The sequence below is a fragment of the Cajanus cajan genome, chromosome 7 (genome assembly GCF_000230855.2).
Source record: "Cajanus cajan strain Asha chromosome 7, NIPB_CcT2T_4, whole genome shotgun sequence".
NCBI lineage: Eukaryota > Viridiplantae > Streptophyta > Magnoliopsida > Fabales > Fabaceae > Cajanus > Cajanus cajan.
In genome coordinates, this window is record NC_138523.1 from 34,969,442 (window position 1) to 35,037,349 (window position 67,908).

The 67,908-nt window shown below is 38.5% G+C and overlaps 2 protein-coding genes across 2 annotated transcripts; both read right to left on the reverse strand.

Annotated features, from left to right (window-relative positions):
- Positions 1-618: 618 nt before the first annotated feature.
- On the reverse strand, positions 619-4,534 carry LOC109792748 (zinc finger protein). Its single transcript, XM_020352178.3, has 5 exons — positions 4,471-4,534; positions 3,499-3,642; positions 2,754-2,841; positions 1,064-1,130; positions 619-975 (listed from the first exon to the last, which is right to left on the reverse strand). Exons 2-5 carry the CDS (start codon positions 3,605-3,607, stop codon positions 928-930), a joined length of 312 nt encoding a protein of 103 aa, XP_020207767.1. The 5' UTR covers positions 3,608-3,642; positions 4,471-4,534; the 3' UTR covers positions 619-927.
- Positions 4,535-48,776: 44,242 nt separating this feature from the next.
- On the reverse strand, positions 48,777-58,735 carry LOC145949974 (uncharacterized). Its single transcript, XM_083060881.1, has 2 exons — positions 58,439-58,735; positions 48,777-49,181 (listed from the first exon to the last, which is right to left on the reverse strand). The coding sequence occupies exons 1-2, from the start codon at positions 58,733-58,735 to the stop codon at positions 48,777-48,779; spliced, it is 702 nt and encodes a 233-aa protein (XP_082917007.1).
- Between the last annotated feature and the right edge of the window lie 9,173 nt (positions 58,736-67,908).

A 67,908-nucleotide genomic window follows, 5' to 3' on the forward strand; every position in this document is an offset into this window, starting at 1 on the left:
AATAAATTCTTAAAAAATTTCTTAATGAAAAAAAAATATATATCTTTAATAAAGTTCTCACATAATAATTAAATACATTTATGTTTAATATATAAGAATTGATTTAAAATAATAATAATCCATACTACTAAAATAAGGATTATTTTGCTTAAAAATAATACAAGCTACTAAAATAAGTTGCCAAACACACTCAAGATCATCCTAAGTCATAATCATCAAGCCTTTTTTCTACGTGTATATCCCAATTTCCTGTTATTTTATCAAATCAACTCCCAATCTATTTCTCTCAAACAATACGAAATAAAAGCAACAAAAACAATACAAAACAAAAGCAACAAAATGAATCCCCGTAATAGAAACAATAAGCATAATCAAGAAACTCTACACTATTGAATCTATTCATCAAAAGATTTGACTCACTTAAGTAGAAGTGCAGGTGTAAATCGTAAAAATATCTTACAAAAACATGTTTTAAAACGATTTAGGAGTATAACCTCCTGGTTTCTCTCCAAACGCATCTTTACCACCATTTTTACATGACTAGTGTCTAGTGGTTAATCATAACTATCAAACCATTTGTATAATTTGAAAACCTCTTTTTCAAACAACTAGTGAACGTGAGAGAATCAACACGTTTAGATTGTCCACAAAATAACATTAAGAATCCGTTCGACAAAGTTTTTCATTAGAAGGACGAATTCTTAGCAGCAGCAACAGCCACAATATGATTACCAAATCTTAAGTCATTTCAAATTTAAATTGCAATGAAGCTATTTTTTGTTACCAGGAGAATCAACTTTACTTGATTTAATCAATCCTAATGGTAATGGATTGTCCACCAAACGAGTTTGCCTCAACAACAATCGGCACAAACAAAACTGTGCAAGATTCTTACCAAAGCTTACAATAGAATTATATGTCATCTAATCAGAGACCTTCCTCATGCCATAATTTCACAAAAAATTCCACCATCTCCTGCATGAGCATAACCCATCATTCAATTTTTCTCATATATGTTATCCCCAAATTCGGTAACAAAGCCTGTGTATCATAAGGAACTTACAGTTAATGGTATTCGTTGTTGAAAAGGTTCTGTAGATAAAAGCAGGTCCTCATAATTTGTTGTCAAGCTGCAAAAGATGTTTAGTTATTGTTGACAAACTTAACATGGATATATAGGGTTTCACGAACACTATTAGGATGCATACAGAAAAACCATACGAGGATACATTACAAGGCCGAAACTACAAAGGTGCATTTTAGGACCACCGCTGTATAAAAAGAAGAAGCTGATACCATTGGCCACAAGACCAACGGATTATTGGTTACATTTAATGAAATGAAATATGCATTACACATGTATATATAGTTTATAAAAGTTTCACTCTTAATATTCACAGTTGATGACAATATATTCATGTGTTGTGCATATACAGAGAAATGGTAAAAGGACTTCAGTTTCATTTGTGAAAACATGTAATAAAATCACAAACCAAGAAATTTGCTGCAAAACTTCTAGACATTTGTTTTATCTACTTGGTGTCTATATTTCTGTTACATGTTGACATTCAACAAAGTAATGGAGGTGGTTGCCAGTCTTCCCACAACTCACAATAATTAGTTATCTACCCATTATGGGTTCAAAAGCTCAACATCTAGCACGTGAAAATGCTTATTCCTTGTCCATAGAGCTATGGTTAACTTATTTCCCCATTCATCCAATTGAGGATTCAATTTGCAATGGATCATTACTCGTTATTTTTGTAAATGAAATAAAAATAAATTAATAAGTTCATATGGTAAACCTTAGCAGTTCGAAAGAACCGATTATAAACTAGATAGAGAACAAATTGAATAAACGAAGCTTTTGTCAGCGTGGGTAACCACAGACTAACAGGGATACTGAAATATGTTATGATTTTATTGAATTTTGTAACTTTGTAATCAAAATAGATATTCAGTAAACAACTTAATAAGAGCTGTCTATTTCAGGAGGGCACTAACACAATCAATTGCTGGCAAGCAAATCCATGATAATGTCTTTGTGACCCACTCCATTTGCACTTCATATAATTAATCTATTATTTTATTCAACAACAAATTTCTCGGTATTTTTACTTCTGACCTTAAGCATTTTTTGGATCAAATTTTCTTAGTGCACGGTTGCCCAAGCTGATGGAATAATCTTACACGTTTACAAGAAATGGGGTTCTAATGAAGATGAAGTTGTTAACAACTTCAATTAAACATTCTTTTCTATCTCATTATTTATTGGAAAACTTTAAACAAGAGGGAAAAAAAACTAAGCTCTACCCTTCTCAAATCCAATTAAAAAAAAAAAAAAAAAAAAGCAGTCGCCCTCCACCCTCCTTCCACCCGTTGTACACATTTCCTTTCAACCAAGAAATTCAGTGATGTCAATAGTGTAACATGTATGATTCAATCTTCAAAATTTAAATTTAGCTAGACACTGAGAAACTCAGTGTAGCAAACCAATCTAATATCAGTAAACAAAATAGTGTCATATCATTGGGTTAACTCTAACATTTAACTATCAGTAAATATTTTCAAACTGTTTTAAAACGAGTCAGGTGGCACCACATGGTTTATAGTGTAGATTCTGTAGAAGTCTTTATACTGTGGATCCCAATTAAATCATTAAAAAGTTTAATATTGTACCATTTAACTAAGCATCCTCCTCCATTTTTCATCCCAACTATACCAACAATATGAAATCAGAAGTAGGCTTATACCTCAAAATTGAATCTTTAGGTGGTCTCTCCCGCTTTTTAGACCGATTACCAACCCATTCTTTCCTCATTTGCTGCCAAGCTATCTCAGCTGCAAAAGAACATAAAATCTACTTGAGATCTTCTAACAATAGGGCCACTAGAGTGAAAAACATTTGATGCTCGAAGAAATCAATCAGTAAAAAAATTCTCAAAAGTAACATTAACATTCAAGAACAACATAAATTAGGACCTGAAATATTTTGTCAAACAGGTTCCCGAGATATTTGGTGACATCTATCTAAATCAATTATATAGATATTTTGCATGCATATTTCTTAGTTTGTAAATTTGAATCCTACACCATAGTGATTGATAAAAATACACAAGCAATTATGTAACTAAATCAATTTTCACGTTTACCTCAAACAAGTAATATCATGCTAAGAAAGTATAACATTCACAAGAAACTGGGTAAACAAGACAGCATTTAGGGACTTTTTAAAATTCTTCCAATAAAACATTCAAGATATGCCAAATATATTAATTTAAAGTTAAAAAATAATATGCAAGTCTTGTAAACAAGCTTTCTAAGATCAATATTTCAATACTAGTTATGAGTATTTCTTAGAAAATCAGCATTATATATACACTTACAAAACACTTGAATAATTGATACCACACGAGAGATTTTGCATGTTAACACATGTCAGCTCTTCTTTTCGCTACTATATTTGAAAGAAAGAAAAAATGTAACAGAAGCACATACCATGGTTTACAAAGACATCTTTCTCCGTAGAACTCTCTTTGATGGCAACATGTGAACCCTCTGAAGAGTTCTTCTGCCAGGCATTTGAACTGCTGTCATTGAAATCCATTTTATAGGCTACGGTCAACCATGCCTTCTGAACTACTAATCCACATGCAAATGATATAGGCAGAAGGCATTCTATTAGAGAATATCCATTCAATACTAATCAAGAGAGTTTTGATTTTAAGCAATTGAAAATGCAAGGCAATTAGGTCTTGTGTACTGAAAATGAATGCCAATTGGACACAACAAAATTTTAAAAAGAAATGGCTTCTATATTCCATATTCAAAACTAAGACTAAGTTTTTCAAATTTTAATTTTAAATTTCTCTGTTTTTAACTTTTCAGGCACTAAAAATAACCACCAATAGGGAAAAAATAAATCACTTTCCCAAGGAGGCAAATCCTAGAAAATTGACCAAAGTTTTGCTTCGACTGTATAGGGTTCATAGAAAGCACCAATTCCCTCAAAGGTAAAAAGCATAACCAAAACCAAAGGAGAAGATAAAACACTTTCCGGAACAATGCATCACTGGTAAACAACCATGCTTAAATCTCTATATTTTGGTTATAAAGCACATAGGGTTGACTGATCCACACTCACAACATGCACACCGTAAAAAAGGAATAAAGAAACAGATTGCAGCACTTCCCCTTTGCTTTCACAATTTTCAATTTTCAATCCATATTTGCACAAATGCCACGTACCAACACAAAATAACCCCCCCCCCCCCCACGAAACCTATTCATTAAAATTAAATAACACAAAACCATTGATTCATTGCTTCAATTTTTGGTTGCAAGCAATCTCCTGCAGTTTTCAGTAAGCACACACTGATATTTAGTAAAATGAAATTGAATTCAGTCTCTATATTCTCTATTAGGGTAATGCCACGCACAAATTTAATAATAATACAATAAAATACTTACAGCCAATTGAAGAACTAAGCTTAAGCGTAAGTGCCTTAAAAGAAGAAGAAAAAATGCTTACCAACGGGATTCAATGCTCAAAGGGCGATTTGGTCTTCAAAACTTTACAGCGATTGATATTTGCCAAAGATGAAAGAAAGGTCCTTCCGAAGATTCTAGAACTCCAGTGAGAAGAGGAAATTAAATTGAGAAAATTGGACTGAAACTAGGGTGGTTTCTTTCAATTTTGTTTACAAGTAGAGTTCCATTTTATTTATTTCTTTTAAGTTTTAATATATAATTAATATTTTAGTTTTTTTTTTTTTAAGATAGGAAAGATTACAAATATAGTTGCAATGAGAATTGAACTTAGGTCTTCATGCTTCTAACCATAGTTTTAAAAACCGGTTAAAGTACTGGATCAGTGGGTTAAAGATTGAACCAGTAGGTCACTAGTTGAACCGCATGACTCATTTTTTATTATTTTTTAAAAAAATATTTATGTTAGATATATTTTATACTTATAAATTTTAATAAATTCATATCTTATTTTAAATTTCAATTTTTATATCTTATTTAAAATTATTTTTATTTTTATTTTGTAAAAAAATACATTAAAAAAATTACATGTTAAACTATATATTAATACAAATTAAAAATATAAATAATATGTACATATATAATATGCTTGTAATTGATATCACAAAATAACATATGTAATATCTACATAGATATTATATTATTAAATATATAATTTAAAATTAATAATATACTATAAAAGTTATTTAAGTTGCATATATTAGAGCATCTACAATGGGAGTTGCTTATAAGCAACTCCCAACCACTTTAAATGGGTCCCACTGTGCCACGTCACTTATAAGCAACTCATACTATATTTTTATAACTTTTGCTCCAATGGAAATTGCTTATAAGCACCTCAACTTTTTTACAACTCATATTACACTTTTTGATACCTCAATTTTTTTACAACTCATATTTCAATAATAAAAAAAATTACATAATAAAAGCGTACTCTCTAGTGGGAAGAGTCGCGGCCATGAACCTCCCTATGGGAAGAACCGCGATTTGCATGAGAATGGCGGAGATGGTGAGAGGTTGCGTCCTGAAGGTGAAGAACGTGTTCAGGAAGATGAGAAGCACGCACGAGGCTATTGCCAGAAACCATGCCCGGAAAGTCATCACCGGAAATGAAGGGTCGTCGGTCTCCGGCACCACCAGCGCCACCTCCTTCACTAGACACCGCTCCTCCACGGGGGGCGGAGGGGTGGCGAACGGGTGGTTCCGCCAGAGGGTTCTGGTGCGGGGTGGAGGCCGTTCACATGCTGGGCAGAGGTTGTTCTCCAGCGGGCCGTCGGAACTGGTTCAGCCGCGCGCCGGGCGTACGGGACTTGCTGGAGACACGCGACCGACGACACGCGACCGGCGACGCGTGACCGGTGACGCGCGAACGGCCACTGGCGACACGGGCCGGCGTTGCCAAACCTCCCCGGACGAACGAACAGGAGGTGCATGGTTTTTTCTGTTTTTCTTTTTCATAAATGTGGTCCACGTAGATGAATTTCAACCAATGAAATTGTTCTTGTCAGTGCTAAGCTCCGTTGCTTGTAGAAGCAATTGTGAAAAAAATATAAGCAACTGAGTTGCCACGTAGGATAAGTCCAATGGCAATTTCTAACAAGCACCGTTGCTTGTCAGTAAGCAACACACTAAGAACGTGCCGCTGGAGGTGCTCTTACAAACAAATACATTAGAACAAGTAGTCATTGTTATATTTAATAAGACTCTTTATTCTTCCATTAAGAGATTTAATTTTCATTATTATTTTTGTGGTTTATGGTTCCTTAAAAAAATTAAAAAAAAGTGTGGTTGAACCGGTTTGACCCACTGGTTCACCAGTTAAACCGGAAAATTGACCGGTTCAATCCAGTTTGAAACAGATCGACTGCATAACCGATTTAACTTAAGATTCGGACCGACTAGACCACCGATTCCTGGTCCGACCGATCGGTTCGATCCAGTTTTTAAAATATTGCTTCTAACTATCCCGACCCCTCCCCACCCAACCACTAGGCTAACCCTAGTGATTTAATTAATATTTTAGTTTGTGAACATATAAATAAATATGTTTATTGTATATAATTAATGAGATTGAATGTTTTTATATTTGTTTAAAGTGTTTAAAAATTATTTGATAAATTGATTAGTAATGTGTTTCAATTTTAAGACTTTGGATTTGAAAGAGAAGTTAATTTTTAATATTATGTTTTATTATTTAAAAATTTAAAGGGATTATGTATACAAAAATAAAAAATCATTTTTATATATAGATATAGATATAATTAAAATTTATAAAAAAATTATATATCAAAAATATGATATTTAATATATAAATTATATTTAAAATAAATATAGATAAATAATTTTAATCATATAAAATGTATTTTAGATTTATAATAAATAATTTTATTATAAAAAAAATATTTTTTATTATTAATAATTTATTTAAAATATTAATATTTAATTAATCAATCTTTATATATTAAATATAAATCTTTATTACATGAACGTTTTTAGAAATTTCTTTTTAAAGAAAGAAATTTTAGATTTTTTTAAATTTTTATATAACTTGAGTTTTATTTACTATAATTATTTTTTAATTAAACTTTAATATTTTAAAAATAAATCATTAATAAATAAAAATATTATTGTGATACAATATAAATTATTTATCATAAATTGATTATATAATTTATATTTTAAAAATACTTATTTATACAAACTTTTTAATGTGGTTTATGAAGTGAATGTTAGACAACAAGAAAAAGGTTGAATTGTTGCTTATGTCAAAAATCAAATCTTTATAAAATTTTGATACTCAAAAGATTATGCTTCTAAGTATTTTCAAAAACTTAGTTATTTTAAGGTTATAAGCAGCCTTCAGTAAAATATTCTTTAAAAGAAAACGTTTCTAATAGCGTAAAACTTGATTTTACCTTTATGAAATCCTTAAATCAAGTTTTAAAATAATAGTGGATTATGCAACACAGATATACAACATGCGGTAAACAACATAAACAAGTAAAAAGTATGTGATAAGAGAGATTGCAAACAAAAATTTATATTGGTTCATCCAAACTTGAGTTACATTCAATTCTCACACATATAATGAGATTTTTCACTATTATTACAACCACTATTCTGATTACAGCACCAATCACTAATTGGATTCACTTTCACACAACACAACCACCTATTATTTAGAGATATCAAGTCAAACAAATGTACAAGTATAAATATTAAAGGTAGATATTTATACTAGATGGGCCTACTATAAAAAGGCTTCTAATATGTTGTGCAAGTGTCAAAAGCATTTCTGTTAGGGATCATAGTAAAGTAGTCCTTCAACTTAAAGTCACTACAATAAGTATGATTCTTGTATGTAGGGGTTGTAGGCTTTAATGCTATCAAATGTTATCAATAACAAAATAAATATAAAGGCAGCTAATTAGGTCTATAATGAATTATGTGAGGGATGTAAATGATGTTTAGAGGATTCATCCCTCCTATATAACAAAAGATGTGCCTTGAGCTTATTGATAGAGTGAGATGTGAAATATGTGCAATCAACGAAAAATGAGTCAATATTGGATATTGGGCTAATTTATGTATGAATGTGTAATTGGGTATTGAGAAACATACAATTCAATTTAACAAAAATGACACATTTATGTTTCGTGTTTAATCAAAGACATGTGAATAAAGGAATAAATTATCTTATGGTAATTATGGTTACAAGCTAATCTTTGTCTAAAATATTTAATCTAAAGATATTAAATATTATTATCAATTAAGTGATAACCTATGGATTCATAAGCATGGAATAAATGTCGGGGAGAAAGTCATTAAATTAAATATGATTTAATTTAAGAGTTAGTTAACTAATTATAATTTAATTAATTATTTGACAATAAATTTAATTAAATATGATTTAATTAAGTGGATAAGATATTATGCTTGCATTGGACAAGCCCAACAAAGGGGCCTATTAAGTCAATGATAGATTATTAATATAACAGTCAACCTAGTTATAACTACGCTTTTTTTAAGAGAGAAAAAACTAAAAGAGTCTCTAAGAGTTTTGTGAGATGCACAAAATCCTACCCTTATCCAACTTGTGGCCTACATCAAAACCCACTCTTACATTGGTTGTTTGCACTAAGTAGAGATATCATACCCTTTAGTGCTTAATGATCAAAAGAAATATGACTTTCATCCTTTAACTACAAAGAGAACCCTCTAAGAACGGTATAAAGCATGTTAGAAAGGAAGAAGACATTCATTCTTTCTAATAAAATTGTTTTTGAAAACTACCCTTGAAACCCAACAAGCACCACGTCTATCATTCTTTATCGTTGCCCAAAAACCCAACCACTGCATCGCTTATGGCTCCTGCAAAGGTTAAGAAGCAACCCATTCATCTCTCTCAAACCACATCCCCACCCCCCTTCTCAAGCTTAATCCATGTGGCTTTACCTAATTGGTCACATCCTTTCCACACTTCTCATGTACATCACCCACTATTGGATTCTTATTCTCCACTTAAGAAGTAGTCTACACTGTTCAATGCCGAATTAGTGCATGTCCTTGAAATTGTTTGGAAGCCTTGGGAGCAAAGTTCAATATGGACCTATGAGTAATGTTAGGATGTGTTTAGAGATCCAAAAATATTGCAAAATCAAAGTGACTTGAGAATTTTATTGGATGGAATTAAAATATTAGAATATTATTATATTTATACTTTAATGTCATTTTATTTTATTTTTTCTTAAATAAAAGATTATAACACTTGTAGGGTCATCCTTAATAATTCTTATGTTAAAAAGTTGTATTTTCCTTGACCTACGTGGCATTAATAAAAAATTATCAATGTCTATCTTTATCTTATAATGAAATGTGTCTTTTTATATAAAAAAAAAATCATTATAAGAAATAATTTTTTTTAAAAAAATCATTATGAATAAATTGTGTTTGCGAGACAAAATTTCAAACTATAGACTCATGTTTTTATCCATGACTAATTTTTTTTAAAGAATTTTTTTATAAGCAAAAATTCGTATTAATTAAATGTACTTAAAGTACAATAACCAAACTTGCTACCACACCTATAAGTCTAAGGTATCAAATATTTTATATAATACATATATATATATATATATATATATATATATATATATATATATAATATAACCCTATCTTTGGAGCATCCATATTGGCAACTAGATTACCTTTTTTGAAAACCTCTTCTTGAGCCTATGATCCACTTTGACTCTTTCACATTTCATATTGCATACTTCACGTTAAATGCACATCCCACCCACAGATTTACTATTTTGTTTCTACACCACACTTGTTGCGTGCATGCTATTTCCACCTAAGATACATTAGTGTCTTGTAATGCATTGTCCAAGATTTTTTTACCATTGCACAAATGGTTCTTTGAAGTTATCCACATATTGTTTGTATCAAGCCCCAAAGGGAAACATAGTGTTCATAACACGTATATGTAGAAAAATAGGATCAATTTTGTATTATAAATTATAGTATACAATGATAAAACTTTAACATATGTACCTGCTGATGAGCTCTTAAATCATAAAAATCTTCAATAGTGTGAAGACTTGATGGAAGTGAATAGAAGAAGTGATGAACAAGCTCCTCCTAAGCTCCTCCTAGGCACGGATCTTCTTCAATGGAGATTGAACCAAAATGATGAACACTTTAGGATGATGAACACTTGCGGAAATGTGAGAGGGAAGTATCCAGGCTCAAGCACTCAAAGGATTGCTCACTTCAAAGTGAAGGAAACTAGGTTTTCCTAAGGGATTTGAAGGCATTCTCTTTGGATTTCTCTCTTGGAATTTTCGGTGACTCTTGAGGGAATTAGCTGAAGAATGATTTCAGAAATTCTCATATATTCAAAAGTGATTACAATGTGTAGGAGAAACACTTAAGTAGGGACAGTTTTGAGTGGCATTGGCGCCTAGACTAAGCTACACAAGTTGGCGCCTAAAATTTGAATTCAAATTTTGGTGCACATGGGTGTGGCCGTGAGTTTAGGTACCTAATGTGCATCTAGGTCTGATTTGAGAGTCATTTAGGGCTAATTTGAGTGTCACATGTTCAGCCACCAATTGGTGCAAAACATGTGACTCAAATGTAACTTAAATGGCTTCCAAATTAAACCTAATTTAACCTAGTTAACCTACTTTAGTATTTCTTGTATTTTCCTAATCTAATGACCTAAATACAATGGTCAAACAAATACAATGGAAAGGAAAAATTACAAGAATGAAAATGAGCCCAATATTGGGTACCAAAAGCCCAAAGGCCCATGAAGCCCAAAACTAGGCCCAACTAGCCTAAAACCTAAAATGCTATTCTATGTGGTCCAAAATACAATATAATACCTATACTAACATGATGTATACAAAACATATGATTCCATCAAGACTCTACGTATATCTACACTGAGACTAAACTTTATTATCAATAATCTTTGATCTGTAAAACTGGAAAAATTATTGATATTCGAGAGTTAAGAAAAGAGAGTAAAATGCTAAGGAATTTTAAATATAAAAGGAATCTCACATTTACTACATGCCACACACCATACTTATAGCATATGTTGGATAAAACCAACTTCCCTCAAAATAAAAACAAAACCACGACCATTTAGCGGGTGATTTTTATTTTGGATGTGCCCTTACTTTTTGGTGGTTCCCCTATAGTTATGCACGTTGCTTTTTATTTTTGGAGATATGTTGCAACTAAAGCAACAAGTATTGAAACCAAAAGCAACAAACAAGTTTATTTATTTTTTTCAAAAAAATAAAATATATTTAATCTTCCAAATCTTTCACTCTTTCAAATGTGGACCCCTCCACTATCACCTCAAACCATTTTAAATTCTATTATTTATATTTTTGGTGCTAGTAAAAAATATAATAATACTCCACAAAGAAAATTATTTATTTATTAGATATAATTAAATTCTCGAATTTAATAATCAAATATTAAAATAATTTATAACAAAGATAAGAACGCTCATTTGTCTGTAATCTCATAGATTCAATACTAAGCTGATAATATATTAATAAAATTAATATATTAATCAAGGTAAGTATTTAACAATATTCCTTAACACCCAGATAACATAAAATAATATTTTTCTTTTAAGAATCAATAGAAGAATAATAAAAATATTTTTTTTCCATCATATAGTTCTGGTTAATTTTAGAGTATAGTATTTTTGTCAAACTCTATTAAGTTAACATATACTTAAGAAACTCATTTATTCTTTTATTTGATGTAATTTTATTCTAGAGTCAAAACTCATTACTAGAGTTGATGGATTCCTTCTTAATCAATCATTAATTCTACAAGCATTTACACATATTTAATTTCTATTCAACTAGTACCTTAAGGCATTAGGTGTCCATAATTAAAATATAATAAACAACTTGTTAATTACTATGATAATCTCAAGTCAAAGAAAACTATTTAATTTCTCCTTGAGAATCTTTTATTGACAATTTAAGGAAATACGAATCATTAGAAATTCTCAATTGAGTCAGTTCAAATGATCATACTCACATATGCACGATCTATATATGTAATTAATAAATGAGATATATTAATCTTTATCCAATAAAGACATTTACATATATATTGGTCTATCCGGATTATTGTTGTCCTATTTACAACAATCATATGACTAAGAATAATTTAGATTAAAATAATAAAAGACTTTGTTTTCTCATTATCATAATCTCTATCATGATAACATGTGTATAATTTTAATCAATGACTTTATCAAATAAGATAAATTGATTACATGATAGATTGGATCTTGGACATACCTAATTATTCTCCAACAAGCCCACACATAAAACAACATCCACAATTATTTTATCAATTTCAAATTTTATATTCTTGAAAATTGCATTATTTCTAGTGTTCTATAGAACCCACAATAATGAATACCACACCACTTTCCATTTGTCATGTTGTCATGTTTACCAAGTGTGAAGTTTCATGTTGCAAAAAAATGCATGTGAATATCAGTTGGTAGTACCATTTGTATATGTAGCCAACCACGAGTAATAATTGATCCATACCTACCTTAATGTTGGACATATGAAAAATATGTGATTCATAGTTTTCTCTTCCTCTTTATAAAATAGGCACTTGCTTTCAACCTCCTACACTTCAATTTCTCTTCTCTTAAAATTGTCAACCATTGATAGAGCACTATAAAGCCCTCTTCACTATAAAACCCTCTCCAGATAAACATTTGGATTGTTGGAGGTATGTTTACCTTCCGCAACTTTTGGAATATGTCAATATTATTGAAAGGTGATTCATTTTTCCTAATTATATCATATGTTAACCAAACAATATATCCCCTTATTTTATCCTATAACCATATTAAAGTATCTTGTGCCCATTTTCTATTTGTCATTGAGTCTATCATTGTCAATAATTCCTCCATCATCTCCTTTCTCCATTGAAACCACTCCCTCCCTCACATCAATTTCCATATCCACTTGCCCTTCTCCCACCCATAATATCCACTGTATCATACTATTGTGTTGAGTATAAATGCATTATGGCGCGGTCTAGTATGGGACACTGGTACATATCTCTAGGGACGGATCCATTTATATGGGAGTGGGGGCAATTTCCTGTTATCTCCCTTGGCAAGTGTACCAAATCGTATAAGTAGTTTAACGAAAGTATGAGTATCGTCTCCCAAGGGACTTACGCAACACTTTACAAATTCACTTGTTATACTAACCAAGTTACCGGAAAGCAATAAGAATTTGATTTGATGCAATAAATAATGTAGGCAAACAATGTGAATTTTATAAGAATTCTTTTTGGTATTTTTGTAAACACTTAAGGTGCAAAACTTGATTCTAAAATAATATTAATAAATATTGGGATTTGACTTCACTAAACCTTCCTCTCATGTTTATCAATGAGCTCTCAATAGTCATCATTCAGAATTTATCAATCACTCTTAAAAATAACCAACCCTAATTCCTTACAAGTTGACATATAAGTTGTTAGATTAACCTATCAATTCCTTGCATAGTTTAACCAAGAAACCAACTTTCAAAACAAAAGCTTAAGAAAGACTAGTGGCATATACTCTATTCCTAGATATAAACACCATTAGTTGCTTTATTTCCATTCAAAGGTTTAAAAGCATTTTTCAATCTCTTTAAAACCTTAAGTTTAAGTTAAGAGAGATCAAACCATAACAAACATTATGCAAAGGAAATAAGAGCAATAAAACTGAATAACAACTGAGATTGATCACTTAGAGTTTATACATGAGAATGAGTTTAGTTACATCAAACCCCAACAAGGGTGATATTAGCTACACATAGACATGTAGAACTCTACAAAATGATGAAGAAAGGAAGAAGCTTGATCTTGAAGGTTTCAGAGCTCCCCAACCGCCACATAGACTCCAAGAAAGGTTCTCCCCTTCTGTCCTTGAAATTTCCTCTTTTAGGTCATAAATTTTTTTGTCTTATCTAAGTAATGACATATCAGCACAATTCATGCTAAGCGTGAGGGATTGGTCTGGAAGGGAGTGACTTTCTGGAACACTAATGCTTAGGGCCAATTTCCATGCTCAACGTGAAGATTGAAGTTTGTTCCTTGACTCTCTGCCAAGTTGAGGCTAAGTGTGGATCTGAGGCTTAGCGTGGAGACTTAGCCAAAAATTCCTTCTACTTTGAACTAACCACTTTATCCTTTGTTTCCTTCTTTCTTTCCTAACTTTCTCCTAAACTACAAAATAGCAACCAAATGCTTGTAAGTCACCTAAAAACATGATTCAAAGACAAAATGTGATCACCTACCAATTTAGATATGTTTTGAGTTCAAAACAAGATCTCAAGCTATTGGAAATTGATATAAGTGCTCCAAATTGGGCCATAAACTTAATGAAATCATAACACTTATCAATACCCCAAACTTAAGATCTTGCTTGTCCTCAAGCAAAGAAAAATAAAGCAACTAATTTAACACACAACCTAACCTCCTAATTGAACATGATTTGAACACTGATAATTACAAAAAACAATCATACATGTCTTCCAAGAGTTGAACACAATAAAATGTTGATACTTGATCAGCCAATTAATGTGGTGCCCACACAATTTGATATTAAAAGTGTATTGCAACAGTTCCCAAAGGGATTAACAAGCATGGCAATGATACTAACGAAAATTAAAGAACAACCTCTTCCTCACCAAGGTCAGTGTTTCTCTCTTTCACACAAGTTTATTCAAGTGGGAATATCTCTCAAATTTACAAAATTGAATCATACAAGTCAACTTTGTTTTTCATCTCAATTGAATTCAAACAGTCACATAATCATGCATAGATCACAAGGTCTTTCATAGGTTGTAATGTGGTTGGGCTGACAAAGGAAATTGGTTTCTTTGGGTAAACAACGGACACCACAAGAGTAGAAGAACAAGTCTTAATGATCACCATGTGTAATTCTTTTTTCCTTTCTCTATCCCCAAAAGTCCCAAGATAATACCTTCATCCAAAGCATGTAGTTCATACAACACACTTATTCACACATTTTAATCACTTTTTAGATTTTTGATTTTTTTATTTGATTTTTTATTTTTAAACTGAATAATGGCCATAGTGGTACAACCATAACATGCAACATCTACCAAAATGTTTAGTAACATTGATCACCCCAAAATTCCCCTAACTTAAGACTTTTCTCCTTTTACGATCAATTTGACTGCTCTCTTATTCCTGAGGTGTGGAAGTATTTTGTTTTTCTTAAGGGTTCAAAGGTTTTCAATGAATTCACTATTTGGCTCAAAATGGGGTGCAAGGGATTCACTTTTATGTTAGGCTAGTTTTTTGGTCAAGTGGCTCATATTCATAAGAAAAATTGCCATGATCATTTCCAAACAACATATGTTATGCAAGCTCAAAAGAGACTCGAGCAAAATCAACCACATGAAATCAAATGGTAACACTCTTACAACAACGGAGCCCAAAATTCACATGGTTAATAAATGTGTTCAAAAATTTTCAAAAGTATCATGCCACAATCATTAACCACAAAGTAACTACCACACACGATCACTAATCATCCCTAGAGTGCAACCACAACCATATATGATCTCGCGTCCTAAAATATCTTTGTAAACTAAGGAAGACATGCACACCTGGTTTCTGATTTACTAGTTTTCAAAACGCATTAGAGCCACAAAGTCAGAGTCATTAAAATATGTACACATGCAAAGTTCACTACTGTCGCCACCGGCCCGAAACGGGCTTTCGGCATTCGCGAAGGATGGTTGGACTCGTTTATTTGTTTGAAAAATGTGGATTGCTAGAATGACTTATTCTCAAACTGAGACCTCGTCAAACGAGCAATTTTATTAAAAGGCTCACTAATCCATATTAATCCCAAGCGGGACCCTCCATGGATTAGTGGTTTTCATAAAAGGAGGGTTCGTGGAGTCGCCACCAATGTTTTACTCAAAACATTGGAAAAAGGGATAAGGCAATTGATTTTATAAATCAACTTTGGCCATTACAACCAGAGTCGGGTAAGGGAGTCGGTTACGCGTGGGGAAGGTGTTAGCACCCCACAGCGCCCCTTTCGGGTTCCCTATGACAGATTATATTCTAAAATAACAGTATAAAATTACTAAATTACCCCTATTTATTATAAGCGATTATAAATTAACTATCTACATGATGACAGTTAAATATACAAACAGAAAGCAGTAAAAGGAAGGATTTTAAGAAGAAAACCTTTGAAGCGTGCTTTTATATATTTCGTAAAACTGGGAAGCTTTTTGGCGTTCCCTCGCTCTACAAGCCCGCTCGCTCTCTCCTATAAAATTTTGACTACGGAAATCCGGAGGATTTCCCTTCGACTAGGTTCGAATCTCCAAGCTAAGTGCTCGGAATTCCAGAACTTCGTCGGATCGACTCCCAGAGAGATTTCTAGGGCAGAACACTGCTCAAAAACCCCAGAATTCTCAAGGAGGGAGTCAAAACTGAGTGAAAAAGTGTGGAATGACGTCCAATTGACGTCATATTTATAGGGAATAGGCGCAGTACGGCCTACAGGGCCAATACGGCCGTATTGAAATTTTTGAACTTCAATACGGTCGTATTGGAGTTCAATACGGTCGTATTGAAAGTCAGAAATTTCAATACGCCCGTATTGAGTTCGCAGCGGTCGTATTGAAGTGTCAATACGGTCGTACTGACTTCAGTATGGCCGTATTGAAGCTTCAATACGGCCGTATTGAGTTCAGTACGGCCGTATTGGGCTTTTTCCCTCCACTTCTTTATTTTGAGCTATTCTAAGACCTCTGGACCTACAGAGAACCCTCCTAGGGCCTTCGAGGAGTCCTTCTGGCTGATTATCCTTCAGTCTTCGAGAGTCTTCAAGCTTTATTTCCGACCCGGACAATTTTAGGGGTCTACAGCTGCCCCCCCTTTACTTAGTCGGACGGCCTCTTGGTGTATCGGCTGACAAGTAAAGGAGTTGACCCAATTGTCCGGGTATTGTGCCGACCTTCTGACTTGTAGCGTCTTCCGGTGGGAAAATGTTGAGTAGCCTCTCCAGGTGGGTGCATACCTCGGCGCTTCTGACATCCTCGGTAGCTGAGTTTACCTTCTCCAAGGCCAACTTCACTCGACGCCCGAGCCGGAAGTTGGACATCAACGCGCCTCTGATGACGCTGATGGTTGAGTACCCGCCTCTCCAGGCTTAGCTTCACTCTTTGTTCGAGCCGGAAACCAAGCACCTTTGCGACGACGGTGAGCAGTGTGAGTTTTGCCTCTCCAGGCCTTGCTTTGCTTGTTGCCCAAGCTGGAAGCTGTGAGTACCGTCTCTCCAGGCTTAACTTCACTCTTTGTTCGAGCCGGAAGCTAAGCACCTTTGTGACGACGGTGAGCAGTATGAGTTTTGTCTCTCCAGGCCTTGCTTTGCTTGTTGCCCAAGCTGGAAGCTGTAAGTACCGTCTCTCCAGGCTTAGCTTCACTCTTTGTTCGAGCCGGAAGCTAAGTACCTTTATGACAACGGTAGGCGGTGAGTACCCTTTTTCAGAGATAGCTTCGCTCATTGTCCGAGCCGGAAGCTGCATACCTCCGTGTTTGTGACGACGGGGTAGCGTGAATATCTCCTTTCCAGGGATTTGGTGATGATTTTGTCTCCACAGTCCACGATGCTGCTTCGACGGTTGTTTTTTGATTTTGTGCCACTAAGGGCTGGATAACGCAGGGATCCGTCTAGGGGATGTGCAGTTATTCACAGGTTCCTGTGCCCCAACTTGCGTTGCATTGTTGGTACCCATGGGGAATTTCTGATTCCTTGGGGTGTAGACACAGATGCTCTTTCTCTCTGAGTTGAGCGACGCCTTATGTTTGGCTGACGTCCTTTGACGTTGGTGGAGTATCCCGGTTCATCCTTATTCGGGTATCTCTTTTTGATTTTCTGATTTTTGCCTCTGTGTAGGCTGTTATCCGCTGGGGGATTTCGTCGTTGATTTTGATTAGCCTCTTCTGTTAGGCGTATTGGCTTGACGTTCGATGTTTGGCTAAGAGCCGGATTCCACTTGGGGAATACTTATTGATATTTTTGATTTTCTTCTCCTTTTTGCAGGGATGCCTCTTGAGTAGGCGATTGGGGATTTGGGGATCTTATTGTATCCCAGAGTATTATTTAGGAAGCCTCTACAGGCTTAGCCTCGCTCAGTGCTTTGAGTCGGAGAGCTATCTTCCACTGAGGAAGTGTTAAGTCCTTTGACTTGTATATACTGTTTGGATGATCGCACTTCCATTGGGGATTGCGTCGATTTTGCTTTGATAGCTCTCGCTGGGGATTTTTCCGTGAGCTTGAGCTGAGGTTCCCTCTGGGGAGTATTATTTCTGCGAGCCTCTCCAGGCTCAGTTATTCTGCATACTGTGGAGGATGTGGAGTATTATTTTGGTAAGCCTCTCCAGGCTTAGTTATTTGGTACAAATTGTTTGTTGGATTTTCTATATCCTTGCCTTTTTTATTTTCGGCTTTTTCTGTATTTTGCCTTTTCTTCTGATTTGGCTTTTTCTGTATTTTGCCTTTTTTATGTTTTTGGCTTTTGCTGTACAGAAATTAAAAGTGCTAAAGAAATTAAATTTATGAGAGAGTATTATTTCGGCAAGCCTCTCCAGGCTCAGTTATTTTGTAGGAGTATTATTTCGGCAAGCCTCTCCAGGCTCAATTATTCTGTGGGAGTATTGTTTCGGCAAGCCTCTCCAGGCTCAATTATTCTGTACGAGTATTATTTCGGCAAGCCTCTCCAGGCTCAATTATTCTGAGAGTATTATTTCGGCGAGCCTCTCCAGGCTCAGTTATTTTGAGAGTATTCTTTCGGCAAGCCTCTCCAGGCTCAGTTATTATGATGCTGTTGATTTTCTGAATCTTTGTATTTTGCTTGCTGCTGTCATACACAAGCAATTTTCTATTTTTCTATTTTATGCGGTTGCCTCATGATAAGGTCTTTGAATGTGCAACTAATGTGTGTGTGATGCACAAATGCAATACAATTTTTTATTTTTGTTCATTTATTTAGAAAAGTGAGTGGCTCTCCCTATCCTCTTCTTCTTGGAGGACTTTCTGTCATTGACGCGAGGGATTATTTTTGTGAGCCTTTATGCAGGAGATTATGGATTTTACAGGAACCCCTCCAATTTTCTTTTATTGACCGATTAATAATGGAATTTCGTACAATTTTTATGAAAAACCAATTCAGAGGCATAATCACATGGTCAAGAAAGAAAAGAAACAAATGGATATTTTTATTGATATTCACAAGTGTTTTTTTACAGAAAGATATACAGAAGGAAATTTCTGAAGAATGGCTGGCCAAGGTAGGCTATATACATTGGGCTTAACAATTATATCTGTAATTGTTGCTCTTTACGTTCCCTTAATTGCTTCGGCCTGAGCCAGGAGTGTAGATACTGCAAGACGCTTGCTTCTAGAAGATTATCACTTGAACCGCCTTTCGGTTTTTGGTTCAAGTGATCGTTGCTTGCTTTGTTTTTATATCTTATTCTTTTGTCCCTAACTTTTGCTTAGGACGTATCCTAACGGGGTAAATTTGCCTTTGTTTTGCCTAGTACCCTTGTACTGGCAGGCTTTTTATTTTGCCCTAACTTTTGCCTAGGATGCCCTTTTTGGGTTTTCATCCTAGCGGGCCTATGCAAGCAACGTCTTCAAGCATAGTACTTCTTTACCACGTCAGTGTTGACTGGGTATCGAAGTTATTCTCCATTCGTGTCTGTGAGGATTAATGCTCCTGCTGAGAAGACTCGTTTTATCACTTATGGTCCTCCGTGATTTGGGGCACACTTTCCGATTTTGTCCTTTTGAGTTGGTAGTAATTTCTTCATTACCAACTCTCCCTCATGGTAGACTCGAGGGTGGACTTTCTTGTCAAGAGCCTTTTTGATCTTCCTTTGATAGGCTTGACCATGGCATATGGCGTTCAGCCGTTTCTCTTGGATAAGGTTCAACCGGTCGTATCGGCTTTGAACCCTTTCTGCCTCGGAAAGTTTTGCTTCCATGATCACCCTTATATAAGGTTTTTCGACTTCGACGGGTAGAACTGCCTCCTGAAGTCCTATAACCATGAAGAGCAAAGGGTAATATCTCGTGTCAGTCTTTAAATGAGACAACCATCTTTTGCACTATTTTCTTGATGTTCTTTTTGGTTGCCTCGACTGCCCCATTCATCTTTGGCCGATATGGGGAAGAGTTGCGGTGTTGGATCTTGAACTCTTGGCACAGTTCTTCCACCATTTTGTTGTTCAGATTAGATCCATTATCAGTGATGATTTATTTCTCCATGCTTCCACTGGATTATTCTAAAATCTTTTGGGACAAGAGAGAAAAGAAGGAAAAATATTTTTTATTCTGAAGTTTGTGTTTTAGAGGGGATTTATTTTTCAAAATAGTTTTTGTAAGAATGGGTGGCCAAGGTAGGCTTAAGTGTTTAGGCTTGTTTGATTAAACACTTATGAAGTTAAAAAAATCGTGTTGTGATTCGACAACTTGGATAGCTTCCCTTGAACCTTTCTTTTTGAATTTGGTTCATGGTACCATCATGGATTTCTTTTGTTTTTTGATTGTCCTTATTTTTGCCTAAAACACCCTTTTGTGGCGTTTTAGCGGACCTTTGTTTTTTGTTTATTATTGTAACCCTAACTTTTGCCTAGGTCACCCTTTCGTGGGATTCCTAGCGGGTCTTTTGCTCTTATTTTTGCGCAGTCCCCTTTTTGGGTTTCCTGCCGAGCTTCTTTTATTTTGAAAGATTTCTTTTTACCCATGATGGCACTTGTCGAGGCCAAGGGAAGGTGCTCCAAGTTGTCACACACACCTCCACAAATGATGTGGGTTTATTATCATTAAGATGATTTTAACCTTATTCATGTTTATTCAAATAGGGTTAAAAATAATGTGGTTTAGAATTTTATTATAAGCAAGAAAAGAAGCAATGAAGAATGATTTTATTATAATCATAGCGGAAACATGTGTCCTTATTTCATCACCGATATGGGTCCCAATATTGACCTTTTTTATCTTTCGGCCCTGCCCCAAATTCACGGTCTCCAATTCCTCTTGACATGGTTGGAGTAGACGAGTTTCTTGATCTAGCAATCTTTGCAGATCCGGAGAGATGGTCTCCTCATCACTATCCAACTCAACCCGTTTATCCTCAACTTTCGGATCCCGGTCAGAGCGAACAATTACAGACATAATTATTTTATTGGTTCTGTTTAGGTTTAGAATTATTAATGTTAATGAGGAAAGAGAGAAAAGAACAAAAAAAGAGAGTAATGTGAAAAATGCCTCTTTATTGATATTTTAAAAAACTGTAAAACCCTTATTTACATGAAAAGGTTCTCATGATCTCGGGTACTGATCATGAGACCCTTAAAAGAAAAGAAAAATATGAAGGGACCCTATTGTGGCTTGCCATTCTCTACTCCTGCTTTGGTAGAGGATTCTTGCTCACGTCGGGCGCTGTCGAATCGAAGGTGACCCACCCAGCATCAATAAGGTTTTGGACCTTGTATTTGAGAGCTAGGCATCTCTCTGTTGAATGCCCTGGTGCCCCCGAATGGTATAAACATTTGTCTTGTGGCTTGTACCAATCGGGGTAAGGTGGGTCGACCTTCCTTGGTGGAACATGAGCTAGAAGTTTGGCTTCTACTAGCTTCGGAAGGAGATCGCTATAAGTGGTCGGAAGTTTATCAAACTTCTTCACAGGGATGAATTGCGATCTTCCTGACTTCGAAGTGGAAGAAGCCGAGGATATGGTTATAGCATTGACTCCTCCCTCATTCTTCTTCCTGAAGGTCTTCTTAGCCTCGAATGATTGGGAAGGCTTAGCTAGCTTCCCACTTTTCAATCCTTGTTCCACTCTCTCCCCAATAGTGATGATGTCCGAGAAGAGTGTTGTCGTGTTCCCTATCATCTTGTCATAATAGGGACCGGTCAACGAGTTTATGAATAGGGACACCGTCTCCTTATCCGACAGCGGGGGCTCTATTTGTACCGCCAACTCCCTCCATCGTTGGGCGTACGCCTTGAAGGATTCATCATTTGTCTTACTCAAGGCTTGAAGATCGGACCTATCGGGTGTTAGGTCGATGTTATATTTATAGCGCTTGAGAAAGGCGTCGGCCAACTGCCTCCATGTGCACACTTGACTTCCATCCAGCTGCATATACCAATTGAGTGCGGTGTCAGCCAAGCTCTCTTGGAAGCAATGGATCAAGAGCTTTTCATTGGTAGCATATGCAGCCATTTTTCGGCAATACATGGTGAGATGACTCTTGGGGCAAGTCGATCCCACATATTTTGGGAAATCGGGCACTTTGAATTTGGGAGGGAATTGAATATCCCTCACTAAACACATGTCGGCGGCATCTTTAATATCGAAGTCATGCCCCTCCATAGCCCTCAACCGATCCTCTAGGGCGTGGAATTGTTCTTTTGAAACCTCGGGTTCTTTGATCATAATTCCAGCCCCAAGAGGTATGGCATGTGGAGGATTTTCCTCATGCTCCTCCTCCTCTCCCTCATGATGGGACCCATGGTCACTGTGATGAGATCCATGAATGTTATGGTGACGCATGAGTTCCAACATTTGCGCCATCTGCTCTTTGAGCTGTGAAAGCTCGGTCGTGAGCTTCTTGTTTTGTTCCTCTAGCGCTTCCATTTTCTTGATTTTCTTTGCGCGTGTGAGGACAAAGAGACGACCAGCCACTTTCTAAAATGAATGTTTATTCTAATTAGCTTATTTATGATATGAATACACTCTTGATGTGAGCTTGATAATCTTTCATCTTTGAGGCGCTGCCTTTTTAAGATGAAAGTTTATCACCCTCCCTAGGCTATTATCTCTCCACAACGGAGAATCTTAATAGTCACGGGTCTCTTTCACTCACATCGAGAGGGTATTAGTGAACCTATAAATGATGATGAGGATGCATGAGGTATTATTGATAATGATGCCTATGCTCCTTTCTTTTATTATATTTTCACACATTGATTTTTCCTCTCATGTCATGGTTTTTTATGCATGGGGATTATTTTTAGACCTTATCACGAGGTTATTTATTAATGCACAAACAATTGCACGTAAACATTTACACAAACAATTCACTCATCCACGAACAGTCACGAGCGAATTACGAGGTAGGGGTCTCCTGCAGAAAAGTGCATATTCAAGGAGGATCTAACTGTTCTCACTTGGTCAAAGGCCCCCAAGGTGCCCCCATTATAGGGACCCAATTCCTCTCGTCGTAGGTCGATGGAAAGCTCCAACGCACCGTCGGACTCAAGTTCATGGTTATCACCTTGAGTGATGCTTTTCGACAACGGTCTCATAGGCTCCTATAAACCCATCAACCGGCCGTACTAACATCCACTCCCTATGGATTACCACTCATGCCCCCGGGTATAGAGGGAACTGTTGTGTGCAAAGGTTTGTGTGCAATTTATTCCAAACAATTTGCGGAATTTTAAACAAACAACAGTTATTTAAAGCCAAATAGATAAACATGTTATCATACAAGCAAGGGGTAATGAAGTAATTTTAACTATTATTTGTTAAAAATAATCTGTCACTAAATGGGACTGACTCTCAAGGCTTCCCCAGCAGAGTCGCCATCTGTCGCCACCGGCCCGAAACGGGCTTTCGGCATTCGCGAAGGATGGTTGGACTCGTTTATTTGTTTGAAAAATGTGGATTGCTAGAATGACTTATTCTCAAACTGAGACCTCGTCAAACGAGCAATTTTATTAAAAGGCTCACTAATCCATATTAATCCCAAGCGGGACCCTCCATGGATTAGTGGTTTTCATAAAAGGAGGGTTCGTGGAGTCGCCACCAATGTTTTACTCAAAACATTGGAAAAAGGGATAAGGCAATTGATTTTATAAATCAACTTTGGCCATTACAACCAGAGTCGGGTAAGGGAGTCGGTTACGCGTGGGGAAGGTGTTAGCACCCCACAGCGCCCCTTTCGGGTTCCCTATGACAGATTATATTCTAAAATAACAGTATAAAATTACTAAATTACCCCTATTTATTATAAGCGATTATAAATTAACTATCTACATGATGACAGTTAAATATACAAACAGAAAGCAGTAAAAGGAAGGATTTTAAGAAGAAAACCTTTGAAGCGTGCTTTTATATATTTCGTAAAACTGGGAAGCTTTTTGGCGTTCCCTCGCTCTACAAGCCCGCTCGCTCTCTCCTATAAAATTTTGACTACGGAAATCCGGAGGATTTCCCTTCGACTAGGTTCGAATCTCCAAGCTAAGTGCTCGGAATTCCAGAACTTCGTCGGATCGACTCCCAGAGAGATTTCTAGGGCAGAACACTGCTCAAAAACCCCAGAATTCTCAAGGAGGGAGTCAAAACTGAGTGAAAAAGTGTGGAATGACGTCCAATTGACGTCATATTTATAGGGAATAGGCGCAGTACGGCCTACAGGGCCAATACGGCCGTATTGAAATTTTTGAACTTCAATACGGTCGTATTGGAGTTCAATACGGTCGTATTGAAAGTCAGAAATTTCAATACGCCCGTATTGAGTTCGCAGCGGTCGTATTGAAGTGTCAATACGGTCGTACTGACTTCAGTATGGCCGTATTGAAGCTTCAATACGGCCGTATTGAGTTCAGTACGGCCGTATTGGGCTTTTTCCCTCCACTTCTTTATTTTGAGCTATTCTAAGACCTCTGGACCTACAGAGAACCCTCCTAGGGCCTTCGAGGAGTCCTTCTGGCTGATTATCCTTCAGTCTTCGAGAGTCTTCAAGCTTTATTTCCGACCCGGACAATTTTAGGGGTCTACAACTACTAATTAGCATCCAAATCACTCACAATACACAACAAAAAAAGTTCTAACAATCATGAAAATAAAGCAATAAATAGTAGGATGACAAAAAAAATAACAAAACAAAATAACAGAGCAAAATCCTCCAAAGTGAAACAGCTCGATCCTTTCCATCCTCTTCTTCATCATTCAATTCTTCCTCTCCAGCCTCATTCGACTCTTTTTCACCATCATCTTCCTCACTAGCTTCCTCATCCTCATAATCCTCATCATAATCAGCTGAATCACCTCCCCCTTGTTGGTGGTCATGGCCCCCTAACCATGCTACATGAGTAGAACAAGCTGCAACTAAGGGTGGGTGAAAATTTGGGGCGAGTCCTGGTGCATGAATGGAAAGGTCACGAATATTGTCCATCATTATAGTGACAACTCTAAACATGGCCTCATCTCCCTGCTCACTATGAAGCATACTAGCATTAATAGCTTCCCAATGTTAGGAGTCCATAGCACTAATTGGTGGAGGTGTTCAAGAGGAAGAAGTTGTGGTCCTGGCAATCTTTGTACAATGCTCCTTGTAGTAGAAGGTATCAATATAGACTTTGTTGATGGGCATCTTCAGCTTCTCAAATGGTGTTTTAGTGACATCAACTCCAGCTCGATGGCAAAGATATGTAATGAGTGAAGGATGACCCAAGATACTTGTATGTTGCGCATAGCTTCTGATCTCTTCAGCTATGAGTGCCCCTACATTAATAACTTTTTTATCCATGATAGCATAGAGAAGTAGTGTCTTTGACTCCAAGAGATCATAAGTGTGGCAACACATAGCAAGATTGGCGTGAATAAAAGCCACCCAAATTTTTGCCATTGGGATTAAATCTTCCCTCAAGATGTGAGATATTTTCCCCCTGCTTGTGTATTGAAATTTCTTCCCTGGTTTACAGACAGTTTGTTCCACCAGCTCATAATTTTTATTACGGGATATCCAATCTAAATACTCATAATACCTGAGGCCTTCTGTCAGATGGGTGCCCAAAAAAATCATTAATGGTGTCTGCATTAAACCTGATAGTGACACCCCTAACATAATTGGTGTACTCGAGAAACTCATTGCTAAGGACTTGAGCATTACAATAAAATTCCCGCACAACAGAAATATTGGCAGGAGCCATGTAGAAGACTAGCTTTTCCCACTTCCTTCTTTTAATTTCTTCCTGAAATTCAAGGTATTCATTAGGCTTGAGTTTAACCATCCTCTCCATCTAGAGGATTCTCTCTTCCAACTTCGGATAAAAATCTTGATGCTCCTAATCACGGAAGGTGTGAGAGTCAAATGCAAGTGCACGGGATGTTCGCCCTGCAATGGTCTTAATTCTTTTCACAAGGCGTGTCTTTGGTGGAGCCATCCTGAAATTTTTTTACATGAAGGTACAAGGATAATGAAAGTGAAAGTTTAGACCAATCAATGAACAATAATGGAGTAGAAATCATATGGCAACTAACTTTGTTGAGAGTGCAAAGACAAATGAAGATTTAATATTCAACCAGCAGGACATAATGACTAGGCAAAACAAGTGATAACAGGGGCTACTAGAAGGACGCTAAGTGTCAGTCCCATACTCAGCGCGAAAGATACAAGGTTCAGGGCAAATGTTTCTGCCATAGCCACGCTAAACGCCAGAATCAGGCTCAACGTGAAGGGTTGCAGCAGCAATGCTCCCCTTTTTTACCCTAAAAAAATTTACCTAGAGGGATAGAGTAATCCCACAACAGAGTTACACTCATAAATCATCAATCTTTCAATGGGTATTTACATGAACAAGATTTCATAGGGTTTAAAAAAGACAAGTTTTAAAGAGATAACACTACACATGTGCAAACACCATCAATGGACATAACAATGAAACTAGAATAAAAAACACCACGAATACAATGGTTTGCACAAAAATGGGTAAGGGAATGAGATGAATAGAAAGACAAGAAGATAAGCCAAGAAGCATAAGGGGGAAAGAAGCACATAAAGAGGGGAAGAGGTACTTACCTTTGTGACTTTGGTGAGCAAGATGAGGGAAATGCAACAATACCCACACCAAAAGGAAGAGAGAACCCGAGAAAAAAAAAAGGAAGTGAAGTCTAGGGTTTGAGAGAGAGTGATTGTGAGAGGGTACTAAATGAGTAGAGGAAAAGCAAGGGTTTTATTTGTTTGAAGCACAAAAAATATATACATATATTTCTTTTCTTTTTGAATATTGTGGCTCCCACGCTCAGCTTGGTTCTCCGTGCTTAGCATGAGAGTTTCCTACACCTTAAGTTTTATGCCAAGGCCACACTTAGCATGAGTATTACGCTCAGCGTGGGAGTTCCAGAGAGGAACCCTTGTATTCAGTTCATTTTTTGAGACTCGGCATGAGAATTGGGCTGAGCATGGCAGTTCCAGAAAACCCTTCTTTTTCCTCTGCACTGATCTAGCTTAACGTGGAACTTCATGTTGAGCATGGATTTTAAATTCATTACAGAGTTTCCAAAATTTTCAAGTATAGTTCAACATGAAGTTCCTCAAGCCATCACAAGCACAATGTTTTCTCAACTAAAAATCAGACACAATGACTAACTATGTACCCATACCTAAAACACACTAAACACAACATAACTGAAATTAAGTGCATTCTAACTTGTTTTTGGATTAGGAATGATGGGTTGTCTCCCATAAAGCGCTCATTTTACATCACTAGCTTGACACTTTAAGACTTCAAGGGTTGTTCAATTGAACAGTGGAATGGATTCACTCAATTTCTTCGCCTAGGTAGAGTTTGAGTCTTTGGCCATTTACCATCCAACTCCTTTGGGAGGCAAGATCCTCCACTTGTATTGCTTCATGAGGCCTAACTTGCTTAACTCTAAATGACCCTTATCACTTTGACTTCAGCTTCCCTGGAAATAGTTTCAACCGGGAGTTGAAAAGGAGCACAAGTTGTCCCGACTAAAACTCTTATTTTAGGATCTTCCGGTCATGATATAGCTTCACCCTTTAATGTGATATTTTCATTAATAAAGATACCAATAGATAGATTTTATGCAATAATGTATGATAAATTTTTTAATAAAATTTGAATATAAGGACTAAAACAAATTTTTTTGAAATTACAGGAATTAAAAACAACAATTTTAAATTTGAGGGACCAAAAATAAATTTACCATAAATTTGAGAGATTAAAAACATATTTAAACCTTTATTTTTTATTCTACATGAATGTACTATATAGTATAGAAAGTTTTAGAAGTTCAGAATACACTTTAGATGAATAAGAAAAGTTGTGGAGTAATGAACTCCTTTTTTATACGATCAAAATGTACTTTTCTTTATTGAAATGATATTAATATATTTTCATAGTATAAAGTTTAATAGAAAATTTTATAAATAATTTGTAAGATATTTGTTAACTATCATCTTGAACGTTTAGAGTTGCTTTTTTTTTTTCTTTCTCTTAATCAGACTTAAACATATAATCTTATTAATAGTTCTATATTATTTAGTTAAGTCCCTTTTAACTTTTTATAACAATTAAAAAAGGCTAAAATATTTTTAATATTTTAAATATTTATAAAACAAATAAATTTTGATTTTGTTTCTTGAAAAAAACCTTCATTGTTTTCCATCCTTTAAAAATTAAAATTATTGTTTTAGTTTTTACAATAATGTTATAACAACCTGTCATGGTCCCTACACTTAGTGAAATCACACTACCTACACTAGTTAACTAAGAGAAGCTATTAAACTGGATAACAATATAAACATACATACACTAGTACAAAAGAGGTATTTTACATCTGTTATTTTGAGATTTTTACGTCAGAAAAAAGTTCGACGTCAATACGGGAGACGTAAATATATATAGCACTTTATTTTATGTGTGTGTGTATATATATATATATATACACACACACAGTCATCTAGAATAATAATGTTTTCCTAGTGTCGGTCAAGCATGTCCTACCAGTTACCCAAAATGGTAACCCTGACACTAGAACAAGCCTCCAAATCAAACAATAGTCAACTCCAACCTAATCTTGACCTACTCTCATACAATGTATGATCATCGCAATCCATCCACATGGAAAATAGAAGGGTAAGTTAGAGTTTAATAAACAATCATACAAGCATAAGAATAAATTTCTATGCTACTCAGTCAATAAATTAACAATCATCCTCATAGAGTCATGCCATACACTCTATCATACCACAATCATGCAATAAATACAACTCATGGTAGATATCCATACTTATCAATCATCTAATGCGTCGTCACGCATTCACCTAGCAGATCTCCTTAACAATAGAGTAATATAAGTGACATTTCATCCTACCGAAATCACCCTGACCACTTTTACGCTTGAAGCGCCCTATTAGGTCAACAACAAAATCGGGATATCAAATTCCCCCAAGTGTTTACTCGAATAGAGTCACTTACACATAATTGGAAGTTCGGTTCCACAATCAGGTATAGTATAGCTGGGTATAAGCTTACCATGACCTTGACATGCATTACCAAGTCACTTGTGGAGTTCGCTCACCGACTATCCGCAACGAACCACACACCTTCCCCAATACTTAGTTAATGGAATAACTCTCGACCTCACACCCCGCTCTATATGTATACACATATATATAGCACTTTATTTTGTGTATATATATATATACATATACATACATATATATATATATATATATATATATATATATATATACAGTCATCCAAAATAATAATGTTTTCCTAGTGTCGGTCAAGCATGTCTTACCAGTTACCCAAAATGGTAACCCTGACACTAGAACAAGCCTCCAACATCAAACAATAGTCAACTCCAACCTAATCCTGACCTACTCCCATATAATGTATGATCATCGCAATCCATCCACATGGAAAATAGAAGGGTAATTTAGAGTTCAATAAACAATCATACAAGCATAAGAATAAATTTCTATGTTACTCAGTCATCAAATCAACAATCATCCTCATAGAGTCATGCCATACACTCTATCATACCACAATCATGCAATAAATACAACTCATGATAGATATCCATATGTATCAATCATCTAATGCGTCGTCACGTATTCACCTAACAGATCTCCTTAACAATAGAGTGTATAAGTGACATTTCATCCTACCGAAATCACCCCGACCACTTTTACGCTCGAAGTGCCCTATTAGGTCAACAACAAAATCGGGATATCAAATCCCCCAAGTGTTTACTCGAATAGTGTCACTTACACACAATTGGAAGTTCGGTTCCATCGTCAGGTATAGTACAATTGGTATAAGCTTACCATGACATTGACATGCATTACCAAGTCACTTGTGGAGTTTGCTCACGACTATCCGCAACGAACCATGCACCTTCCCCAATACTTGGTTAATGGAATAACCCCGACCTCACACCCCGCTCTAACACTAGCTAAGGACTTAGGGGAGACTCACTCAAACTAGTGGTCTATCCAAGCACCACTCTCAAGAGACTCTATGTGAGATCTTCTAGTTCAAAACATTTTTCCCTCTCCTCAAGTCTTATGCCAGACACATACCATAAGGTACCTCATGCAAATAATGCATCATACATCATACATGGTCAATCTGTCATCATTATCAATATCATCCACATAAGAACATACATACATATCAAATGATGTTTAAAACATTGATAAATACCTTTCTTAGCATACATATGAACCAAGCATCACTTCACATCATATACCATACATACATGAACCAACATTAAACATCAATACATGCAAAAGCATCACATCTCAACCATATCAACAAAGTATGACTCGCGCCCGGCCAGCAGAGTCAGAGACTCACATGCCCAGCGCGCTAAGCCTTGTGCCCGACGCCCATGAAGTTAGAGACTTCTAGGGATCTCCATGCCTAGTTCACCTAGTTATGCGCCTAGCATCAACCTAGCAGAGGCTAATCCTTTGGAAATTTGCCCAGCATGACCTACATCATGCCCGACGCCCCAAGGTTAGAGACCTATAGGGGTAACCACGCCCGATGCCATAATAGTAAACTCTCCCACATAGCCATTATCTGATATTGCACCCGGTGTGGTCCACCTTACGCCTAGCATAATTCATCCAAAGGCTTCCATCTCGAATCACGCCTGGTGTGACAATTCTCACACCCGACGCAATTACGAAATGGCTACCTTTGATGCATGCACACCCGATGCCATGAACACGCGCCCGACACAGATTCAAACAACAACACCCCAAAACTCATAAATCCAATCTAAACCTGCAAATTCAGACAATCTAATAGCATGCAAAGCATCCCGCAGATCAATCAACCATCATACAATCCAAAAACACTATCAGATTCAACAAACACACCCTTTTGCATTCAAAGTCTCTCAAATGAAACATTATATACCCTTCTCTCTAAAGTAACTAAACTCTAACAATTAACTTACCATGTTACAAATGTGATGCTTATTAACCATTTATGTATTTATTAGAAAGTTATGTGACCATCTCAAAATACTTACAACTATTTATGATATTATATCAATGTATGGTATCTCTAATTTTTTTAATAAATTTTTAAAACAAATATTAGTTATCTACTTTAAAATATTTGTTAGATACAAAAAAAGTGACTTTATTAATTAAATTTTAGAGATATTAAGATTAAATAAAATTATTGTATAAGAATTAAAATCAAAATTTGTCATTTTTCAAAGATAGATTATAATTTAAGGTAAATTTGTAACAATCAACAAACTTATTATAAATAATCGTTTATGATTGAATAATTGTGTAAAAATGTGTTGTATAACCTTTTTCTTAAATAATAATTCCAAATTCGAGATGGATGCAAAACAAAGAAAATAATTTTCGAAGATCTAAATTAAAATTCACTTATAAAATAAGGATTAAAAACACATTTCTTGTCACAAAAATATATTTAAGTTATTTAAAATTTTAGTTAATTAAATTAGTTAATAATTTATAACTTGAATTATCCTTAAATTATTTATCGTTTTGTTCTCTTAATTTCAACAAGTTAAATAACATATTCATGCGCAAAGATGTTCTTATATATTTATACTCGGAAAAAAAATATTTATTTTTATCTTTAATTGCCTTTATAATAAATAGTAGGAGAAGAAGTACTTTATGTCTCAACTGAAAAATAAAATAAAAAAGTAGTTAATATATATTATCTTATTTATTTTTTCATCTATTAAAAATAAAATAAAAAATAATGATTTGTTGACATTATTTGTTTTATAAAAATTGGAATTGTTATTTTTAATAAGGACCATAATTTTTTCACTATTGAGAATCTTGTTCGAGTTGAGAAGATTATTATAGACAACATATTCTCTATATTATTTAAAACAATATATACTTAAAGAAATAAGACTTGAGACCTCTAAATAAGTTAATATCGTATCAGTTGATATATACACTTAGTGATTGAAACTATTATCATATAGCTTATTAAAGAAAAATATGAAATCTTTATCTATTACCTTATATATATATATATATATATATATATATATATATATATATATATATATATATATATATATTCTGCATCTCACATCCAATTGTCCAAATTACCATCAGTTGTTGATTTTTCTACAAAAGGCTCTCTCGATTAATGATTAGCGAAGAAATTATAGGTACACTTTTATAAAATATTATTTTTATGCAAAATTTATTATTATTTTCTTTTCTTGCATGATTTGTGAAGGAGTCAAATGGGTCAGGTCGGGTCAAATGCTATTTTTACTAAATTGGCTTGATTTATATTTTTTTTAAATTGTTATTTTTTTTGTTTAACTTGACCTATGTCAGGTCATTAGGTCAAATCTAACTAATTAAAAAATTAAATATATTTTTTATAGTAAAAAATTATAATATAATTAATTGATATTATATAGTATCATGAAATACTTAATTATTTTTTGTGCATATAATAATTGAAATGAGATAGGAAAAATATCAAAACAAGGAAAAGAAACTCAATTAGTTACCTAAATATATAGTTGAGCAGAAAAAATATATCATAAAGAGAATGAAGATTTTTTAATTTCGTGATTTGAATAGTGATTCTGAGTTGTTATCGTTACTCCATAAACATAGATGCAAGTGTAACTACATCTTCACCTTCTTCAACAAGCAAAACAAAAACGATGGATCACGAAATCAAGCTATTAAAAATATAATGGGAACGACGAAACTTTTACAACGATAAACCCTAACTTTAAGTTTATAACCATAATTTTGTAAATAAATACAAAAGAGTGAAAAACTATTTATATTGTAGTATTATTATTTTTTATTTTATTTTATTATCTTATAATAAATTACAAATTTACATATTTATGATAATTTTGATTATTTTACTTATTAGTTTAACATATTAGTCTATAAACTTACAAGTCAACCTAATTTGGATCCATTTAATCTTTCGAACTTAACTAACCTAATCTAAATAACGTGACTCTATTTAAATAATCATTTTTAAGGTCTAATTTAACTTTAACTTTATTTACAAATGAATTAGGCCCAAAACCAACAACTTTAATAATTTGATCAAAATATAAGACCTTCTCTTTTGATTTGTTAGATGTATAGATGAATTAAAAAAATTCTTAAGTAATTAATTATATTATTTTAAATCTTTATTAACTCAATTAGAAATTATAAATATATCAATCAAAATCACCTCAATTATTTTAATTTAGAATATATACCATATTTATTTATTTAAGTAGTGTAATTATATATGATTATATTATTAAAAGAACCCAGTTGCATTTTGGCAGAAAAAAATAATTTATAGCTAAGTCGATGATTATATATAAATATATAATAATTTCAATAATTTTTTTTAACATTTTACATGTGTGTATTGTTATGCTGATTAATATTATTATAATATATATTTGTTATAATCGACTTAATTAGTATAACTAAATGTGATTTTATGAATTAAAAAATGAAGAAAAAATGAGAAAATTTAGGCCAAAAAATACCGGATATAGTAATTTCATGCGACATTTGACTACGTGGCAAAAATTCCTTTTATAATTTACAACAAATAATAGACAATAGATTTATTAAAAAAATATATTACATACAGTATATAATAATAGTATAGGATTATTTTAACTTAATAAGTTTGAATATTTAGTATGTAATTACATTAAATATTTGGATGCAAACTTTATCATTATAGTTTTTTTTATCTCAAATAAAATTGCCTCTGGAAAGGATATTTGTGGTTCTTCCCAATAATAACAATTTCAGCTTACAAAGAAAAAGTTTGATGAAGAAACAATGACTTTTCAGTTTTACATAACATTTGTTCAATTTGTTGTAATTAACTCAAAATTAAATGAGAAATAATTATTTAATTTTTATATTACATTCATGAATAATAAGCATCACATACTTGTAAGTCAGTAAAAATACATTTAAGGTTAAAATTAAAATTTATTTCAAAAAGATAAAAATATTTTATCATGTTTAAAAATATATAAATTTTAGAAGAATAAAAAATAAAAAAAAATTACGGGAATCAAAATAAAGTCTCACACGTTTAACGGAGGATAAAAGCTTATTTAACACTTTCAATTTTTAAAAGATGAAAAATAATGATTTAAAAAAAGATCAATATTTATTTATTTTATGAATACTATATATATATATATATATATATATATATATATATATATATATATATATATATAGAAAAAGATAAATATGTTAAGGCATCACTATGTAGAAAAAAGATCCTTACTAGGTTAGCACCTCAATCCATACCAATCCTTTGTAGCATATTAAAAATACACTAAATGTAAAGAAAAAGTAAAACAAGTACAAATGTTAGTCCCTACTCATCCTATGAGAATCTATAGTGTGAAAGACCACCCTTACACCTAGAATAAGAAATCATAATACAAGATGGAATAAAAGTCCACCAATAAGACCTTGGGTGTCTGAGACCAAACCCAGCTAAACTATCAGCAGAACCATTTCCCTCCCTATAGACATGAGAGAAACGCAATGTCATACTCCTAACAAAAACCAACATGTTCATCCATTGCACATACAATTGACGGGGAACTAATGAAGGGAAGAAAAAGCTTTAATAACTAATAGTGAGTCAGCCTCTATCTAAAGCGACATCCAACCATGATCTCGAGCAACCTGGACTACACGAATAATGGCCAAAACTTCTACTTCTAGAGCTGATATGACCTCCATTGATTCAGCTAAGCAACCAACCAGATTAGCCATACTATCTCTAAAAATGATCCCACAGGGCAGCTGAAGAGGAATATTCAGAGAAAGCTCCATCTGTATTGCACTTGATCCAATCTAACGAAGGAGGGATCCAACTTACCTCAATAAGATGATCGACTCTTCTACCCTTACAAGGCAACAAAAAACTTTTCAATAATTTAAGTTCTTGTATGTTATTATTCATGGATAAAGGAGCAAGGGAGCTACAAAAATTAACAAGGGCTAAAATTCTATTTTTCAAAGTCAATTTTATAAACACGGTTATTGAATTTTACCTGATTTCTATTATTCCAAAGTTCAACAATTGTAAAAGTAATAGCAACTAAAATCACTAGCTTAGCAAGTTTACTCCATGGTTTATTTAAAATATCCAATATGTTTGTTGTGTTTAAACTAACATCCATTAGACTAGAAAGTCAATCCCAAAGATGTAAAGCAAAAGAATACTCAAAGAATAAATGCATAATGAATTCATAGGCATTGTAGCAATGGGAACAAATAGATGTAATGATCACCCTTTTTTTCCTTAAGAGATCCTCAGAAGGGACCTTACTATGGAATAGCCTCCAAAGAATAAAAGACTTGGAAGGAAAAATAAATTTATTTCAAATTGTTTTAGCCAGTTAAGCTTAGGTTTGGAATGCCTAATAAAGAAAAAAACATCTTTGAAAGTCATATCCCATTAGAGGATAGATTCCAATGTATAGAATCTTCCAATTCACAAAAAGGAATAGTTATATTAGCGAAATTAATCCTGTTTTGAATTAATAATATTAATAAGAAGTCAGATCAAAGAAAAAAACAAAGTCTAAACATTCAAGACGTTTGTTAACTAATATCTTACGAAATTAATAATAAATTTATACTATTAAAATATATTAATATTATTTCGATAAAAAAAATTTACATCTTGACCCAATTAAAAAGAAGCTATTGTTGTGCTACTTTTTTATTCATGTACAGTGTATTACATTAAAAAAGATAATTAGATTTAGGATGATAATATTCGCCTGTAAATCATTTTCCACAGTAAAAAATAAGTATTAAATTTTCTCATATCTTCCTTTCACCATATTGAGGTTTGGTACAAACCCTCTTTTTTTTTTTTTTTTTTTTTTTCTATTTTTAAAGAAGTTATGTCCCAATGCACGATTTCAATCAAAAATCATATTATAATTAACGAATTCAAAATTTTCGATTTTTATTAACTTTTTAAAACTATTTTAATACTTTTAATTTTTTTAATTGAAGTTGTGAATGTGAACACAACTTTAACTCTTTTTTTAATTGACAACACAACTCTCATTTATTTACTTTATTTCTGGATATAAAACATTTCAGGAAATAAAACAATTTCCCTATTTGCCTGTTTTTAATTCTCAAGAGAGAGAGTGTAAATTGATTTTCATGACGTTAAAATTAAATTACTTATTTTTATTCATTTTAACTTCTTTTATATTTACTTTCAGAAAAACATTTTTTTTTCACTAATTAAATGTATTTTTTTTAAATGCCCGGACATGTGTTTCCTATCATTATATTCTTGAAAATATTACTACATATTTCCAAAAATGAAAGTGTAACTTGAAACTAACCTCTCTGAATTCGTATTTTCATTATTCCAAAAATAGAAGTTTAATTTTAAAGAAACACGACTTGTGTGTCTTAGCTACGTGAAGTCGTTAAAAATTGAGAAAGAAAAAAAAATAAAAGTCGCGTAAAATATCATTTCATTTTTGAAAACAAACACATCATATGTTTTAATACTAATTTTAATTAAAATAAATAAATAAAATTAAAATTTATATTCATGACTTTAATTAAAAACTTTTTAAAATATAAAGTCATCAAAAACTAAAAATCTATATTTTTTTTTATAAAAAAATCGATTTAAATTATTTATTTAAACACCACTTCTTTAAAAAAAAATTATAATAAAATTCAAGTCGTGTATAGAAACACAACTTTATTCTTATTGTGTCTCGCAAGCACGATTTCTTTATATTATTTAAAAAAAAATATATTATTTACCCATCATGAGAATTATTTTTTTTAATAAAAAAGTTACCTCCCACTTCAAAAAGCCAAATTAGTCTTATATTCAAGTAATTGGACACCATTTGTACGTGTAATCTTAGTTGAATTTGCTTTCCATCATCATAGTTAGTGAAGTTAAGTTTCAACCTCATCCCCTTTAATGTTAGTTTGTTGGTTATTAGTTGATAGGACTTCTAAACGAATTGATTTCCAATAGATTTGGTCAGATTGGTTTTCTTCTTAAACTAATTCCTTTCTTTTGGTTAATACGCGTCACTTCCATTGATCACAATATCTTTGCATTTGTGTTGTGTTGTGCATTTACTTTTTTAAGGATCATTTTGAAGTACTCTATGTCGGCGCTTCAAGTAATGGATTTGAGGGGATTAGACCTGTTACAACCTTAAAAGATGTACCTGTACAAAAAGAAGTATCTTATAAATGTAGTTGTTATTGCTTTTAATCACATTTGTTCCTATTAGAAACAATCTTTTTTGTTGTTCTTGTTGACTAATTTTCTAAGTCTCAATTGCTATCCGGATCCTGTCTTCGAGTGGTGGAGAGGGTACCTGTAAAGGCACTCCGACGCTCCGGTACAGAGCAGACTATTGTATTAAATTATCATACCTCTCCCATCAATCCCATCAATACCATATTTATAGTGACGTTCTTGGGCCTAGTGAGCTTTTTGTATTATTGGGCTGGTGCACAAGGTTTTGCACACTAATTATAGCTAACATGGATGTAATTAATGTAATTAATACTTGCTTTACTTTACCTCATGGAAATTTGTTACAACTGAATACCCATTCGGTACGTTCATCGGCCAAGAGGGTATTCGGCATGTCCATTGGTTGAGGGGGTGCTCGACCTATTCTTTGGCCGAAGGGGTGTTCGGCCCGTTCATTGGTCGAAGGGGTGTTCGGCCTATTCATTGGCCTAAGGGGTATTTGACCTATTCATTGGCCCTAGGGTTTCGCGCCTAGGTGTATGGGCATGACTGTTGGCTTTTCATATCTGAGGTCATTTATGAGGGACTCTTGGTGTGCCCTTGGTGTCCTATATATATGGAGGTAGGGCTTAAGTCCCTTTCGTGCATTCATTATAGTAATACTCTGCCCCGAAGCCCTCGTCGCCGCTATAATCCAAGTACTTTTTTTTAAAGAAGATGGATATGCTAATGCATCACTATGTGGACAAGAGATCCTAACTAGGTTAGCACCTCAGCCCACACCATTCATCTGCAGCATATCAAGAGGAACTAAAATATAAAGGAATGTAAAAGTACAAGTGGGGACCAAACCAAAACCCACGATAACAATGTAAAGAAAAAGAAAAACAAATGAGTCATAGGCCAAAGCTAATAGGCAACATCAAATCATGAAAGCTAGTCTAGCCAAAGTAAGCTGACATGTGCACAACTCAAGATAATTTGAAGGATTTGGCTCTCTGTGATCTAGTTCTGGGCTTGTCTGGAGATGGTTTTTTAAGCTTAGGAATCTGGACCTTTTTCGGAGTGTGATTCCTATATCTACATGCAGCTTCTAGGACACGTAAGTCGTGCTGGACATCTGGGTGGAAATCTCCCAAATCTCTATTGAAAGTGTCAGCTTCTCCAAAAAGAATCTGATCCGAACATGAAGTGTGAGGGCTCAGGTGCTTAGGAACATGAGGGAAAAGATTCTCTTGCTCTTCTTCAGACGTCTCTGAAGCTGCATCCACAAGTGCAGCAAAATCCCATTTCCCGTGGCTTTGACTAGGAGCTGGAATGTTTATTTTGGATGTAACATTAACCGCACCAGCCTCCATACTAGAGCCATGGTCTCTGTCCAAACTTAGCTGGTGCTGTTTATGATCATTGGAGAGATCTTCCAAAGGGGGCATACCCGCAAGAGAGTTATCATCATGTTGGCTGGCTATACCTACTAAATCATCAACTACAAATGAAGCAGGTGCGACATCACCATGTACATACGTGACATCAGCTGCCTCGTCACATGTTGTTGCATTGGCGGGAGACATTGCTTGATTAAACAAAGCATAATTTACTTGTGTAGGCGGTGCATCAAGTACTCGAAATTGTGCAGGACCATTATGCACCATGCCAATCGGTGGAGGCAGTCCAGCTGCTCCCAGTGCATGCAAGTCAGCACCTAGACTCCCATGATCGTTTACCTGTGCAGGCAGTGCAGCAATTACTCCAATTGGTGCAGGAATAGGTGCAACAATAATAGCCTCTGGTGCAGTCGGTCCATGCGTGCCAGCACTAGCTGAGCCATTATGCACCATGCCATTTGGTGAAGGCAATCCAGCTGCTCCCAGTGCATGCAAGTCAACGCCTAGACTCCCATGCACACGTGAATCTGAATTTACAACATTCCCAGGAGATAATACAGCAGGCACACCAGCTGGTTGGCCAGTTTCAATACCTCCATGCACACGTAAAACTTCATGAGGCGCAACGGAATGAACATTATCGTTTGCTGTTGTATTAGGTGCAGCTGAATGAGCATTTTTGTTGCTCACCTCACCTCCTTTTCGCTTCGCTAAATTTGGCTCCTGCATTCTTTCATTTGATTTAGACTTCTTGCAAACATCTTTCCCATGGCCAATGGATCCACAAGCAAAGCAAAATTCTGGCAGCTTTTTAAACTACAAAGAGATAAGAAAGGCAAAGCCTTCCCTTTCCACCAAAATCTATTCGGGTAGATACTCTTCAAGATTGACCTCTACAAGAATTCTTGCAAAGTGGCCATAGACTTGATTGACCGTGGCTATATCAATGCAAATTGGCACACCAAAACCAACAGCAATGGAAAACAAAATCTGCATTGATCAGTACTCAAGGGGCAGATCGAGTATACGTACCCACACTTGAGCCATGGAGTTTCTTTGGAATCTTGGGTTGAAATCTAGTTTCCATATAGCCAGTCTAAGAACACCTGGATTAAGGTTCCAAGAGCCAGTCGCAAGGATCCTTCATGAATCTTCCTCGTGTTGGAATGTGAATCCAAAGTGTCCTCTTCCCAAAGGAATAACTTTCCAGCCACAGACCATGTTCCACAGCTGAGAGAGCTTGGCTTGTAATTCCGCAATCTTGAAAGGCAACTGTCCTTTGGAAAGTATTATTCTTCCATGCAAGTGGTTACTACATCGTGCAAGGCCATCAAGATATGATGCCTCCGGGATCTTGACAGTCAGCACATCTCCCTTCCAGCAAGGTTTAGGGAGTGAGAGCAGATCAGGCAGCAGCGGCATAGACGGTCTAGCCAAGGCTGGAGCAGAAACCGCATGAGCATAGGACTTCGGTGGTGGTTTAGACCCCATTCCGGTTGGAGGTGTCACTAAGCATGGCCATGGACAAGCGTACACACCAACCATGCCTAGGTTCACTAGGCTGGTCACGCAAAAAGAATCAAGCGCAGTCTTGGAGCAGTCTTGGAATCTTGAGAATCAAGTGAAATTTGTACAAGTAGATACCTTTTTTCTGAGCAGACATTGTCGAGGTAGGTTTGTTGAGTGTTTAGTCAGATCTCTTGGGGTAATGGCCATCGAAGGGATAGTGTTGTCCTCTAGGTCTTCGTCCGACACAAGGGTCTCGGCACATGATGTCGAGATTGAGCTGTCCGAGGATTCTTCCAAGAGGTTGGGGGTAGTTAGTAGCAGGGATTCTTCAGGGGGTTCGTCCAGCTCGGACCTTTCGGATGTCGAGATGGATTCCCAGGATTACAGGTAGAAGTTCCCTCCTTGTGAGATCTCGGCGTATGAATGGGTGGATGGTGAGGTGGCGACGTACTTCTCGCATTTTTATGAGAGGGATGCCGTGGAACACCTCTTAAGTGTTTGTCGATTGGCCCGATGGGAAGATATGGATCTGTATCCGGTCATGTTGTGTCGGTGTCAGGCTGAGGGCCCCGGGGAGGCCGACCTGGTCTTTCTTGCAAAGTGGGAAGACCAGGGAGATTTATTTTACATGTACGAGTGTTTTTTCGAAGAGCTTGGGATGTCTCTTCCATTGGACGATTTCCAGATAGGGGTACTTCGTGTACTAAACGTTGCACCGACCCAATTGCATCCGAACGGGTGGGTAGCGGTTCAGGCGTTCCGGGTACTCTGTAAATATCATTACATAGAGTTGAGCATAGGTTTGTTTTTACACTTTTTTTGTACCCGTCCCTCTAACAAAACGGTCAAGTGCCTATCCTTAGTAAGGCATGCCGATCGACCATTGTTGAAACACTTTACATCGTCCTTTAAGGGATTCAAGGCCAGCTTCGTAAAAGTCGTAATAAACCCCGTGGCTGGCCGCAACTATTTCTACAACGCTGATGGTAAACCATTATTTCCTTTTTATTGGACCTAGGTACCCTAGAAATACGATGAGTTTCTGGTCGAGATGTTGACCGAGGGGGAGGTTTCGACCTTGGAGTACTTGAACAACCTACCCCGGGGGATTCCGGCCCAGCTGCTAGTTCTTATGCCCAAATCTCCTGGGCCTCATTTTGATTTAGAGGGTATGTATTGTATTTCCCGATCGGCATTCTTATTGAGTTGATGTGTCACTGTTCGGTTTTTGCAGGTTGGATGGCTCAAAAGAAACTTGGCCTCTCGTATTGTCAGGCCTTGCGTAACCGAGCCCCAGCAGGGACTTCGACTAAGGACCATCGAAGTGTGGCTATTGATCCGGTGCCCGATGTTGCCGAACCACGCCCTACTCCTCGGGATGTGGAGTTGCCAGATCCAAACGCCAAGAAGAAAAAAGACAAGGGAAAAAGGAAGGCCAATGCTGAGGTGACGGAGACACATCGGTCCAAGCATTGTCGGGATGAGGATTCTTCGACAGATTTGGCCATCGCTTCGGCAATTGTGTCTAAGGATTTATTGTCCGAGGAAGTTCAACCATCTCGGATGATGGGCATCGCATGCTGGATTCGGTTGCCCCGTCTGCCCAGTGGGCGATGGCCTGTGAATTGCAAGTTTGGGCCACGATAATTCTCCGTAAGCTTGCTTTGGAGCCAATGGCCGACGTCCACAATCTCTGAAAGAGTTTTGAAGAGACCAAAACGGCTTTTCAACAATCAGTAGAGGCGCATGAAGTGACCTCTAATGAGAAGTTAGAATTGGAAGCCGAGGTGGCTAAGCTGAAGGAGGCTCTCAGGGGAGATGGAAGGTCGTGCGGTAGTGGCCGAGGATGCTGAGAGGATGAGGGTGCGAGAGGTGCAAGAGATTATGGCCCAGGAAGAAAAGGCTAAAGCCGACGCCAAAGCCTCTTTGGCTAGATGATGTCGAGATTGAGCTGTCCGAGGATTCTTCCAAGAGGTTGGGGGTAGTTAGTAGCAGGGATTCTTCAGGGGGTTTGTCCAGCTCGGACCTTTCGGATGTCGAGATGGATTCCCAGGATTATAGGTAGAAGTTCCCTCCTTGTGAGATCTCGGCGTATGAATGGGTGGATGGTGAGGTGGCGACGTACTTCTCGCATTTTTATGAGAGGGCTGTCGTGGAACGCCTCTTAAGTGTTTGTCGATTGGCCCGATGGGAAGATATGGATCTGTATCCGGTCATGTTGTGTCGGTGTCAGGCTGAGGGCCCCGGGGAGGCCGACCTGGTCTTTCTTGCAAAATGGGAAGACTAGGGAGATTTATTTTACATGTACGAGTGTTTTTTCGGAGAGCTTGGGATGTCTCTTCCATTGGACGATTTCCAGATAGGGGTACTTCGTGTACTAAACGTTGCACCGACCCAATTGCATCCGAACGGGTGGGTAGCGGTTCAGGCGTTCCGGGTACTCTGTAAATATCATTACATAGAGTTGAGCATAGGTTTGTTTTTACACTTTTTTTGTACCCGTCCCTCTAACAAAACGGTCAAGTGCCTATCCTTTGTAAGGCATGCCGATCGACCATTGTTGAAACCCTTTACATCGTCCTTTAAGGGATTCAAGGCCAGCTTCGTAAAAGTCGTAATAAACCCTGTGGCTGGCTGCAACTATTTCTACAACGCTGATGGTAAACCATTATTTCTGTTTTATTGGACCTAGGTACCCCAGAAATACGATGAGTTTCTGGTCGAGATGTTGACCGAGGGGGAGGTTTCGGCCTTGGAGTACTTGAACAACCTACCCCGGGGGATTCCGGCCCGGCTGCTAGTTCTTATGCCCAAATCTCCTGGGCCTCATTTTGATTTAGAGGGTATGTATTGTATTTCCCGATCGGCATTCTTATTAAGTTGATGTGTCACTGTTCGGTTTTTGTAGGTTGGATGGCTCAAAAGAAACTTGGCCTCTCGTATTGTCAGGCCTTGCGTAACCGAGCCCCAACAGGGACTTCGACTAAGGACCATCGAAGTGTGGCTATTGATCCGGTGCCCGATGTTGCCGAACCACGCCCTACTCCTCGGGATGTGGAGTTGCCAGATCCAAATGCCAAGAAGAAAAAAGACAAGGGAAAAAGGAAGGCCAATGCTGAGGTGACGGAGACACATCGGTCCAAGCATTGTCGGGATGAGGATTCTTCGACAGATTTGGCCATCGCTTCGGCAATTGTGTCTAAGGATTTATTGTCCGAGGAAGTTCAACCATCTCGGATGATGGGCATCGCATGCTGGATTCGGTTGCCCCGTCTGCCCAGTGGGCGATGGCCTGTGAATTTCAAGTTTGGGCCACGACAATTCTCCGTAAGCTTGCTTTGGAGCCAATGGCCGACGTCCACAATCTCCGAAAGAGTTTTGAAGAGACCAAAACGGCTTTTCAACAATCAGTAGAGGCGCATGAAGTGACCTCTAATGAGAAGTTAGAATTGGAAGCCGAGGTGGCTAAGCTGAAGGAGGCTCTCGGGGGAGATGGAAGGTCGTGCGGTAGTGGCCGAGGATGCTAGGAGGATGAGGGTGCGAGAGGTGCAAGAGATTATGGCCCGGGAAGAAAAGGCTAAAGCCGACGCCAAAGCCTCTTTGGCTAGTTTCAAGGCCGATTGCGAAAATAAGATCATCAAGGAGCATGAGGCCGGCTTTATACATGTTGTTCAGCAGGCGGCCCACTTTTGCTCTATTCCTCCCAACTTCTCTTTTGAATTGAGCAAGGATTTTTATCGGGGGGTCTTCATGGACTTCGCCGATATGCCGGAGGATGCCAAGCCGGATGAGGTGGCCCCTCCTTGATCTGCTGCTGTCGAGGACCCCGATATGACCATAAATGGGGATGAAGATACCCAAGACGAGGACAAAAATACTGCCAGCAGCGAGTAGGGTATTCGGCGGCGTTCTATTTTTTGGATGTACATCTGTTTTGCTAATGATGTATAGATTTAGGGTATGCTTTTGTTTGTGGTCCAGTTTTCGGCCACTTTTGATTTCTTGGGCCATTGGAGCCAACATATTATTGTACCCTCGGCCATGAGTGTCGTTTTTATGAAGTATTTATTTGACCGAATGCCTATTCCACTTTCCTTTCATCTTGTGCTTTTCTATTTACATTTGGTTTTGTTTGCATATTTCATTGGTTGCTTGCTTAAGTACTTTAGTATAGCGTGGTTGCTCCGAGTTACCTTTATTGGCCGAGTATAGGTATTCGGGAGAGGAGTAGTTGATCTTCCTCGACCACGTACTTGGGAGGAAAATATTTGGTTGTCCTTGACCGAGTGTGTACTCGGCAGGGGAACGAGTTGTCATCTTTGGTCGGGTACGGGTATTCGGGATGAAAATAGTCGATCTTTGTTTACCGAGTACCTATTTTTGGGAGGGAGACATTCCGTCTTATGTGGACTCTGGCGGGTTGGATTTTATCATTTTTAACCGAGTATATGGACTTGGGAAGGTTAAAGTTTGTCATCCTTGACCGAGTGAGGGAACTCGGGAGGGGATTGTGTATTCTTCCTTGACCAAGTTAACACTTGGGAGGGAACTAACTTCCTTGGCCGAGTGCAGGTACTCGGGAGGGAATCATTTTTTCGTCCTCAGCCGAGTGGGGGAACTCGAGAGGGGATTGTGTATTCTTCCTTCACCAAGTTGACACTTGGGAGGGAACTAACTTCCTTGGCCGAGTGCACGTACTCGGGAGGGAATCATTTTTTCATCCTCAGCCGAGTGGGGGAACTCGGGAGGGGATTGTGTATTCTTCCTTGACCAAGTTGACACTTGGGAGGGAACTAACATCCTTGGCCGAGTGTAGGTACTCGGGAGGGAATCATTTTTTCGTCCTTAGACGAGTGGGGGAACTCGGGAGGGGATTGTGTATTTTTCCTTGACCAAGTTGACACTTGGGAGGGAACTAACTTCCTTGGTCGAGTGTAGGTACTCGGGAGGGAATCGTTTTTTCATCTTTAGATGAGTGAGGGAACTCGGGAGGGAATTTATTAACTGTCAAGTTTATGAGTGGGAGTTTGCTATGGGGGAACATAAGTTAATGAGACTGAATTGTGTTTCATTAATGAGGTGCCTCATTAAAAACCTTTCCCGGTAAAACCTCTTCCACATTCTTTTATAAGAGGGAAAAACCTAGGAAAGGAAAATAGTACACCGAAACAATCATACATAACACATTAGCTAAAATAATGTTTCAAGTGTGTAGCGTTCCAGGTTCGCGGGATGGTTCGTCCTGTGAGTTCTTCAAGTTTGTAGGCACCATAGTGTAGGTTATATAGTACGCGGAAAGGGTCGTCTCAGTTAGGTGCTAACTTTCCATGAGCTTTGTTCCTTTTTGCTTCTCTTGTGACTCTCCAGACCAGGTCCCCCGGTTAAAATTCGCAGGGCCTTACCTTCGTTCTATATTTCCTGGCTACCCTTGTTCTGCAGGCTTCCATGTTGATAAGAGCTCTATCTCTTGCCTCGTCGATCAAGTCTAGCTCCACATTGAGTGCTTCAACATTGGTTTCTTTATTGAATTGTTGTCGTCTCAAAGATGTTTCTCCTATCTCCACCGGAATCATGGCATCTATACCATATGTAAGTCAAAACGAAGTCTCTTGAGTGGAACTTTGCAGAGTACAACGGTAGGCCCATAGAATTTCAGGCAAGTGATCCGGCCATGCGCCTTTGGTTTGCCCGAGTCGTCTCTTTAATTCTTTCAAAATGACCTTGTTCGCTGCCTCTGCTTGTCCATTGGTTTGAGGATGCTCTATCGATGTCATCCTATGCTTCATCTTCAGTCCTTCTAGGAATTCATTAAAGCGAAGGTCCGTGAATTGCAAGCCATTATCAGTTATTAGTGCATACGGGACTTCGAATCACGTGATAACATTTTTCTATACGAATCTTTGGATGTTGTTGGCTGTAATGGTGGCCACTACCTCTGCTTCGATCCACTTGGTGAAGTGGTCTACCGCCACGATCAGGAACTTCACTTGTCCTTTCGCTGGTGGGAACGACCCTAGAATATCCATTCCCCAGACAGAGAAAGGCCATGGGGTTGTGATGAAGTGTAGTTCTTCTGCAGGTTGGTGCACTAGCAGTCCATGTTGTTGGCATGGCTTGTATTGTTGAGTGAACCTTGCATAATCCACCGTAAGAGTTGGCCAGTAGTACCCGGCTCAGAGAACCTTAGCAGCCATGGTTCGTGCTCCTAAATGAGTTCCGCATATGCCTTCGTGTATTTCACGGGGGAAGTACTGTGCTTGGTCTGGAGTTAGGCACTTCAAGAGTGGGGTTGAGACACCTTTTTTATATATCTCGCCTGATATTAGGGTGTACCGTGCGACTATTGTCCTTATCTTTTGGGCTTCCAGCGGGTCGGCCGGTGATTATCCTGTCAAGAGATGATTGGTGATGTTAGTCATCCAATTTTTGTCCCCTTGTCGAATTTCTAAGCACTCAGACTCTACAATGCTTGGACTTTGTAGCTCTTGATGTATTGCACTACGGAGTTAGTTCGTCTTCTTACTACTTGCCAACTTTGCCAATCGGTCGGCCCTCGTATTGAGCTCTCTGGGGGTATGACTTATGTGGACCTCTTCAAAGGTAGCCTTGAGTTTCTGGAAGGCGTGGAAGTACTTGAGTAATGCCGGCTCCTTGAATTGAAATGTGCCATTAATCTGCTCCGTGATTACTTAGGAGTCACTCCAACACTTAACTCTCGTGATTCCCAATTCTCTTGCCAGACGCAAACCGGCTAGCAAGGCTTCATATTCAGCTTGATTTTTGGAAGTCTTGAAGTTGAAGCGTAGTGATTATTCTACCACCATGTTGTCCAGTCCTTCAAATATGATCCTAGCTCTGCTACCTTGTTGGTTTGATGATTCGTCTACGTGTAATGTCCATACTGCCTTTTCTAATGTGGTTTCAGTGTGAAACTCATTTAAGAAGTCAGTCATGCTTTCAGCTTTGATAGGACCTCTTGATTCAAAATGAATGTCAAATTGCGATAGCTCTATTGACCATGCTACCATCCTACCTGCCAGCTCAGGTTTACGTAAAACTTTGACTATTGGGTTGTCTGTCCTTACAACTATTCTGTGGCTTTGGAAGTAGTGGTGTAGACACCAAGCCGTCTATACCAAAGCTAGGGCTATTTTTTCCAGCTGTTGGTACCGGGTCTCTGCCTCTTACAAGACTCGACTGACGAAATACACTAGGACTTGCTCTTTTCTTTCTTGTACTAGGGCAGCGCTGATATCCTTGTTAGAAACAACTATGTAAATTATGAGATCTAGTTGGGGATCCGGTTTAGCCAAGAGAGGTGGTGCAGCGAGCATCGCTTTGAAATTTTGGAATGACAATTCACATTCTTTTCTCCATTAGAAATTGCGGGCCTTTTTTAATAGTGACATTATTGGTCTTGACTTGTTTGCCATACATGGTAGGAAGTGCGCTAATGATGTTATTCGCCCTGCTAAGCGCTGCACCTCTTTGATGTTACGTGGGCTTCTCATATCGATGATGGCCTGACACTTATCGGGATTGGCCTCTATCCCTCTCTTCGAGAGCATGAATCCCAAGAACTTCTTGGTCGCGACCCCGAAGGTGCACTTTCCCGGATTCAAGCGCATTCGATACTTTCTTACTTCATTAAATACCAGCTCGAGGTCTTTGGTATGGTCGGTTTTGGAATTGGACTTAACTACCATATCGTTGACATACACTTGCAGACATGTTCCAATCTGTTTTCAGAAGATTTTGTCCATGAGTCGTTGATAAGTTGCTCCTGCATTTTTGAGACCAAATGGAATAACCTTGTAGCAAAAGTTGGTCGTTTCGGTAATGAATGTCGTTTTTCCTTCATCTAGGGGATACATGGGAATCTGGTTATATCCGGAATAAGCATCCAAGAAACTGAGTATCTGGTGGTCTGCTGCCTCATCCACCAATGTGTCGATGCTTGGCAGAGGATAGACGTCTTTCAGACATGCCTTGTTTAAATCAGTGTAATCGGTGCACATCCGCCATTTACCATTGGTCTTCTTCACAATCACTACGTTGGCCAACCAAGTGACATACTTGACTTCTCTGATAAAATATGCCTCAAGCAGTTTGGTTGTTTCTTTTTTTACCGCTTAAGCTCTTTCACCGCCCATTTTCCTTTTCTTTTGGGCGACGGGTTTGGCATCTCGACATATAGAGAGTTGATGACAGTGAAAGTTCGGATTGATGCCCGACATGTCAGCTGTTGTCCAGGCGAATAGGTCAGAGTTTCGGATCAGCACCCTCTTGATATGTTCATTATTGGCAGTCGATAATTGGGAGCTCAGATATGTGACTTGCCCCTTGTCTTTTCTGAGCTGAAACGGGATCGTTGTTTCTACCAGCTCGACTCTGTGCTCATCATCCGAGCGCAGATCAAGCTCCAAACCTGGGTCTCTTTTTACTTTGTGATTATCTCCTATGACATTAACATCATGCTGGGGTCGGGGCGTTGGTTGTACTCTCAAGCTAGCAAAATAACATTCTCGGGCAGTTTTCTAATCAACATGCAATATGATTACCATACCAGCTTTGGATGGAAACTTCATAGCTAAGTGCGGAGTGGACACAATGGCGCAAAGCTTGTTTAAGGAGGGCCTTCCAAGTGTCGCCACCGGCCCGAAACGGGCTTTCGGCATTCGCGAAGGATGGTTGGACTCGCTTATTTGTTTTAAAATGTGGATTGCTAGAATGACTTATTCTCAAACTGAGACCTTGTCAAACGAGCAATTTTATTAAAATGGTTCACCAATCCATATTAATCCCAAGCGGGACCCTCCATGGATTAGTGGTTTTCGCAAAAGGAGGGTTCATGGAGTCGCCACCAATGTTTTACTCAAAACATTGGAAAAAGGGATAAGGCAATTGATTTTATAAATCAACTTCGGCCATTACAACCAGAGTTGGGTAAGGGAGTCGGTTACGCGTGGGGAAGGTGTTAGCACCCCACAGCGCCCCTTTCGGGTTCCCTATGACAGATTATTTCTAAAAAATAATAGTACAAAATTACTAAATTACCCCTATTTATTCTAAGCAATTATAAATTAACTATCTACATGATGACAGTTTAATATGCACACAGAAAGCAGTAAAAGAAGGGATTTTTAGAAAAGAAACCTCTTGAAGCGTGCTTTTTATATATCAAGTAAAACTGGGAAGCTTTTTGGCGTTCCCTCGCTCTACAAGCCCGCTCACTCCTTCCTAAAAAATAATTTTTGACTTGGAAATCCGATGGATTTTCCTTCGACTTAGTTCGAGACTCAAGCAAAATGCTCAGAACTCAAAACTTCGTCGGATCAACTCTCCGAGTGATTTCTAGGCAGAGCACTTCTCAAAAAAACCCAGAATACTCAAGAAGAGGGTTAAAACTGTGTGTGAAAGTGTGAAATGACGTCCAATTGACGTCATATTTATAGGGAACAGGCCCAATACGGGCTACGGAATCAATACGGCCGTATTGAAATTTTTGAACTTCAATACGGCCGTATTGAGTTCAATACGGCCGTATTGAAATTCAGAAATTTCAATACGGCCGTATTGAGTTCACTGCGGCTGTATTGAAGCTTCAATACGGCCGTATTGATTTCAGTACGGCCGTATTGAAGTTTCAGAAACTTCAATACGCCGTATTGAGTTCACTGCGGCCATATTGAAGCTTCAATACGGCCGTATTAAGTTTAGTACGGCCGTATTGGGCTTCATTCCCTCCACTTCCTTATTTTAAGCTATTCTAAGACCTCTAGACCTACAGAGAACCCTCCTAGGGCCTTCCAGGAGTCCTTCTGGCTGATCTTCCTTCAGTCTTCGAGAGTCTTCAAGCTTTATTTCCGACCCGGACAATTTTAGGGGTCTACAGCTGCCCCCCCTTTACTTAGTCAAACGGTCTTTTTGGTGTATCGATTGACAAGTAAAGGAGTTGACTCAATTGTCCGGGTAATACGCTAACCTTCTGACTTGTAGTGTCTTCCGGTGGAAAATTGTTGAGTAGCCTCTCCAGGTTGAGTATTAGTCGTCGCCTCTCCAGGCTCATGCATACCTCGGTGCTCTCGACAACTGGGTAGCTGAGTACTGCCTCTCCAGGCCTGTGCATACCTCGGTGCTCTCGACAACTGGGCAGCTGAGTATTGCCTCTCCAGGCTTGTGCATACCTTGGTGCTCTCGACACCTGGGTAGCTGAGTATTGCCTCTCAGGCTTGTGCATACCTCGGTGCTCTCGACAACTGGGTAGCAGAGTATTGCCTCTCAGGCTTGTGTATACCTCGGTGCTCTCGATAACTGGGTATCTGAGTATTGCCTCTCAGGCTTGTGCATACCTCGGTGCTCTCGACAACTGGCTAGCTGGGTATTGCCTCTCAGGCTTGTGCATACCTCGGTGCTCTCGACAACTGGGCAGCTGAGTATTGCCTCTCCAGGCTTGTGCATACCTCGGTGCTCTCGACAACTGGGTAGCTGAGTATTGCCTCTCCAGGCTTGTGCATACCTCGGTGCTCTCGACAACTGGGTAGCTGAGTATTGCCTCTCCAGGCTTTGAGATGATTTTGTCTCCACAGTCCACGATGCTGCTTCGACGTTTTTTCTGATTTTGTGCCGCTGAGGGCTGGATAACGCAGGGATCCGTCTAGGGGATGTGCAGTCATTCATAGGTTCCTGTGCCCCAACTTGCATTGCATTGTTGGTACCCATTGAGGAATTTCTGTTTCCTTGGGGTGTAGACACAGATGCTCTTCTTGATTTGAGCGATGCCTTATGTTTGGCTGACGTCCTTTGACGTTGGTGGAGTATCCCGGTTATCTTTATTCGGGTATCTCTTTTGGGTTTTCTGATTTTTGTCGCCTCTGTGTAGGCTGTTATCCGCTGGGGATTCTGTCGTTGATTTTGATTAGCCTCTTCTGTTAGGCGTATCAGCTTGACGTTCAATGATTGGCTAAAAAGCCAAATTCTGCTTGGGGAATTGTTATTGATTTTTTCTTTTTTTGGGTTTTCTTTTTTGAAGGAGTGCCTCTTGTGTAGGCGACTGGGGATTTGAAGTTCAGTGTTCGGCTGAGTGCCAGATTCCGCTTGGGGAATACTTATTGATATTTTTTGATTTTTCTCTTTTTGCAGGGATGCCTCTGAGTAGGCGATTGGGGAATGAGGGATCTTATGTATCCCAGAGTATTATTTAGGAAGCCTCTGCAGGCTTAGCCTCACTCAACACTTGAGCTGGAGAGCTATCTTCACTGAGGAAGTTTAAGTCCTTTGACTTGGATATTCTGCTTGGGAGATCGTACTTCCATTGGGGATTTTGACGATTTTGCTTTGATAGCTCTCGCTGGGGATTTGTTCCGTGAGCTTGAGTTGAGGTTTCTCTGGGGAGTATTATTTCTGCGAGCCTCTCCAGGCTCATTTATTCTGTACAGTTGGGGAGTATTATTTCTGCAAGCCTCTCCAGGCTTAGTTATTCTGAAAGAGTATTATTTCGGCGAGCCTCTCCAGGCTCGTTTATTCTGTGGGAGTATTATTTCGGCAAGCCTCTCCAGGCTCAATTATTCTGTATGAGTATTGTTTCGGCAAGCCTCTCCAGGCTCAGTTATTTTGTATGAGTATTATTTCGGCAAGCCTCTCCAGGCTCTGTTATTCTGTATGATGCGGAGTTTTTGTCTTTTTTGTCGACTTTTGACTTTTTCTGTATTTTTGCCTTTTTGCCGTTTTTTGGCCTTTTCTGTTGACTGCTGTCAAACACAAGCAATTTTCTATTTTTTTCTATTTTATGCAATTGCCTCATGATAAGGTCTTTGAATGTGCAACTAATGTGTGTGTGATGCACAAATGCAAGTTTGATTATTTTATTAACGCTTTTTAGAAAAATGAATGGCTCTTCCTATCCTCCTCTTCTTGGAGGAATTTCTGTCATCGACGTGAGGGAATATTTTTGTGAGCCTTTTATGCAGGAGATTACGGATTTTAGGAACCCCTCCAATTTTCTTTATTTGACCGATTATTAAGAGAGTTTCGTACAATTTTTGAAACATCAATTTAGAGGCATAATCACATGGTCAAGAGAGAAAAGAAACAAATGGATATTTTATTTGATATTCAAAAATGTTTTTACAGAAAGATTTGCAAAGGGAAATTTATGAAGAATGGCTGGCCAGGGTAGGCTATATACATTGGGCTTAACAATTATATCTGTAATTGTTGCTCTTTACGTTCCCCTAATTGCTTCGGCTTGAGCCAGGAGTGTAGATGCTGCAAGACGCTTGCTTCTAGAAGATAATCACTTGAACCGCCTTTCGGTTTTCGATTCAAGCGATCGTTGCTTGCTTTGCTTTTTACATCTTATTCTTTTGCCCCTAACTTTTGCCTAGGACATATCCTAGCGGGGACGATTTTGCCTTTGTTTTGCCTAGTACCCTTGTACTGGCGGGCTTTTTATTTTGCCCTAACTTTTACCTAGGACGCCCTTTTCGGGTTTTCATCCTAGTGGGCCTATGCAAGCAACGTCTTCAAGCATAGTACTTCTTTACCACGTCAGCGTTGACTGGGTATCGAAGTTCTTCTCCACCCATGTCTGTGAGGATTAATGTTCCTCCTGAGAAAGCTCGTTTTATCACTTATGGTCCTCCGTGATTTGGGGCACACTTTCCGATTTTGTCCTTTTGAGTTGGTAGTAATTTCTTCATTACCAACTCTCCCTCATGGTAGACTCGAGGGTGGACTTTCTTGTCAAGAGCCTTTTTGATCTTCCTCTGATAGGCTTGACCATGGCATATGGCGTTCAGCCATTTTTCTTGGATAAGGTTCAACCGGTCGTATCGGCTTTGAACCCTTTCTGCCTCGGAAAGTTTTGCTTCCATGATTACCCTTATATAAGGTTTTTCGACTTCGACGGGTAGAACTGCCTCCTGAAGTCCTATAACCATGAAGAGCAAAGGGTAATATCTCGTGTCAGTCTTTAAATGAGACAACCATCTTTTGCACTATTTTCTTGATGTTCTTTTTGGTTGCCTCGACTGCCCCATTCATCTTTGGCCGATATGGGGAAGAGTTGCGGTGTTGGATCTTGAACTCTTGGCACAGTTCTTCCACCATTTTATTATTCAGATTAGATCCATTTTCAGTGATGATTTATTTCTCCATGCTTCCACTAGATTATTCTAAAATCTTTTGGGACAAGAGAGAAGAGAAAGGAAAGATATTTTGTTCTAAAGTTTGTGTTTTAGAGGGGATTTATTTTTCAAAAATGGTTTTTGTAAGAATGGTTAGCCGAGGTAGGCTTATGTGTTTAGGCTTGTTTGATTAAACACTTATGAAGTTAAGAAAATCTTTGTTTATTGCCGTTGTGATTCGACAACTTAGATAGCTTCCCTTGAACCTTTCTTTTTGAATTCAGTTCATGGTACCATCATGGATTTCTTTTGTTTTTTGATTGTCCTTATTTTTGCCTAAAACACCCCTTTGGTGGCGTTTTAGCGGACTTTTGTTTTTGTTCATTTTTGCAACCCTAACTTTTGCCTAGGTCACCCTTTCGTGGGATTCCTAGCGGGTCTTTTGCTCTTATTTTACGCAGCCCTTTTTTTTTTTTTTTTTTTTTTTTTTTTAGGATTTCTTTTTATTCATGATGGCACTTGTCGAGGCCAAGGGAAGGTGCTCCAAGTTGTCACACACACTTCCACATAAAAATGATGTGGGTTTATTATTATTAAGATGATTTTAACCTCATTCATGTTTATTCAAACAGGGTTAAAAAAAATGTGGTTTAGAATTTTATTATAAGCAAGAAAAGAAGCAATGAGAAAGAATGATTTTATTATAATCATAGTGGAAACATGTGTCCTTATTTCATCATTGATATGGGTCCCAATATTGACCTCTTTTATTTCTCGGCCCTGCCCCAAATTCATGGTCTCCAATTTCTCTTGACACGATTGGAGTAGACGAGTTTCTTGATCTAGCAGTCTTTGCAGATCCGGAGAGATGGTCTCCTCATCACTGTCCAACTCAACCCATTCATCCTCAACTTTTGGATCCCGGTCAGAGCGAACAATTACAGACATAATTATTTTATTGGTTCTGTTTAGGTTTAGAATTATTAATGTTAATGAGGAAAGAGAGAAAAGAACAAAAGAGAGAATGATATGAAAAATGCCTCTTTATTGATATGTATTAAAACTGTACCAAAAACCCTTATTTACATGAAAAGGTCCTCATGATCTCGGGTACTGATCATGAGTCCCTAAAAGAAAAGAGTGGAGGGGCCCTATCGTGGCTTGCCATTCTCTACTCCTGCTTTGGTAGAGGATTCTTGCTCACGTTGGGTGCTGTCGAATCGAAAGTGACCCACCCAGCATCAATAAGGTCTTGGACCTTATATTTGAGAACTTTACAGTCCTCCGTTGAATGCCCCGATGCCCCCGAATGGTATAGACAATTGTCTTGTGGTTTGTACCAGTCGGGGTATGGTGGATCAAATTTCCTCGGTGGAACATAAGCTAGAAGACTTGCTTCCACTAGCTTCGGTAGGAGGTCGCTATATGTGGTCGGAAGTTTATCAAACTTCCTCACAGGCTTGTATTGCGACTTTCCCGACTTCGAAGTGGAAGAAGATGGAGAAATGGTTACAGTGTTGACTCCTCCTTCTTTCTTCTTCCAAAAGGCCTTCTTAGCTTCGAATGATTGGGAGGGCTTAGCTAGCTTCCCACTTTTCAGCCCTTGTTCCACCCTTTCTCCGATGGTGATGATGTCTGAGAAGAGTGTTGTCGTGTTCCCTATCGTTTTGTCATAATAGGGACCGGTCAACGAATTTATGAACAAGGACACCGTCTCCTTATCTGACAGCGGGGGCTCTATTTGTGCCGCCAACTCCCTCCATCGTTGGGCATACGCCTTGAAAGATTCATCATTTGTTTTACTCAAGGCTTGAAGATCGGACCTATCGGGTGTTAGGTCGATGTTATACTTATAGCGCTTGAGAAAGGCGTCGGCCAACTGCCTCCATGTGCACACTTGATTTCCATCCAGCTGCATATACCAATTGAGTGCAGTTTCAGCCAAGCTCTCTTGAAAGCAATGAATTAAGAGCTTTTCATTGGTAGTATATGCAGCCATCTTTCGGCAGTACATGGTGAGATGACTCTTGGGGCAAGTCGATCCCACATATTTTGGGAAATCTGGCACTTTAAATTTGGGAGGGAATTGGATGTCCCTCACCAAGCACATGTCGGCGGCATCTTTGATGTCAAAATCATGCCCCTCCATAGCCCTTAGCCGATCCTCAAGAGCATGGAATTGTTCCTTTGAAACCTCGGGCTCTTTGATTACAATTCCAGCCCCTATAGGTATAGCGTGTGGAGGCTCTTCCTCGTGCTCTTCCTCCTCTCCATGATGGGACTCATGGTCACTGTGGTGTGATCCATGTATATTGTGATGACGCATGAGCTCCATCATTTGCGCCATTTGTTCTTTGAGCTGTGAGAGCTCGGCTGTAAGCTTCTTGTTTTGGTCCTCCAGCGCTTCCATCTTCTTGGTTTTCTGTGCGCGTGTGAGGACAGAGAGATGACCAGCCACTTTCTAAAATGAATGTTTATTCTAATTAGTTTATTCATGAATACGCTCTTGACATGAGCTTGATAACCCTCCATTTTTAAGGCGCTGCCTTTTTAAAACAGAGTGTTACTACCCTCCTTGACTTATGATCTCTCCTCAACGGAGAATCTCGATAATTATGGGTCTCTTTTACTCATGTCAAGAGGTATTGGTGAACCTAGAATGCATGGTTTATGAGGATGCATGATATCTTTATTGGTAATGATGCACATGCTCCTCACTTTTATTATATTTTCACACATGGTCTTTCCTCTCATGTCATGGTTTTTTCATGCATGGGGATTATTCTTTAGACCTTATCACGAGGTTATTTATTAATGCACAAACAATTGCACATAAGCATTTACACAAACAATTCACTCATCCACGAACAGTCACGAGCGAATCACGAGGTAGGGGTATCCTGCAGAAAAGTGCATATTCAAGGTGGTTCTAACTGTTCTCACCAGTCCAAGGCCCCCAAGGTGCCCCCATTATAGGGACCCAATTCCTCTCATCGTAGGTCGATGGAAAGCTCCAACGCACCGTCGGACTCAAGTTCATGGTTATCACCTTGAGTGATGTTTTCCGACAACGGTCTACGGGCACCTATAGACCCATTCGACAACCGGCCGTACTAACATCCACTCCCTATGGTTAATCACTCATGCCCCCAGGTATAGAGGGAACTGTTGTGTGCAAAGGTTTGTGTGCAGTTTGTATTTCAAACAATTGCGGAATTTAAACATACAACAGTTATTTAAAGCCATATAATAAATCATGTTATCATACAAGCAAGGGGTAACGAAGTAATTTTTAACTATTATTTGTTAAAAATAATCTGTCACTAAATGGGACTGACTCTCGAGGCTTCCCCAGTGGAGTCGCCATCTGTCGCCACCAGCCCGAAACGGGCTTTCGGCATTCGCGAAGGATGGTTGGACTCGCTTATTTGTTTTAAAATGTGGATTGCTAGAATGACTTATTCTCAAACTGAGACCTTGTCAAACGAGCAATTTTATTAAAATGGTTCACCAATCCATATTAATCCCAAGCGGGACCCTCCATGGATTAGTGGTTTTCGCAAAAGGAGGGTTCATGGAGTCGCCACCAATGTTTTACTCAAAACATTGGAAAAAGGGATAAGGCAATTGATTTTATAAATCAACTTCGGCCATTACAACCAGAGTTGGGTAAGGGAGTCGGTTACGCGTGGGGAAGGTGTTAGCACCCCACAGCGCCCCTTTCGGGTTCCCTATGACAGATTATTTCTAAAAAATAATAGTACAAAATTACTAAATTACCCCTATTTATTCTAAGCAATTATAAATTAACTATCTACATGATGACAGTTTAATATGCACACAGAAAGCAGTAAAAGAAGGGATTTTTAGAAAAGAAACCTCTTGAAGCGTGCTTTTTATATATCAAGTAAAACTGGGAAGCTTTTTGGCGTTCCCTCGCTCTACAAGCCCGCTCACTCCTTCCTAAAAAATAATTTTTGACTTGGAAATCCGATGGATTTCCCTTCGACTTAGTTCGAGACTCAAGCAAAATGCTCAGAACTCAAAACTTCGTCGGATCAACTCTCCGAGTGATTTCTAGGCAGAGCACTTCTCAAAAAAACCCAGAATACTCAAGAAGAGGGTTAAAACTGTGTGTGAAAGTGTGAAATGACGTCCAATTGACGTCATATTTATAGGGAACAGGCCCAATACGGGCTACGGAATCAATACGGCCGTATTGAAATTTTTGAACTTCAATACGGCCGTATTGAGTTCAATACGGCCGTATTGAAATTCAGAAATTTCAATACGGCCGTATTGAGTTCACTGCGGCTGTATTGAAGCTTCAATACGGCCGTATTGATTTCAGTACGGCCGTATTGAAGTTTCAGAAACTTCAATACGCCGTATTGAGTTCACTGCGGCCATATTGAAGCTTCAATACGACCGTATTAAGTTTAGTACGGCCGTATTGGGCTTCATTCCCTCCACTTCCTTATTTTAAGCTATTCTAAGACCTCTAGACCTACAGAGAACCCTCCTAGGGCCTTCCAGGAGTCCTTCTGGCTGATCTTCCTTCAGTCTTCGAGAGTCTTCAAGCTTTATTTCCGACCCGGACAATTTTAGGGGTCTACACCAAGCAAGATGTTGTAAGAGGTATTAGCATTTACCACCACATATCGTACCTTGACCTTTTGTCCTTCTTGCTCATTTCTGAAGTATGTGTAAAGGTCTATGGTACCTCGGGTGTCCACCCTCTCGCCAGAGAATCCGACTAGGGGCTCTTTGTAAGGTGTTAGCTCTTGGTCGGGGATACCTAGTTGTTCGAACATTTTCCAGTATAGGATATCAACTAGGCTCCCTTGGTCTACCAGCGTTTTCCTTACTAGGTAGTTGTTGATTTCTATGCTGATCACCATAGGGTCATCTTGTATGGGGTCAACCCCTTGAAAGTCCCTGTCGATGAAGGTGATTGGCGACATGTGAACTAGGCTTGCTTGTGTGTCGCCACCGGCCCAAACGGGCTTTCGGCATTCACGAATGATGGTTGGACTCTTTTATTTGTTTAAAAAATATGGTTTGCTAGAATGACTTATTCTCAAACTGAGACCTCGTCAAACGAGCAATTTTATTAAAATGATTCACCAATCCATATTAATCCCAAGCGGGACCCTCCATGGATTAGTGGTTTTCGCAAAAGGAGGGTTCGTGGAGTCGCCACCAATGTTTTACTCAAAACATTGGAAAAAGGGATAAGGCAATTGATTTTATAAATCAACTTTGGCCATTACAACCAGAGTTGGGTAAGGGAGTCGGTTACGCGTGGGGAAGGTGTTAGCACCCCACAGCGCCCCTTTCGGGTTCCCTATGACAGATTATTTCTAAAATAATAGCGTAAAATTACTAAATTACCCCTATTTATTATAAGCGATTATAAATTAACTATCTACATGATGACAGTTTAAATATGCACACAGAAAGCAGTAAAAGGAAGGATTTAAGAAGAAACCTCTTGAAGCGTGCTTTTATATATTGAGTAAAACTGGGAAGCTTTTTGGCGTTCCCTCGCTCTACAAGCTCGCTCGCTCCTTCCTAAAAACTTTTGACTATGGAAATCCGGAGGATTTCCCTTCGACTAGGTTCGAATCTCCAAGCTAAGTGCTCGGAATTCCAGAACTTCGTCGGATCGACTCCCAGAGAGGTTCCTAAGGCAGAGCACTGCTCAAAAACCCCAGAACACTCAATAAGAGAGTCAAGAAATGGTTGAAAAGTGTCTATTGACGTCAAATGACGCCATATTTATAGGAAATAGGAGCAATACGGGCGCTGGGATCAATACGGCCCGTATTGAGAATTTGTTCTTCAATACGGCCGTATTGAACTCAATACGGCCGTATTGAAGTTCACAAATCTTCAATACGGCCGTATTGAGTCCAGTACGGCCGTATTGAAGTTCAAAACTTCAATACAGGCCGTACTGGTCCCCAAGCAGCCCGTATTGGTCCCAATTCCTCCTATTTTCTATTTTTAGCTATCCTAAGACCTCTTAGACCTATAGAGAACCCTCCTTGGGCCTTCTGGAAGTCCTTCTGGCTGATCCTTCTTCAGTCTTCGAGAGTCTTCAAGCTTTATTTCCGACCCGGACAATTTTAGGGGTCTACAGCTGCCCCCCCCTTTACTTGGTCAAACGGCCTTTTAGTTTACCGGTTGACAAGTAAAGGAGTTGACCCAATTGTCCGGGTGATGTGCCAACCTTCTGACTTGTAGCGTCTTCCGGTGGAAAATTGGTTGAGTAGCCTCTCCAGGTTAGCCTCGCTAGACGCCCTAGCTGGAAGCTGTGAGTACAACTTCACTCGCTGCCCGAGTCGGAAGTTGCGTACCTCCGTGTTTTCTGAACACTTTGGTACAGAGTTTGCCCTCTCCAGGGTGAGTACCGTCTCTCCAGATACAACTTTACTCGCCGCCCGAGCCGAAAGTTGCATACCTCCGTGCTTTCTGAACACTTCGGTACTGAGTTTGCCCTCTCCAGGGTGAGTACCGTCTCTCCAGATACAACTTTACTCGCCGCCCGAGCCGAAAGTTGCATACCTCCGTGCTTTCTGAACACTTTGGTACTGAGTTTGCCCTCTCCAGGGTGAGTACCGTCTCTCCAGATACAACTTTACTCGCTGCCCGAGCCGAAAGTTGCATACCTCCGTGCTTTCTGAACACTTCGGTACTGAGTTTGCCCTCTCCAGGGTAGCTTCACTAGACGCCCTAGCCGGAAGCTGTGAGTACTGTCTCTCCAGATACAACTTTACTCGCCGCCCGAGCCGAAAGTTGCATACCTCCGTGCTTTCTGAACACTTCGGTACTGAGTTTGCCCTCTCCAGGGTAGCTTCACTAGACGCCCTAGCCGGAAGCTGTGAGTACTGTCTCTCCAGATACAACTTTACTCGCCGCCCGAGCCGAAAGTTGCATACCTCCGTGCTTTCTGAACACTTCGGTACTGAGTTTGCCCTCTCCAGGGTCTGCCTCCGTGTTTCTGATCACTTTGGCAAAGTGAGTTTGCCCTCTCCAGGGTCTGCCTCCGTGTTTCTGTTCACTTCGGCATGGCGAGTTTGCCCTCTCCAGGGTCTGCCTCCGTGTTTCTGATCACTTCGGCATGGCGAGTTTGCCCTCTCCAGGGATCCGTGATTGATTTGTCTCCACAGTCCACGATGCTGTTTCGACGGTTTGATTTTGATTTTGATGCCGCTGAGGGCTGGATAACGCAGGGATCCGTCTCGGGGATATGCAGTTACTCATAGGTTCTTGTGTCCCAACTTTGCATTGTATGGTTGGTGCCCATTGAGGAATTTCTGTTTCCTTGGGGTGTAGACACAAAGATGCTCTTTTTGAAATGAGCGATGCCTTATGTTTGGCTGACGTCCTGTCGACGTTGGTGGAGTATCCCGGTTATCCTTATTCGGGTGACTCTTTTTGACTTTTCTGGTTTTGTAGCCTCTGTGTAGGCTGTTATCCGCTAGGGATGTTGACATGTTGATTTTTTGACTGGCCTCTTCTGTTAGGCAGATAGTCTTGATGTTTGATGTTTTGGCGGGATGCCAAATTCCGCTTGGGGAATTTTATTAATCTTTTTGATTTTCTTCCCCTTTTGTGGGGATGCCTCTTGGATAGGCGATCATCCACTGGGGATTGATGTTGATTGGCCTCTTTTGTTAGGCAGATCATCTTGACGTTCATTTGTTAGGCTGAGAGCCAAATTCCACTTGGGGAATAGTTTATTGGTCTTCCTTTTGAAGAGATGCCTCTTTAGTAGGCGGTTGGGGATTTGAAGTTTTTATTCATCCCAGAGTATTATTTAGAAAGCCTCTTCAGGCTTAGCTTCACTCATCGCTTTTGAGTTGGAAAGCTATCCTCCATTGGGGAAGTTTAAAGTCCTTAGACATTTTTCTTGGATGATCAGGCCTCTTTGGGGATTTCGCTGATCGCATTCTGATAGCTTTCACTGGGGAATTTGGCCCGTGAGTGTAAGCTTGAGATATCTCTGGGGAATCGAGCCTTTCTAGGCTCAACTATTCTGAAGGAAGAGTATTGTTTCTGCGAGCCTCTCCAGGCTCAATTATTCTGAGGGAGTATTCTTTCTGCGAGCCTCTCCAGGCTCAATTATTCTGAAGGAGTATTATTTCTGCGAGCCTCTCCAGGCTCAATTATTCTGAAGGGAGTATTCTTTCTGCGAGCCTCTCCAGGCTCAATTATTCTGAGGGAGTATTCTTTCTGCGAGCCTCTCCAGGCTCAGTTATTCTGAAGGGAGTATTCTTTCTGCGAGCCTCTCCAGGCTCGATTATCCTGAAGGAGTATTATTTCTGCGAGCCTCTCCAGGCTTAATTATTCTGAAGGGAGTATTCTTTCTACGAGCCTTTCCAGGCTCGATTATTCTGAAGGAGTATTATTTCTGCGAGCCTCTCCAGGCTCAATTATTCTGAAGGGAGTATCCTTTCTGCGAGCCTCTCCAGGCTCGATTATTCTGAAGGAGTATTATTTCTGCGAGCCTCTCCAGGCTCAATTATTCTGAAGGGAGTATTCTTTCTACGAGCCTCTCCAGGCTCGATTATTCTGAAGGAGTATTATTTCTGCGAGCCTCTCCAGGCTCAATTATTCTGAAGGGAGTATTCTTTCTGCGAGCCTCTCCAGGCTCGATTATTCTGAAGGAGTATTATTTCTGCGAGCCTCTCCAGGCTCAATTATTCTGAAGGGAGTATTCTTTCTACGAGCCTCTCCAGGCTCGATTATTCTGAAGGAGTATTATTTCTGCGAGCCTCTCCAGGCTCAATTATTCTGTCTGATCGGGAGAGTATTATTTAGGAAGCCTCTACAGGCTTAGCCTCACTCAATGCCTGAGTCGGAGAGCTACTTTCCACTGAGGAAGTCTGAAGTCCTTTGACTTGGATATATTACTTGGATGATCGTACTTCCTTTGGGAGATTTTGACGATCTTGCTTTGAAAGCTCTTGTTGGATATTGGCTTCATGAGCTGAGGTTCCCTTTGGGGAGTATTATTTCTGCGAGCCTCTCCAGGCTCGATTATTCTGTACAAGCTATTTGTTGGATTTTCTGTATTTTTGCCTTTTTCGTTTTCGGCTTTTTCTATGTTTTGCCTTTTTATTGGTTACGGCTTTTTTTTCGTTTTTGCCTTTTCTTTATTGGTTTTGGCTTTTTCTGTACAGAAATGTCTCAGTTATTATGAGAGAGTATTATTTCGGCGAGCCTCTCCAGGCTCAATTATTTTGAGAGAGTATTATTTCGGCGAGCCTCTCCAGGCTCAGTTATTCTGAAAGAGTATTATTTCGGCAAGCCTCTCCAGGCTCAGTTATTTTGAGAGAGTATTATTTCGACAAGCCTCTCCAGGCTCAGTTATTCTGTGAGAGTATTGTTTCGGCAAGCCTCTCCAGGCTCAGTTATTCTGAGAGTATTCTTTCGGCAAGCCTCTCCAGGCTCAGTTATTCTGAGAGTATTCTTTCGGCAAGCCTCTCCAGGCTCAGTTATTCTGAGAGTATTCTTTCGGCAAGCCTCTCCAGGCTCAGTTATTCTGTGCAATCTTGTTTGTTGGATTTTCTATATCCTTGCCTTTTTTCATTTTCGGCTTTTGTTGACTGCTGTCATACACAAGCAATTTTCTATTTTTTTCTATTTTTATGCAATTGCCTCATGACGAGGTCTTTGAAAATTTCTTTATGGCCAATACGGCCGCATCCATTTCAGTACGCCCATGTTGAGTTGAAATTTTGTTCATAACCCTGATTTTAGCATGGGTGTACTGAACATGGTACGGGCGCATTGTTTTTTCTGAAATTTATATTTTTTATTATTTTTTGTTTTTTCAATAAACAGAGAATAAGTGATCTTCCAGTACACCTATCATCTGTATGCATGTATGCAGTATGATGCACCTAATTCTATTTGATTCTTTTTTCAAAAGAATTAACCGATGCGTTTTTGTGTTTGGATTTTGCCATTCCTCCAGACGGACTGTGCTCTGCCGATTTCTGTTACCGAGGAATGATGCATATTTGATTTTGGTGTCATCAACCAAGTGATTCTTCCCTTTCTTTAGAAGATGTGTCAACCCTCCTATTGACCACTATATCTCCATGTTTCCACTAGATTATTCAAAAATCGTTGGGACAAGAGAGAAAAGAAAGAAATGATATATTTTCAAAGGTTTGTGTTTTAGAGGGGATTATTTTATTTTTGAAAAATTGTTTTTGTAAGCATGGATGGCCAAGGTAGGCTTATTGTGTTTTAGGTTTGTTTGTTTAAACACTTATGAGGTTAAGCACATCTTTGTTATTGTGCTTTGACAACTTGGATAGCTTTTCTTGAGCCCCTTGTTGAATTCAATTGATGGTACCATCATGGATTTATTTTGTTTTTTTTCTTTTTTTGACGGCCCTAACTTTTGCCTAAAACACCCATTTGTGATGTCTTAGCGGGCTTTTGTTTTTGTTCATTATTTTGTAACCCTAATTTTTGCCTAGGTCACCCTTTTCGTGGGATTCCTAGCGGGTTTTTGTCTTCGTTTTGTAACCCTAACTTTTGCCTAGGTCACCCTTTTGTGGGATTCCTAGCGGGTCTTTTGCTCTTATTTTTGCGCAGTCCCCTTTTTGGGTTTCCTGCCGAGCTTATTATCTTTAGGATTTCTTTTATCCATGATGGCACTTATTGATGCCAAGAAAAGGTGCTCCAAGCTGTCATGCACATTTCCACATAAAAATGATGCGGGTTTATTGATTATTAAGACGATTTTAACCTCATTCATGTTTATTCAAACAGGGTTAAATAACGCGGTCTAGAATTTTATTGCAAGCGAGAAAAGAAGCAATAAGAAATAATAATGAATGATTTTATTATAATCATAGCGGAAACATGTGCCCTATCGAGGCTCGGGGGTCGGGCTGTCCCCGAGGAGTGATCTCTAATAGTCACTGAATTTACACATCCCTATTAGAAGGAGAAAAACATTTTGACGACGACGACCGGCCTTGACGCTTGTGAACCGGCCTTCCTAAAGATCTGGCTTAAAGAACGTCGAGAAGGATCTTGATTCCTCTTCGTTCTTTGATCTTTATAAGGGTTGTATCCTAACCCTTGTTTCCCCGGATTATCTTTGATAATGGGTAGCTCCGGGATTCCTTGGGAGTCCTTGCCTAATTCTTGTCTTGGCAAGTATCCGTTCTGTATGAGCTACCTTCTTCATTTCTCGGGGAAACGTTTCAACATTGGCGATTTCCAATGCTTGGAAGGCGGTTTCTAAAGCTTCCTCTGCTGCATCCACATAGAGTATGGCGGATGGCTTACTGATGAGTATATCATCTTCATTTTGTACAGTCACCAGCTTGTCACCCACAATGAATTTGACTTTCTGGTGGAGCGTAGAAGGTACAGCTTTCGCATCATGAATCCAAGGTCGGCCGAGGAGACAACTGTATGCGGGAGTAATGTCCATCACTTGGAATTCGACATTAAAGATAGTGGGTCCAATTTGGATTGGAAGATTGATCTCTCCCACTACTTCTCTCTTAGATCCATCGAAGGTTCGAATGATCATGTTGCTCGGGCGCATTTGGACTCCCTTGATCGCCAATTGCTTGAGCGTTCTTTTTGGCATCACATTCAAGGAAGATCCATTATCTACCAAGACTTTAGCGATGTGATACTCCTTGCACTTTACAGAGATGTGCAAGGGCTTGTTGTGGATTGATCCCTCGGCGGGGATTTCTTCATCGATGAAGGTGAGGTGATCATTAGCCTTGATGTGACTAACAATCCCCTCAAACTCGTCTTGGGAGATAGTGTGCGACACGTATGCCTCGTTCAAGACTTTCGACAGAGCTTGCCGATGCGGTTCGGAGCATAGGATCAACGACAACAGCGTAATCTTTGCTGGCGTCCTATGAAGTTGATCCACGATGGAGTACTCGCTATGTCGGATAAATTTTAACAGCTTGTCAGTCTCCTCCTCGGATTCTTTTTCCTCGGTTTTCTTTTCTTCTTTTTCTTTATTCTTGGGGGCTTTATCAGTGTAGATCCTGCCACTCCTAGTCATGCCCCCAAGTCCAGCGATGTTAGAGATATCGCTGTCGGCAGAAAAGTGGATGTCGTATATCCACGGCACAGCCTTATTTGATTTGCAAGGGAAAGGCCTTGGAACTGTGATCCTTAATGGTGTCGGACCTTCCCTTTTATTCGTCTTGATTACCAACAACGGAGTTGATGTGCGCTCGCTTGGCGCGGTTGTTGGCTTACACTTGATAACGAACGGCGTTCGATCCATTCTTTGAACATACGCATCGATTTAATCCTTTCTTTTTATTTATGTTTATTACTGAATTACTAGGAGGGATGTATGAAATGAATGATTCCTAGATCCCTCCATGATCTATATGCATGAGATGATGATGTTGAATATGCATGCATTGTGTTTATTGAACTAAGCATTATCATGTTTTTAGGATTTTCCTAAGATGATGCATGATATTGCTTGGTTTGGGTAAATACATATTTTTCTTTTGAATATTTTGTATCTTTTTATATTTTTTGGGTGAAAAGGGAAACTACCTATATGAATGCAATGAAGGTAGATGTTAACACCATGTACTAGAAGATCTTTATTTCTATTTATTCTTTTTATTTAAAAAAGAATGTTGTATGTTTAAAAGGTGCAAATGTATGCTCATACAATGTCACATAGTCAATGCACAAACAATTCACTCATCCACGAACAGTCACGAGCGAATCACGAGGTGGGGGTCTCCTGCAGAAAAGTGCATATTCAAGGAGGATCTAACTGTTCTCACTTGGTCAAAGGCCCCCAAGGTGCCCCCATTATAGGGACCCAATTCCTCTCGTCGTAAGCCGATGGAAAGTTCCAACGCACTGTCGGACTTGAGTTCATGGTTATCACCTTGAGTGATGTTTTTCCGACAACGGTCTCATAGGCTCCTATAAACCCATCAACCGGCCGTACTAACATCCACTCCCTATGGATTATCACTCATGCCCCCGGGTATAGAGGGAACTGTTGTGTGCAAAGGTTTGTGTACAGTTTGTATTTCAAACAATTGCGGAAATTAAACAAACAACAGTTATTAAAGCCATATAATAAATCATGTTATCATACAAGTGAGGGGTAGTGAAGTAATTTTAGACTATTATTTTGAAAATAATCCATCACTAAATGGGACTGACTCTCAAGGCTTCCCCAGCGGAGTCGCCATCTGTCGCCACCGGCCCAAACGGGCTTTCGGCATTCGCGAATGATGGTTGGACTCTTTTATTTGTTTAAAAAATATGGTTTGCTAGAATGACTTATTCTCAAACTGAGACCTCGTCAAACGAGCAATTTTATTAAAATGATTCACCAATCCATATTAATCCCAAGCGGGACCCTCCATGGATTAGTGGTTTTCGCAAAAGGAGGGTTCGTGGAGTCGCCACCAATGTTTTACTCAAAACATTGGAAAAAGGGATAAGGCAATTGATTTTATAAATCAACTTTGGCCATTACAACCAGAGTTGGGTAAGGGAGTCGGTTACGCGTGGGGAAGGTGTTAGCACCCCACAGCGCCCCTTTCGGGTTCCCTATGACAGATTATTTCTAAAATAATAGCGTAAAATTACTAAATTACCCCTATTTATTATAAGCGATTATAAATTAACTATCTACATGATGACAGTTTAAATATGCACACAGAAAGCAGTAAAAGGAAGGATTTAAGAAGAAACCTCTTGAAGCGTGCTTTTATATATTGAGTAAAACTGGGAAGCTTTTTGGCGTTCCCTCGCTCTACAAGCTCGCTCGCTCCTTCCTAAAAACTTTTGACTATGGAAATCCGGAGGATTTCCCTTCGACTAGGTTCGAATCTCCAAGCTAAGTGCTCGGAATTCCAGAACTTCGTCGGATCGACTCCCAGAGAGGTTCCTAAGGCAGAGCACTGCTCAAAAACCCCAGAACACTCAATAAGAGAGTCAAGAAATGGTTGAAAAGTGTCTATTGACGTCAAATGACGCCATATTTATAGGAAATAGGAGCAATACGGGCGCTGGGATCAATACGACCCGTATTGAGAATTTGTTCTTCAATACGGCCGTATTGAACTCAATACGGCCGTAT

Coding starts and splice junctions, on each gene's coding strand:
- LOC109792748 (XM_020352178.3), bottom strand. CDS start 3,607: ATGGATTTCAATGACAGCAGTTCAAATGCCTGGCAGAAGAACTCTTCA. Junction 2,842..3,498: donor AGATGTCTTTGTAAACCATG/GTATGTGCTTCT, acceptor GTTCTTTTGCAG/CTGAGATAGCTTGGCAGCAA. Junction 976..1,063: donor AACAACGAATACCATTAACT/GTAAGTTCCTTA, acceptor ATGCTCATGCAG/GAGATGGTGGAATTTTTTGT.
- LOC145949974 (XM_083060881.1), bottom strand. CDS start 58,735: ATGTCGCCAATCACCTTCATCGACAGGGACTTTCAAGGGGTTGACCCC. Junction 49,182..58,438: donor AAGAAGGACAAAAGGTCAAG/GTACGATATGTG, acceptor CATGTTGATTAG/AAAACTGCCCGAGAATGTTA.